This window comes from Pinus tabuliformis, chromosome 7 (assembly GCF_031772625.1).
Source record: "Pinus tabuliformis cultivar Carrire ecotype Pingquan chromosome 7, CPIR1, whole genome shotgun sequence".
NCBI lineage: Eukaryota > Viridiplantae > Streptophyta > Pinopsida > Pinales > Pinaceae > Pinus > Pinus tabuliformis.
The window spans coordinates 698817660-698889748 of NC_142293.1; positions in this window are offsets into that span (position 1 = coordinate 698817660).

Sequence of the window (72089 nt, forward strand, 5' to 3'; positions counted from 1 at the left end):
TGAGGGAGCCTATGTTGCTTAACATAGCATGGGAAGGTGTTTTGCTATACACCAACCCCCACCCCCCCCCCCCCCCCCCCCCCGTATTTCAATTTTTAAACTCTTATTCTTAAAGTGCTAAATAAGAAATGGGTCCCCTTTAGAATATAAATAAAAGAAATATACTTTTGAATATAATAAATTTCCTGTAAAAGTCATAAGAAAATTTCTTTTAGGGTAGTTAGGACCGCTCATCTCAAGTTGCATTTCTTTACAACTCGTGAAAATCCATTTGAAGATCTTGTGATGTGATCATAGTGATAAAAAAACCCTCACCGCAAAGTTTTATCAAGGTAAGCCTTGTATACACACAATGTAATTAAACTATCGCATCTCGCACAACGTTAATCCCACGGGATGATTTAAAGTGGCATTGAAACTTTGTGATGCGATAAGGCTATTGCAAATCACATATCGCTGATTCATAGTGAAGTGTCCATAAAACTCTATTGAAATCTTGCGATGCGATAAGGCTATCGCAAATCGCATATCGCTAATTCATAAAGAAGCATCCAATATACTGCATTGAAGAATAGCGATGCGATTTAATTATCGCATAGCATGCTCTCGATAAAAATAAAGTGATAAATATTATGAATACATGTGATAAAGGGATAAATCGATTACAAAGAAATAATGTGATTTGCCAAGATTAAAACCCGTTGTCTCCCCATGCCATCTCAGCACTCATCGCAATTGCAACTATGCAAACAAACCTTTTGAGTGTGGCGTCTGTAACTCCCGATTTGCGATATGCGATTATTACACAAATATTAAAATAATGAAATCGCTGATAGCAAATCGTAGAGTCACGACACCTATTCTACAAAAGACCATTATAAGACTTGCGACGTGACATATGGGTTCAAGATTAAAGTTTCACGTTGGAAGTTACGGCAAAACATTGAGGAGCAGTTATGGATAAGTCCTTTGAAGATTTCATCCAAGAAAGCTAAGTACAATGTAACATCTCATGCATCTAATGCGCTTAACTATGTTTGGTCTGTAATTTGTATTATCTATGTTGAATTTTTTCGACTGTTACGCTCCTCTTTCTTATTTTGTAGAGCTGACTGAGAATCACACAATCAGGCAAGATGTCTAAGAAATCTCAGAAGGCAAAGGCCCCCGTTGTTGTGGAAGAAGCACCAGCGAAATTGGTGGTAATTGCAAATACTACTTGTCTAGGCCTCGGTAGAATCTCATGGGAAGGCATCTATGCTTTACTCGAAGTAGAATATCCAATGGAGATAGAAGAAGAAGCAACAGTGGATGGAACCGATAAATCAGAAAGCACGCTCAATGATTTGGCTAGCTCCTTCCTCCATAAAACAGCAGCATGAGCCAAAGTTTTACCATATAATGATCTAGTGAGATGGGTGATCAAAAGTATTAATATAACAGATAGATCTTTCTTCACAGCCTAGGGGAAGATGTCTGGGACATTCAAGCCAGAAGATGTTAAGAAGATGTATCATTTGTTGAATTGAGGCTTCTGTGATCCATATCAAATTTATGAGAGATTCTTTGGCGTAAATCACATGAAATTTCATTTGTTGACGCGTTTCGAACCAACCAGTGTGGTTCATCATCAGGACAAGTTGAAGAATCAAATCAAGCTTTGCATATTAAATAGTCAGAGCAGAACATCAAACGGCTATATAACGGCTAAATTTGACCAGGAGACGTTAGATGGAAAGGATTAAGGGCAAGACCTATATTTTAATAATTAAGTTAATTTAAAAAAAAAGTTAATTAGTTATATTCTTATTTAAAGGGACTATATAAAAATAAATAAATTAATTTAAATTAGTAGTTAGTTAAAAAGTGAATAAATGAATTAATTTAAATTAATAGTTAGTTAAAAAGTTATTAAATGTACATAGTTATTTATATATATATCTTTTGATATGTATATAAATAACTATGTACATTTAATAACTTTTTAACTAACTATTAATTTAAATTAATTCATTTATTCACTTTTTAACTAACTACTAATTTAAATAAATTTATATAGTCCCTTTAAATAAGAATATAACTAATTAACCTTTTTTTAAAATTAACTTAATTATTAAAATATAGGTCTTGCCCTTAATCCTGTCCATCTAACGTCTCCTGGTCAAATTTAGCCGTTATATAGCCGTTTGATGTTCTGCTCTGACTATTTAATATGCAAAGCTTGATCTGATTCTTCAACTTGTCCTGACGATGAACCACACTGGTTGGTTCGAAACGCGTCGACAAATGAAATTTCATGTGATTTACGCCGAAGAATCTCTCATAAAGATGTATCATTTGTCGAATCCCCAACGACACTACAACAAGGCATTTCTGGAAGCTTTTGCTAAGGAGAATGACCTAGAGTCAGACCCTATCAAATAGTGGAGACATTTTCCAAACAAGCATAAACACGAATCTTCTGGTATGTACTCTGTAGACTCTTTAGCATCCCCGTATTGTTATGTTGCTGTGATGGTAGGTAGGCTCATTGGAAGCCCAGACTCTGCTAGATTTTCTATATAAATGGTCCCATTAATAGAAGAAGCAGTCAACTCTTTTATTATGGATTGGGCAACCATTTTATCAGATAAAATGGCCAGTAAAATATTAGATTATAGAAGAAATAGATTTGTCACCACCCGAGTCGTGCCCCCATTTTATATGAGCGCCTACATAATGGACACAATCTGTTTTAATTCTGACTTTCCCATTTTGGGTTCGAAATGGACTGTTCAAGATCCAACCCCTATCCATATTTATCACAGGTATCTATGGAAGTCTGACTACAAGAATCACATATACAGAATTTGCCATGGTTTTGTGTTACCTGTTCATCAAGCCATTTTTAACAAACCTGCTCCTCGGGTCTCTGACGAAGCCATCATTGACTTAATTTCAATCGGCAGTTGGTTCCCAGAGGAGAATTTCACCTATATTAGGTTTTTTGGAGTATAAAAAACCCTCATCTCCTTCCACTCTATATCCCAGACAAGCTATTAGCTAGGGAAATAGCATACCAGATAGTGGAGAAGGGAATGACTAGAAACCTTAAATATTCTAAAAAACAAGTGTGGCCTCCATTTCCCCTCCGCTATGGCACTTACACATTGCATGAATTTAAACATGCTGAGAAAGAGGCAGAGAAAAATAAGGACCTGAGTATATCAGTGATTCCTAAGAGACAATATGATCCAAACAAGGTCGCTTACAATTTCACCAGTCAGGTGAAAATTGAAAAATTTATACATGAGGATGATGAGTTTGATGATTTATTCGCTTCTGCAGAGTTATTTTCACAAGTAACTCATCTGGAAAGATTCAAACTAGGAGCTACAAATATGGATAAATTCATGGAATACAGGACACGGAGGTTATAGACCTTGCCTCTAGATTTATTGAATACTACCCCTACTGTTCAGCAAGAAGAGCACGTCGAGGCACAGACTATTGAAGAGATTTTCGGGGAAGGGGAAACAATTGAAAATACCAGTGAACCCCTTAGCATATATGTTCATATTGACCCCATATTGATAAAAGAATGGGAACAATTTGATCAACAGATCAAAAGCCAGAGCGACCCCCAAAACAGTATCGCATCAGCATCGCCTGCAACTCAACAGCCCATCGTTACTGAGAGCGCGATTGAAGGGACACCCAGTACAGACATAGCTCAAAAAGAAGTTGAAATAATCCCTGAAAATCCTTCAAGTGAAATTACATTAAATATTGAGGAGATACCACCTTTGGATGTCTTTTACAGTCCTAAGCACAAGGTTGTAGTCAGGAAACAGAGAAAAAAGAGAAAAATTGACCAGACATCATCCGTAGCTCCTCAATCAGAATTTATGAATGTTGTATGGAAGGATTTAGAGGTCAATCCTTCTGAGGATTTGACTAAGTTATCCCAATATGTAGGGGCTTACACAACTGCCACAATTGATAAGGCCACTAAGGTTAATCTATTAATCAAAGAAAAAGATCAAAGGATTGCTCAGCTTGAAGAGCAAACAACAGCAAAAAAACAGAAGATTAATCGTCTTGGGGAATAGTTGGCCGAAGAAAAATAGAGGAACGAGCAACTCAAAGTTCAATTAAACCTGGAGAAACAAAATATTGACCAGCATGCTATCCAGAAACAACAACAGTTGTCCCAGTAGCTTGAACAACTTCAATTGACACATCAACAAGGAATGAAGGCTAAAGAGGAGGAAATCTCACAGTTACAGCTATATACAGAATAGTTCAGAGATTATCCTAAGGTCGAGGAATTTAAGAAGGAAGCCCTAGAAGCAAATAAGGCCTTATCGCAACAACTCAATCTCCTTTTCCATAAAATATCGCTTGTCGACCCATTATGCATCATAACTGCATTGTTGATTGATCAGGCAGTTAATACCAGATTAGAATTTGAGGACGCAGATGACAAGGTCACAAATTTCCTCAAATGGCAAAGCACAGTGGAAGGCAGAGCTGCTAACCTACTGAAAATTCAAGAGTCACATAAAGAAGTATTATTTTCGGAATGGGAAACGCAGTTAATAAAGGTAGAAAGGGCTACTTCCAGGGCTAGAGCTATAATGAAAAATGTGATAGAGCTGGTAAATGATAATTTATATGGAGTCAATTTGATTTCTGATTGTTCCCCTGGAAAGCTCCCAAAAGCAAAAATGTTAGAAAATCAATGAAAGCAGGATTTGGCCACTAAAGAAGAACAACTCAGCAGAGTACAAAGCCTTACTTGGGATGCATTTTGGTCCTTTTTGGTCAAGCCGCACAGTCAATAGATGACCATCAAATGCCTTACCGACGCTGTTGATCGCATGGTGCCCGAGCTTTCAGATGCCACGTACATGGGACAACTATAATCAAGGATGAGTCATCCTCCGAAAATTAAAAACATACTCTCAATTTTTCAGTTGTAGGTACAGGAGAAGAAATAGATACAATGAATATTTTCAAAGGCAATCGCACTACTATTTTTGCAATTCAAATCCCAGATTTGCATATTTACAGTTCCAACAACTCTAAGCGATTTATGTTGATAGTTTTTTTTTAGTTCTATTATATAAACCCTTTCATGTTATTGAAGAAAGGGTCCTCAATTTGTACAAAAACTAGACTTGAGAAGTTGCACTTTTGCACTTCTAAATTTATTTTTTTATGAGCAATGGATCAAGGTTTCAGATTTTTGTGAAGGAACTTTTTCAAGACCTGCATTTTTGTATCTCTTGGAAGTTTCTGGAATAAAGAGGTGGAATTGGAATGTTATTTATAGATCAAGACTCAAATGCATGCGGTATTTCTACCACTGTTCTTTTTGTCTTGATTTAATTGGCATTTCATTTAATTTTGCTATTGTTGATGTATTCATATGCTTCAAATAATTCTATATTAAGTCATTTCTGAACGATTTAGAATTGTTACAATTAGAGATATATATTAGCGATAAATATTACGATTTCATGCGATATGTTTTCATAATTACTTTGTTTAATTTCTTAAACAAATTAATCATTATTTAAATGCATCTTTCTATAGATAAGTAAATCATCTACGTGATTGTTTGTCTGATAGGAATTATCAAAAATCACATTGTGTTATAAGATTACCTGGGTTATGTAGGTATATTTGTATATTTTAAAGTTATAGATTAAACCATCTACCATCTCAAATATACATTTTAAAGCATTCATTCATTAAACCACACATTATTGGGAAACTGGTCCCATAACCCCCAGTCGGAGCCACCATCCCAAATGGAAAAGGAGTTGTACTGAGGTCTAGACCGGGTGGTTATCCCCCAATGTTGGTGCTATGATTTTAGAGGCATAAAAAATTTTGGCGGTAGAAGGAGGGCCTAACTATGAATGGCGAGTAAATCTAAATCCACTGGCCATTCTAAGAGTAAAACTCCCTCACCATCTCTTCCAACTTCTCCTTTGCATTCCAAATATCCTATTCCTAAGCGAGAAGTTGAAAATAATAATACAACACCCACTACTAAAATCCTAAACACACCAGATAATTCTTCTCCTGAACCCCCTGAAGTATAGTCTTTGATTCATAAACTACAAGGGTTTTCGATATCCCAAGAACAATCTGAGTTATTCCAAAACAATGTAACTTCACAATATATCCCATCACAGCCACTTACCAGAGCGAAAAGTGAAAAACTTGGTATTCCACCAGTCGAATTTCCTCTACCAAGTCGAAAAAGGGCTAGGAAAACACCATCTGAATCTAACAGTGAGACTTTGTCATCATCACCATCTATTCCATCCATACCATTACAAGATCATTCATCCCTTTCCCAACTTCAAATCATAGTCCAAACAGGTACAGGAACTTCAACATCCTCTACCCAATCACTTTCTACCCCTTCATCACCCTCTTCTACTATTAGCTCCATGATGGCACATAATCAACCTCAACCAAGGCCATGGACCAATCCAGGAGCGGTCAGAATGCCTGCACCTTTGAGCCAATTGCCAGCTCATCCTGAAAAATGGTTACCAAAATTTAATCTTGACATTGGCCTGTTAGCAGAAGAACATATAAATAATTTCATGTTATCAATCAACTTGAATGGAGTAACTGAAGAAGATGTTGTTGTTAGACTATTTCCATACACTCTACAAGGAGCAGCAGGATCATGGTACTTTTCGCTGCCACCAGGTTCCATCAATAGCTGGGATGCTTCCCAGGAGCAATTTCTAACTAAGTTTGGAGATGATAGGTCTACAGCAACCATGATCGATGATCTCTCCAAACTTAAATTTGAATCAGAGGAAGCCATCAAAGAGTTCAACTCACACTTCAATAAGTTGTTGAATAAAATTCCTGCAACATCCAAGCCTAGTGAGGAAGTCCGAAATGAATGGTATATCTCTGCCTTGCCTTCAAACATAGCCATTTTTGTTGATAGGGTTGCTAAACCAACATTAGCAGAAAATATGAAGGAAGCAATTGCTGTTGAAAAACATATCCTAGCTTTGGAAAAGAAAAACGTTATAAAAGAAATGAAATCCAAAAAAGTTACCTTTAGAGATGATTCAAAGAAGAAAGTAGTCAAGGATCCATATGACATGGAAGCTTTACAAAAAGTTCTTAAAACTATGTCAAATGAAATGGTTGAAATAAAAAAGCAGGTAGCCGAGACTTCTACAAAAAAACCTTTTAGGAATTTTAAAAGAAATCAGCCAACTGATCCTAAACCACCTAATGCTATATCTAATGCTGAATCTGATCTGGAAGATGATGAAGATGAAGATATAGTTTTATCAGCTGAGGAAACAGATGAAGATGAAACAGTTGAATGTCATGGAATGTGGGACTTTATCTTACCCAATTTTGATAATGAAAGTGAACAGGAAGCTCTCCCAGTAAATACCATAAGCAAAAGTGCAGCTAAGCCTAATCAGGTAAATTCTAAGAAGAAAAACTCAAGTCCTGTTACTAAAGACAAAACTCCCATAAGAAAACTCCAGTTGTACCTCCCCACAATCAACCATCATCCTCCAATCCTCCCTCATCATCTAAAACGCTAGTAGTTTCAAACCCCATGGATTATAGCATTGTGGAAGATATGAAGAATACGCGAGCAAATACTTCTTTGCATGAACTTAACAAGCTTAAACATCTACAAAAGCTACTGCTCAAAGAATTAAATGTCATACCTTCTTCTCCTCTTCCAACTAGTGTATTATCCAAGGCTGCTAAATGATCAGGTAAGACACCATCTAATGAGGTAGATGCTACTGATGCTATTTTAACCTGGGACAGGTCAAATTCTCATACTCCTCCTTTTCTCTTGACTTATGAGATCCACAATAGAAATCTACTTAACTACTTGATAGATTCAGAGGCTTCATCAAATATTATGCCAACCTCTGTTTTCTCCAAATTAAATATTGAGCCCCAGAAGTCCGCAATTCACATTGTTCAATTAGATCGAACTAAGGTACAAGTTTTAGGAGAGATAAATTCAGTTACTATCAGATTAGTAGCTGATCCCAGGGTTGTCTAAATAATTGATATATTAATCATTGACATCCCTGAGTTTTATGGTTTGATTCTGAGCAGAGATTGGTCCGAAAAACTTCACGGTTATATTTCGACTAATTGGTCTCACATGTGGCTTCCCTATAATGGAAAGCCAAATCAAATTAGGATAGATCACGAAAAACATTTGACTCATATAGTAACTAAGTTTGAACAAGAGAATCAACCTGTAGCCTTCAATAATAATATTCTCGGAAACTATTCGGCTGAGTCATTTTTTGGGAATTTTAATGCTCAGCAATCTCCTTTCCCTGTTAATAGTGTCATATCGCAAATTGAAAATTTCTCTCATGCTGATACCTCAAAATGTGTTAGTGTTACAGATGAACTTGTAAATAAGCCTGTAAATAAGCCTTTATTTTGGTCTTTGTATTTCGATGGATCAAAATCCAATGACGGTGTAGGAGCAGGATGTATTTTAGTTAGTCCAAAAGGGGAAAAAACGATGTTATCATGTAGATTGGAATTTGAGTGTACCAATAACACTGCAAAATATGAGGCATTGATTCAAGGGCTCTATAAAGCAATAGGCTTGAATATCCAATATCTGAAATTATTTGGTGATTCTGATATTGTTATCAAGCAAGTAAGAAATACTATCCATTGTCTCTCAGGTCATCTCAAATATTATCAGTCACTTGTTCAAGAACTCATAACTCATTTTCTGGCATTTGACATATCTCCTATTCCTAGATCACAGAATGCAGCAGCTGACCTTTTGGCTAATGTTGCTTCTAAGCTCCTTCCATCCGAGGATTGTAGTCCAGATAGATTTTCAATTGAATTAATTTTTTGACCATCTATCCCAGATAATGTCACCAATTGGCATGTATTTAATCACGATGAGGATATCTTAAATTTCCTAACTTTTGAAGGATCCTATGACGATTAGATTATCGATGAAAGTGATCATGATCTTCAATTGAAACAAAGACTCAATGAAAATCCTATTCTGAAATCTGTGGTCAAGCTAGAAGATCTTTATGATATTAAGGATAGATTCAAAAAGGTTACTAATGCAAAACTTCAAAGTTCTACTTTAAAGTTTGAATTAGTAAGTCTTGGCACTGAGGACAAAACCCAAAACGTCAATATAGACTTGGACTTTCAATAGAGGAAAGATTTGCCTTCATCAGATTATTAAAAAAATACAAAAATGTTTTCGTTTGGAATTATGAAGATCTGAAAACTTATATACCTCTTTCATTCAACACACAATTTCAATGATTTCTGATGAGAAACCTGTACAATAGAAACTTAGAAAAATTCACCCAAATCTTGAAAGTCAAATCAAAGCAGAGATGAATAAACTCCTTAAGGATAAAATAATCTTTCCTATCAAACATTCTAAATGGGTCTCAAACTTAGTACCTGTAAGGAAAAAGAATGGTGACATTAGAATTTGTATAGATTTTAGAAATCTCAATAAAGCATGTCTAAAAGATAATTTCCCATTACCAACCATGGAACAAATACTTCAATCAGTTGCTGGCTCAGAGTTAATGTCTTTTCTTGATGGTTTTTCAGGATATAATCAAATACTAGTACATCCAGATGACAAATTAAAGACTACATTCCAGACTAAATGGGGAACATATGCTTATCAGAAAATGCCTTTTGGTTTGATAAATGCTGGAGCTACTTTCCAACGAGCCATGGATATAGCCTTCAAAGGTTTGATCAATAGAATAGTCATTGTTTACTTAGATGACATAACTGTCTATTCTAAGAAAAGGACCAATCATCTGCATGATTTAAAATAGATCTTTGACCGTTGTAAAAAATATGGGATTTATTTAAATCCCAAGAAATCATTCTTTTCTCTTAATGAAGATAAGCTCTTAGGATTTATTGTATCCAAAGATGGCATATACATTGATCCAGATAGGATAAAAGAGATTTATGATATTCCTTTGCCACATAACAAGAAATCTATGCAATCATTGTTGGGACAGATAAATTTTGTGAAAAGATTTGTTCCCGATTTTTCTCAGATAGTTTTACCCTTGCAATCTATAATTAAGAAAAATTTAGTTTTCAAATGGGGACATGACAAAAAGGAAGTTTTTGACTCAATCAAACAAGCAATCATTAATGCTCCTGCATTGAATACTCTGAATTTTTCTAGTCATTTTATTTTGTATACTTTAGCCACTGAAACATCTTATGCTGTTGTTTTAACACAAATCAATGACCAGCAAGAAGAAGCACCCATATCTTTCTTTAGTTCTAATTTGCAAGGTGTTGAGCTCAACTATTCAGAAGTTGAAAAACAAGCTTTCATTGTATTTAAATCTATCAAACACTTTACACCATTTCTCCTAAAAACACATACTAAAGTAATAGTCCCATTCTCTGCAATGAGACAATTTCTAGTTCAAAGAGAAGTAGGAGAGAAGAGAGCTAATTGGGTAACAACTTTACAAGAATATGATATTAATATCAAACCAGCGAAAATTGTTAGAGGGCAAGGTTTTTGCAGGATATTGGCAGGAGCTTCCAATATTCTAGACCATGAAGATTCAGATAATACTGCATAAGTAAATGAGATAAGTATCACTAATTCAAAATCTCAATATGCTGATCTGATCTTTTACTTGAAAAATGGATATGCTCCCCCTGAACTCAGTTACAAAAAAAAATGTGCCTTGAGATTAAAAGCCAAATACTTTGAAATCATTGATAATGTGTTATTAAGAAGAAATTATGGTTCAATTTTATTAAGATTCCTTGAAAACCTGAAGCGCAGACTGTTTTGCCGGAACTACGTGATGGCCCAGCAGGTGGACATTTTGGAGGAGACACTACAGCTCACAAAATACTACATGCTGGATATTATTGGCCAACTTTGTTTAAAGATGCCCATGACTACGTAAGGAAATGCAAGATATGCCAAACTGCTAGCAGAAGACAAAGGAAACTAGCCTTTCCTTTGCAACCAGTAAACATTGAGCAACCATTTGAACAATGGGGACTTGATATTATTGGAGAGATTGTCCCACATTCTTCCAAGCAACACAAATACATCCTCACGGCCATGAACTACTTTACAAAGTGGGTAGAAGCAATTCCTCTAAAGGTAGCCAATTCTGATACAATTATTGAATTTATTGATCAGTTCATCATTACAAGGTTTGGTTTGCCTAACACGCTTATTTTTCTTATTTTTCTGGAAATAGTATAGTTGAATTTGCTCTTAAGAGAGGTTTTAAATTAAAATACTCTGCAAATTACTATCCTCAAGGAAATGTCTTAGCAGAGTCAACTAACAATAATGTCATCAAGATTATCAAAAGAATTGTTGATCAAAACCAGAAGAATTGGCATAAATCTTTGATATTTGCATTATGGGCAAATTGTATAACTTAGAAGGCCTCAATAGGTACTTCTCCTTTTAACTTAGTGTATGGGAAAGAAGTTGTAATACCTCCAAATTTAGCACTCCCATCTCTAGCCCTAGTGCAATTTATTGAAGAAATCCCTTCTTCTTCTATTCAATTGAGGTTTGATCAAATCCTTAAATTGGATGAGGAAAGAGAAAAGGCCATAATTACTCATTATAAACATCAACAAATCATTAAATCTTCTTTTGATGCAAGTTTTGTCGGCTCAAAATCATTACAGACTGGTGATCTCGTTTTGAAATGGGATAAAGCACATGAAGACAAAGGTAAGCATACCAAATTTCAAAAGATGTGGCTTGGACCATTTCAAATCGTTGAAAATATAGGCTCATCAACGTTTCTACTACAATATTTATCAGGAAAGAGATTTTCTCTTCCTATGAATGGGCTTATCTTAAAGAATTCTTCTACTAAGGAGGTAACCCCTTCTTACCTGTACATATTCTTTATGCAAGCTAGTTTCTTTTAGGAAATAATGTTGTAAATAGTCTCCCATTGACTTTTCACTATTGAAAATCTCTTTGAAAGAATATTGTGAATATTGGCTTTCAAATTGGAACCTTTTAAGGAAATGATTACAGTTTTGGAAATTAGATAAAACATGAAACTCTGAGAACCTCTTTAATTTTGTGAAATCTTCCAAACCTTGAAAATATAGTAAATCATTTTGAAGTTTTATAAAGTTAAGAAAGGTTATTTATAAAAAAGGTAAAGACTTTCTCCAGCTAAGCATCCACAACTCTAAAATTGTCATCCACAAACTCTTAAGGAGTAAATCATTCACCCCATCCACTAGGTTTATGAATTTTTAGAGTGTAATTCTAAAATATATTTGATTTAAAAGATAAGAGGTCTCATGACGAGCCTGCTTACCATGATCATAGGGAACTAATTAAACTAACATTACCAATACTGCATATCAAAACAAGGTAATGGTTTATAATCATAAGACAGGGGGTCTCATTGCGAGCCAACTTGTTCAGTTCAATTACAACCAGTGAATGGCATTGTCATCATCTGGCTTCCAAACCAAGACAATGGCTTTTATTCCAAAAAATGAAAAATTAAAAAATAAAAAATATATGTAAACATATGTTCTGGATTTATCTTTCAAAAAGTTATTCTCTTAGATGGATGGGACAAAGAATGACTGATGGTTAAAAGGTAACACTATTGAGACTATAGATGTTTGCTGGCAGCAGATGCATTACCTATGACAAAAGAGTAAATTTAAAAAAAGCTAGGTTGGAGGAGCTCCCTACTTTATCTTTAACAACCAATCAAAGCTTGAAGAAACCAAAAAATGTTTTTATTTTATTATAAGGGTTTGTACAAGCAGTTGAAAAATTCATATATTTTTATTTCAGAGTAAAGTTTTATCTAACCAATTCTTATATAGTTGTCTTTTCCTCAATTGATTCTACATAAGAAAGTTTTAGAACTTTCATTATTTTTCAGAGAGAACTGGTTCTCCCAGTGAATCGTCAATTGTTGTGCTATACAACAACCCCCCCATTTCAATTTTTAAACTCTTAGTCTTAAAGCGCTAAATAAGAAATGGGTCCCCTTTAGAATATAAATAAAAGTAATAAACTTTTGAATATAATAAATTTCCCATAAAAGTCATATGAAAATTGCTTTTAGAGTAGTTAAGACCGCTCATCGCAAATCACATTTCTTTAGAACTCATGAAAATCCATTTGAAGAGCTTGTGATGCGATCATAGTCATAACAAAACCCTCATCACAAAGTTTTGTCAAGGTAAGCCTTGTATACACACAATGTAATTAAACTATCGGATATCGCACAACATTAATTCCACAGGATGATTTAAAGTGGCATTGAAACTTTGCGATGCGATAAGGCTATTGCAAATTGCATATCGCTAATTCATAGTGAAGCGTCCATAAAAATCCATTGAAATCTTGCGATGCGATAAGGCTATCACAAATCGCATATCGCTGATTCATAAATAAGCATCCAATATACTACATTGAAGAATCGCGATGCGATTTAATTATCACATGACGCGCTATCGATAAAAATAAAGTGATAAATATTATGAATACATGCGGTAAAGGGATAAATCAATTACAAAGAAATAACGTGATTTTCCAAGATTAAAACCCGTTGTCTCCCCATGCCAGCTCAGCACTCATCGCAATCGCAACTATGCAAAAAAACCTTTTGAGTGTGGCGCTCGTAACTCCCGATTTGTGATATGCGATTATTACACAAATATTAAAATAATGCAATCGCTGATTGCAAATCACAAAGTCACAACACCTATTCTACAAAAGACCGTTATAAGACTTGCGACGCAACATATGGGTTCAACATTAAAGTTTCACGTTGGAAGTTACGGCAAAACATTAAGGAGCAGTTATGGATAAGTCCTTTGAAGATTTCATCCGAGATAGCTAAGTACAATGTAACATCTCATGCATCTAATGCGCTTAACTGCATTTGGTCTGTAATTTGTATTATCTTTGTTCAAGTTTTTTGACTGTTATGCTCCTCTTTCTTATTTTGTAGAGCTGACTGAGAATCACACAATCAGGCAAGATGTCTAAGAAATCTCAGAAGGCAAAGGCCCCCATTGTAGTGGAAGAAGCACCAACAAAATTGGTGGTAATTGCAGATACTACCTATCTAGGCCTCGGTAAAATCTCATGGGAAGGCATCTATGCTTTACTTGAAGCAGAAGATCCAATGGAGATAGAAGAAGAAGCAACAACGGATGGAACTGATAAAACAGAAAGCACACTCAATGATTTGGCTAGCTCCTTCCTCCATAAAATAGCAGCCCGAGCGAAAGTTTTACCATATAATGATCTAGTGAGATGGGTGATCGAAAGTATTAATATAACAGATAGAGCCTTCTTCACAGCCGATGGGAAGATGTTTGGGACATTCAAGCCTGAAGATGTTAAGAAGATGTATCATTTGTCGGATCCCCAACGGCACTACAATAAGGCATTTCTGGAAGCTTTCGCTAAGGAGAATGACCTAGAGTTAGACCCTATCAAATAGTGGAGACATTTTCCAAACAAGCATAAACACGAATCTTCTGGTATGTACTCTGTAGACTCTTTAGCATCCCTATATTGTTATGCTGCTGCGATGGTATGTAGGCTCTTTGGAAGCCCAGACTCTGCTAGGTTTTCTATAGAAATGGTCCCATTAATAGAAGCAGCAGTCAACTCTTTTATTATGGATTGGGAAACCATTTTATCAGATAAAATGGCCAATCAAATATTAGATTATAGAAGAAACAGATTTGTCACCACCCGAGTCATGCCCCCATTTTATATGAGCGCCTACATAATGGACACAATCTGTTTTAATTCTGACTTTCCCATTCTAGGTTGGAAATGGACTGTTCAAGATCCAACCCCTATCCATATTTATCACAAGTATCTATGGAATTCTGACTAAAAGAATCACATATACAGAATTTGCCATGGTTTTGTTTTACCTGTTCATCAAGCCATTTTTAACAAACCTACTCCTCGGGTCTCTGACGAAGCCAACATTGAATTAACTTCAATTGGAAATTGGTTCGGGGAGGAGAATTTCACCTATATTAGGGTTTCTGGGAGTATAACAGACCATCATGTCCTTCCACTCTATATCCCAGACAAGCTATTAGCTAGGGAAATAACATACCAGATAGTGGAGAAGGGAATGACTAGAAACCTTAAAGACTCTAAAAAACAAGTGTGGCCTCCATTTCCCCTTCACTGTGGCACTTACACATTGCATGACTTTAAACATGATGAGAAAGAGGTAGAGAAAACTAAGGATCTAAGTCTAGCAGTTATTCCTAAGAGACAGTATGATCCAAACAAGGTCGCTTACAATTTCACCAGTCAAGTGAAAATTGCTAAATTTATACATGAGGAGGATGAGTTTGATGATTTATTCACTTCTGCAGAGTTATTTTCACGAGTAAATCATCTGGAAATATTCAAAATAGGAGCTACAAAGATGGATAAATTCATGGAATACAGGACACGGAGGTTATAGACATTGCCTCTAGATTTATTGAATACTACCCCTATTATTCAACAAGGAGAGCACATTGGGGAGCAGACTATTGAAGAGATTTCTGGGAAAGGGGAAACAATTGAAAAGACCAGTGAACCCCTTAGCACAAATGTTCATATTGACCCCATCTTGATAAAAGAATGGGAACAATTTGATCAGTAGATCAAAAGCCAGAGCGACCCCCAAAACAATATCGCATCAACGTCGCCTGCAACTCAAACAGCCCATCATTACTGAGAGCACGGTTGAAGGGACACCCAGTATAGACATAACTCAAAAATAAGTTGAAATAATCCCTGAAAATCCTTCAGGTGAAATTAAATTAAATATTGAGGAGATACCACCTTTGGAGGTCTTTTATAGCCCTAAGCATAGGGTTGTAGTCAGGAAATAGATAAAAAAGAGGAAAATTGACCAGACATCATCCATAGCTCCTCAATCAGAATTTATGAATGTTATATGGAAGGATTCAGAGGTTAATCCTTCTAAGGATTTGACTAAGTTAACCCAATATGCACGGGCTTACACAGCTGCTACAATTGATAACGGAACTGAGGTTAATCTACAAGAACAAGATCAAAGGATTGCTCAACTTGAAGAGAAAACAACAGCAAAAAAACATAAGATTAATCAGCTTGAGGAATAGTTGGCCGAAGAAAAACAGAGGAACAAGTAGCTCAAAGTTCAATTAAACCTAGAGAAACAAAAGATTGACCAACATGTTGTCTAGAAACAACAACAGTTGTCCCAGTAGCCTTAACAACTTCAATTGACACATCAACAAGGAATGAAGGCTAAAGAGGAGGAAATCTCACAGTTACACCTATAAACAGAACAGTTCAGAGATTATCCTAAGGTCAAGGAATTTAATAAGGAATCCCTAGAAGAAAATAAGGCCTTATCGCAACAGCTCAATCTCCTTTTCCATAAAATATCACTTGTCGAGCCATTATGCATCATAAATGCATCGCTAATTGATTAGGTAGTTAATACCATATTAGATTTTGAGGACACAAATGACAAGGTCACAAATTTCCTCAAATGGAAAAGCACAGTTGAAGGAAAAGCTGCTAACCTACCGAAAATTCAAGAGTCGCATAAAGAAGTATTATTTTCGGAATGGGAAATGCAGTTAATAAAGGTAGAAAGGGCTACTTCCAGGGCCAGAGCTATAATGAACAATGTGATAGAGCTGGTAAATGATAATTTATATGGAGTCAATTTGATTTCTGACTGTTCCCCTGGAAAGCTCCCAAAAGCGAAAATGTTAGAAAATCAATGGAAGCAGGATTTGGCCACCAAAGAAGAACAACTCAGCAGAGTACAAAGCCTTACTTGGGATGCATTTTGGTCCTTTTTGGTCAAGCCGCACAGTCAACAGATGACCATCAAATGCCTTACCGATGCTGTTGATCGCATGGTGCCCGAGCTTTTAGATGCCATGTACACGGGACAACTACACTCAAGGATGAGTCATCCTCCAGAAATTCAAAACATGCTCTCAATTTGTCAGTTGTGGGTACAAGAGAAGAAATAGATACAATGAATCTTTTCAAAGGCAATCACACTACTATTTTTGCAATGCAAATCCCAGATTTTCATATTTATAGTTCCAACAACTCTAAGCGATTTATGTTGACAGTTTGTTTTAGTTCTATTATATAAACCCTTTCATGTTATTGAAGAAAGGGTCCTTAATTTGTAAAAAAACTAGACTTGAGAAGTTGCACTTCTGCACTTCTAAATTTATGTTTTTATGAGCAGTGGATCAAGGTTTTAAATTTTTGTGAAAGAACTTTTTCAAGACCTGCATTTTTGTATCTCCTGGAAGTTTCTGGAATAAAGAGGTGGAACCGGAATGTTATTTATAGATCAAGACTCAAATGCATGCGGTATTTCTATCACTGTTCTTTTTGTCTTGATTTAATTGGCATTTCATTTAATTTTGCTATTGTTGATGTATTCATATGCTTCAAATAATTCTATATTGAGTCATTTCTGAACGATTTAGAATTGTTACAATTAGAGATATATATCAGCGATAAATATTACGATGTCATGCAATATGTTTTCATAATTACTTTGTTTAATTTCTTAAACAAAGTAATCATTATTTAAATGCCTCTTTCTATAGATAAGTCAATCATCTATGTGATTGTTTGTCTAATAGGAATTATCAAAATCCCCATTGTTATAAGATTACCCAGGTTATGTAGGTATATTTGTATATTTTAAAGTTATATATTAAACCATCTACCATCTTAGATATACATTTTTAAACATTCATTCATTAAACCACACATTATTGGGAAACTGGTCCCATAACCCCCAGTCGGAGCCACCATCTCAAACGGAAAAGGAGTTGTACTAAGGTCCGAACCGGGTGGTTATCCCCCAATGTTGGTGCTACGATTTTAAAGGCATCAACAGAAGGTAACAATGATAAATCATTTCCAAGGGATGGACCACATGAGGGACTCGGAAGTAGAGAAGGGGATGTGTGAACGAAAGAGGAACCAAATCATTGGAGGGATTGAGGAAGAAAATAAGGGGATGCTAGAATTTGAAGCTAAATTTGTTTTAATGATTCATGAGCATGTTGATTGGGATCAAGGTTACATTGGGTGTGTCCCGAGAAGAAATGAGCTGATATTTTTTGGTAAAAACTTATTGAGTGCGGTGGACAATGATGATGGATATTGGAGACATACAAAACTCTAAAAAGAAGTCCATTAAAGGTGGATGAGGTGTGGAAAGAGCACTATGAATTGTAAGATTCAAATGGTTGATTTAATGGGAGGTTATACGGTTATACCCATTGAGTTGCCAGGTTAGCAACTGTGAATGTAAAAGAAATTGTAAATTAGTTGTATCTCTTGTCGCTTTTTCTAGCACCTATAGCACAAGTGCTTCAAGAGATATAGAAACATTTCTATAGACATCCTCCGGGTTGATTATAGACCAGTGCCTAGGAAATCTTAAAGAGAGGAGTGCTTGGGATATTATGGGTAGGGCTTTCTGCTGCACTCCAATTGTCACGTACTTGGAAAATATAATGGAAGGGGCTTGGTTCAATAGTCCATCAAGGTAAACTCAAGCCAATACATGGATCTAAATGCTCAGGGGTTAAGTCTGGCTAATCTTAAAGAGAAATGTCTGGTTTTGGTGGCTGACACACAACAAAATGAAGAGTTAATATTGGTGTTGTAGTAAAGTGAAGAGGAGGAAAGAGAGGAGGGAAGTTTATGCATAGGGTTGTAAACAATACAGAATCCTAAGCCACAATGTTCGAGTAGAAATATGGAAGACTGAATAGGTGAAATGGCAGGAATAGTGGAGCACTAATTAAGGTCCCAATCTCTATACATCATGAGTACATTTGTCACCAACTAAAATCTGTGCACATTACAGGTACATAAGTAAATATGTATCTAACATAGGTATTGTTACTACTTAGCAGAAAATATATAATCATAAATCAGAGTGAAATCAGTAGCTTCATTACATTCTTTCAGAGGAAGAAAAACATACATGAAGTGATAAACAAAGGGGAAACATACTGCACATTTCTCTTATTGGAATCACCAAAGAGTTTCATTAATCCTCAAAATGAGTCCAATTCACCAGTCCATTTACATTCAGCAATGTATTTCTCAGTCCCTAGTGAGCATGCAAATAGAACCAAAATGGAATCAAAGAATTCGGACCCCTTAGGTGCAGAATTCTGGAACCACCATTAATTGTTTCTTCCCCCTAGCTATAAGGAGAGGGAGAGGTTGAAAACTAGTTACAAAAATATCTCAGGCCTGAGCTCCAACTGTCTCATAGACTAGTTATCTCGGTGTGCGAAGGCCTGCTACCCAAATTATTCTCATCAAATTTGATTATGTTCTCTAAAATATGAGAATTACAGGAAAATAGAAATAAGGGAAAGTTGAATGATTATGGAGGAAAATATCTCCCTGCCACCCAGTGATGGTTTATGATCAAGCCACATCTCTACGCTGATGTGCCTCCCTTACAACTTGGTTGTCTCTCATCACTTTCACCTTTAACCGCTTGAACTAAATGATTTTCCCATTTTCTGGAACTAAGAGCAATAAATAGTGATGGTCTTAGTGGTATTATGGAATCATAGATGCCGACTCATTTGTCACTCTAAACTTCTTGTATAACATTATCGGAGCCATGATATGCCCAATAATACTGCGTTAACACTAAATCGGGGGTAGATTGTTACTGGCCCTTTGCACTTAAAAACATTACAAAACAGGCGAGTTCCAGGATATTTGGCTCCCTTTGTTTTAGCCCCTTGTTGTAATTCTCTTCATATGACCAGGGGTTATGACTAGGTTCTTATCCCTAAGGCACTAGAGCCATTAAACTCCTGTTCGGGGTCCTTTTTCCCTTTATAAAGTGATTTGTGCCCCTTTCCTATAAGTTCCTCTAGTGACCACATGCTTAGCCAAATATCGGATCCCCCTTATCGATGGTTTCCAATTAGGATTTTCACTCTGGAGTTGCGACATTTCAATGTTGTCGATCGCTGATTAGCCCTTTGTTCTTTTCCTCAGCCCTGCACCCTTGGTTCTTCAACTCTTTATGCGACTGTGAACCACCCTGTATCGAAGCCCCCCATCGACATTTTCAAGTGTGCAATGTGTTACAAAGTTTCAATATCCATCAATGTCTGATTTGTGATTGCCGATGTGACGTTATCACTGCCACATGGCACTTCCTGAGTGGTGACATGTCTCACCCATATATGCCTCCATAGGACCCTTGAAAATGCCAAATCTGCATGCCACATGTCCTTTGTACTGCCACGTCATGATGACGTCAGGAATCATGTGGCTTTATCGAGTCCAATAGTATTTCACCATGTGGACCTCTAGAGGAGAGAGAAAAGGCCCACCTGCCCTTGGTTTTGCATTGAATTTCTTTGTTAAATTCTTTTAGGCATCCCCCAACAGTTTACACTATCGACATTGTTTTCTCGCAATTTCTTCATAGTGGTCACTTCCAGAATCACCGATCACTGATCACCGATGACCCTGCCCCGAAGTGTGATCGTCGATGCACGATCGACGATAAGCCCAACTGCTCTCCTGTGCACATTACTGAAATGTGATCGTTTATCTCCGATTTATTGCAATCGTTGATCTCGGCCTCTGATATATCATACTTTGTTATGCAAGGCGCTGATATGTCATGCTACCTAATCCTCCGATCACCTATTTGTGATATCAGTGGTTGCTAATCACTTATTCGCTTTGCTCCACTGCCTAATCCTCTGATTTACGCTTCTTTATTTCCTTTCAAAGGGAACAAAACCCCTTAACTTCAAATGACCATATCTACTAAAACATAAGTCCATTTTTGGACTTCCACATACTATTGGAAAGCTTATTCCGAGAACTATCCAATGGATAGGGTCCAAGTTAGCTTTGAGCGCTTATGTGGCTTGGAATATGGCTGTAAAATTTTATGTTCTTTTGCACCCCTTTGGCGGCTGAAAACACATGTTGCAGTGAGTGACAACATTGGCTCCAACTGGGGATAGTGCCTTGCTGGTAAGGTGCTGAGACCTGAACATCAGTAGCCTTCACCATTGGGCATGGAGTCAAAAATATAATGAACTTATACAACTAGAAAATCTCCATGTAACTTTATTTGTAGGGATTCATTTCCTCATCAAACTGAAATGTAGAAATGTAAATTCTAACAACTAAAATTTAAATGTTAGGCTAGTGAGCTTATTTATATACAACTCCTATTTATGAACAAGGCTCAGTTCACGCAAGTGAAGTCAACCTTCCGGTGACACCATCTCAACATCAGGGTACTGGACATTATTCAATTGTTCTCTAGAAATTCAGAAATTAAATTAGGCACGTACCACATAAAAACTTTGGACAAAAATTTTGATATGTGCCACCAACTTTGTAGTTGATGCTCAACTCTTTTAATTTCCTCCATGAACCTTCTAATGGGGCCGTGTTCATGAAAAGCAATGACTAACATGTGCATGCACCCCATAAGAGCTTCAGACTAAAGATTTGACACATACCTTGGAATATATGTATATTGTTGCAAGCCAAAGAAAGATACCATGTAGTTAGCTATTGGATCATGGAACCGATGAGGAGAATTTGTAGCTATCTCCCTTTCTTGAACAACTTCCAAGGAGGAATATTTCTGCAATAGGCAGCCAAAAAATTTATTGGGCTCTTCAACTTTGCGCTCTTCTTGAAAAAAAATTCGTTGGAAGCCCTCTCTCCAATTGTTTGTAAGTAGATATCTTTGACAATCCCTGACCATCTCATCCTCCTGAGAATAATATGAATCATAAATCGGAGGAGGTTCTTGAACTTTTTCTCCAGGCGAAGAATGTGAATCATAAATTGAACTTGTTCTTTCTGTGCATCTTCCCATGATTGGGACTATTGTAGTTCTGCATTGCTCAACTTCCCATCAGTGTCATACTCATTATAAGAAGGAGAATCATCAAATTCGGCTGAATAATATCTCTAAGGTTTTATTTGCACCTTGATGATGTTTCCTTCTTTGCTTCCTTGATTACTGAGCAATTCTTCTTGGTGTGAGTATATATCTTCTTGGAATGGAGTCTCACAAACATCTTCAGCAAGATCATTAACCTTAGAAATATTTTCATCATTGAAATATGCACAAAAATCTTCAAATAGAGCATCTGATGGATATAAAATTTTGCAATAATGATTGAATGCCATGTGAAAACTCTTTAAGGAAGATATGTTGCCACGAGGTATTTTTCTGTACCAAATTATAAAATCATCTTCTAAATAGTACATGAACAATTTCATTTGTGCATATTCAATACCCTGTTATTCCATGCATTCATGAAAATCCTTAAGGTGTTGGTCAGGCATTCTATCTATGTTTCCACTTAATCTAGGAAAATAGGTATTCCATTCATGAAATGAAGGGACATGATTGGGATAACTAGGAATAGAAGAAAAATTTAGTGGGCCAAATTTGTTGGTCAGGAATGCAAGAATTTCCATTTTGAAAACCCCTTTGGGTGAGTGATCTCATGTTCAAAGGTAGGGGAAATTTTGAGATGTTTTAGCATCAAAGCGAGTATGAGGCCTCTTGAAAGCCAAGTTGATCAAATAAAGATATAGACAGTGGAGTCGCTAGGATGTTTACCATAATATTGAAACAGTGGAGCCACCAAGATGAGAGATATTCAACCCACACTTCCCTTACTCACTTGGCAGAGGGAATTTAAAGATTTGTCGTACCCATAGAATCACTTGTGGAAGACTTGAAGTCATGAACAAGAGGATAAGGAAAAGGGGAGGGTGAACTATTGTATTCAATGTTTTTCCTCCTCAGAATCATCCTTTTCATGTAGGGGAAAATAATGATCCTTCTTCTCAAGGGTTTCAATCGATATGTCATCATAAATAATGCCTGAGATAAAAGGGATACCACTCTAAACCTCATATTCCTTGTCGGTGTCATAACTCGGAGCACAATCAAATTAAGGACCAACAATTTTCCATTTCCCTTATTCAATGTGGAAGTAATATTCAATGTCATCTTCCAAGGGGATAATGTGATCACCTTCCTCAAGTTTCTCAAAAGGATATTGTTGGGTCTCCAAAATGTCATCCACTTTCATCTTCATTTCCATCATTTTACCCTCATTCCATAACTTTGTAACTCCATAACCTTACATTAAGTAACCATTTTCATCATTACATGGGTTTATCATTATTATTTTCCAAGTCATTGATTTTAAGTATTATACGTGAATTTGTGATTAAATGTTAGGAAATTAAAATATTTTCATATAAATCTAAAAGTTTTATGAGTTTTGTGATATTGTAGGCCTGCTTGGAGATTCTAGAAAGGTCCTTCTTGGCCATCCAACCACAAATTCGAATTTAAAATTCCAACTCATGAGGATTTGTGGAATAATTGTAGAATATGTGGATCATTAACTATACACATCCAATGGAGAAGAATCATGGATGAGAGGATTTTTGAGAGGATTTGTATCTTACATTTTTGGGAGATTAGTTGTAACCACGAGAGATAAATGTGGATTTAGGGAGAGATCTAAGGATCTATATTTATTGTATAGTTATCCTCATTTTTTGTATAAATAGGAGTGCACCCTTCATACAAAGGTGTTATAGCTCCAAATCTCACTCTTATGGTTTGTGATGCTGCACTCATGGCCTAGGGCAACCCCTCCTTCCAGACCTGGTCCTAAAATTTAAAAAACAGTGTTTTATCCCTTATACGCGACATTGCCCTGAGTTAAACACGTGTATACGTGGGTCTATGTATACCCAACACGCGTATATGTATTAAAACACTTAAAAAAATATAAAAATCCTTATTTTCTGGCGGAGATCGCAGGTTTTACCTGCTGATCATCTGTTAGTGCTCGTGGCCCAACTGTTCCCAACCAACTCCCAACTAAAAAACTACTTTGGGAGAGGTATAAAAAGACCTCAAAGGGAATGCCTAAGGGAGGAGAGAAGAGAGAGAAAGGTTATTATGCTGATATTTTTCCCCTAACCAGGTCTGAAGTCCCTTGTGCCTTCTGCACTTCCCCCATTTGTACAGGAAACCCTTGTTTCCTTGTGTGTTGATGTTCATCCACCATTTATGACATCATGGAGTGAGTCATGGAAGGAGTTTGTTAAAGGCTTGAGGCTAGAACGGATCCGGAAGGAAGCTTTGCTTAGAGCCTACTAAAGTGACTCAGGTGAAATTATTCCTTTTTATGTACTTTATTTATCTATAATAAAAGAAACACATGTCTTGGTTCCCGATATAAATCTTCTTTATGTTTATGATATTCATGTTTAGAATTCATATGTAAATGGTTGTTTGGATTTCATAACTAACTACCTTTATTTATAACATGAAGATGGTTTCTTTATAAGGTTTTGTCCATATACTGTTGTGTTCTTTGGAATTGGTTGTTTTGTAGGACAAAAGAGAAGAAGGGAACTCCAAGAAGGGTTTGGACCCTAAGGGCCTTCTCAAACGTAGGACCTAAGGTATGTCCCCTTTACAATAGAATTTTCTTATAATAGCATAATGGTTGTGTGAATGTGTGTTTCTTTGAATAGATAACTTTCAGTCTGCTAGGGTTTCAACCCAAAAAGCCCTAGGGGAACATTTCCCTCCAACAAAAGGGTTGTTAGTTGTTAGATGCAAGTTAGAGGTTAGAGGTAGTTAGTTGTTAGTTACTAGTTGGAGGTTCCAAGTTTCATCCATGTGGTTTGTAAAGTGAGGAGAGAGAATTGTTGTAATATCTTGTAACTCATTTTATGAAATACATACTACCACTTTGATCATCAAGATGTGATAGTTGATTCAATGTGCTTGCTGAGGAATTGAGGACCCCCATCAACCACAGTTTGCTCATATTTGTACATATTGGTAACATAGTATAGTTTTGTTATTTAATTTATTTTCATGAAAGTGTGATTTTACTTTTAGCAAGTGTAATTTCATTTCAGCGGGTGTGATTTCATTTCAGCAAGTGTGATTTCAATTCTGCAAGTGTGATTTCATTTATGCAGGTGTAGTGTGATCTCAATTCTGCAAGTGTGATTTGATTTAATTAACATTGTAGTTTGTTTTAATTGCGTTAGATTAATCTATTATGATAAGTAACCACCTACTACATAAAGTACAAGTATACCTCGTTAGTTATACAAACCCTGGGTTGACAATTAATGGCAGGGATTTAACTCGCAATTAAATCACCCAACATTTTGGCGCCATTGTCAGGGAGGTATTCATAGGTGTTTATTTTTAAGTTTAGACAACTCATTATAGTTGCATTATTTTTTTAGATGCATGGTTAAAATCATTTTTCATATTAGATTTCAATAATTTTTCAATACTTTGTACTAATTTGTGTGAATGACAGGAAGTATCAACCAGTTGGAGTAATTCACGGACAATTAAGAGTTTGAAGAATGTTCTTCCAAGAACTTTCTCGAACCTTTTCAAAAATTGGGATATCTGCCTCTCAGGAAGAGTATATTTTAACTGTATGAAAAAACTTGTCTGTCTCTCCACCTCCACAAGAAGATCTTCAAGTTTCTTTTGATTCCTCATGTCAATATGTTGAAGAGACTCAAGAATCATGTAATATCTTTTATGGGGAGAAACCAGTAGAATCTAAGATTGAGGAATGCATAATAAAGGAGGATATTCAATGTGGTCTAAACCAATAAAGGAATCAAGAATTTCATGGCCTTATTGAATGACGGTTCCAATCAAAGATCAAGTCACATCACTCTTTCATTCTTCCTTACTTCTTGATTGCATTATCACAACAACTAGTTTGTCATGCTTTGATGTATTTTAATGTATATTTTTCAAAGCTAAGCATGAATATATTTTTACTCCTGTTACGCACATGGTTACACTAGAAATATGCATACACTTGATCAAATTCTTCTATTTCCAATAGAGTAGAGGAGGATACAATGAATGAATAAAAACCAAGTTTGGTAATTTGTTTTTTTTTTAAGTTTTTAAGTTAGATTTCATTTTATTTGAAATTTTGTTTTTGGTGGTGCAGTAAGAGACACCTAGCTCACTAATCAATTGCATGAAGATGTAGAAAGAGGAAGGAATATTTGAGAGGAAGGAGAATAAATAAGAGTTTTGAGAGCCACAATTTGAATTTAGAGATCAAATCCTTTTGCTGTCTTTTAATTTCACATTCTAAAAGGATAAAGAGCTTCAATATTGATGAGTATGTTCTCTTATTATGCTCTCTGTGATCTGGAAGATCAGAAAAGAAAATTGAAGAAAGTTAGTTTTAAAATTTTGCAATAAAAATTGGATAAGAAATCTAAATTCATAATCAAAAGTATAATTACAGGATTTTATAAAGATCAAATAGAAAAACTAATGTCTCTAATGGATTTAGCACTATCGAAAACCCCTATTTTGACTCTTTTTGCACCTCATTTGGCCAAAACTTGAGAAAGATATCATTGTTTTAAGTTTTTTCCCAATTATGTTGTTAATAAGCCTACAATTCGACCCAAAACCGGCTTGTGCGCCCAGAAAACAGGAACAACGTGCAAATATGGCCTTCTCAACCGATGGTCAAAATTGTAGGATAGTTAAAGTTAGCGCCCAGTTCTTAAAATCTTGGTCATGTGGTGCCATGCGACCATGTTGGGTGCCGAAAATCAGGGGCTAATCCTCATTCCTCCGTTGGCACCTTTAACTTAAGCACCTGGTCATATGTGGTTGCATGAGACCGTGGGCTGGGCTAATGCATAGCCCTCAGCCCCCACGCATGGCCCTATGGTGTTGGAGGGCTAGGGGCTAGCGCTTAGCCCCGACCCCTTCCCCAAATGCATGTGAGTTAAAACTTAAAAATGTATTCGAAGGGTTTTTTAACCAGAAACAACACATAGCGAGTTGGTAAAGGTGATTTATTTGTAAAGAAGAGGTTGTATGTTCAAATTGTGGGGAGGTTGTTCATCCTCACATAAAAATTTTAATCTACCACGAGGATGCCACGTGGTAACCAATGGTTGGACCACTTGGCACTTCCTTGTTGGCCCACCACAACAACCCGAGAACAAGTAAAATAAAATACTACCAACCAATAAAATACTACCAAGTGTCAACCGTATATTGGCCAATGGGAGATAATAAAAACTTGCCAAGTGCGATGACCCAGTCAGCGTACACACTGCTGACTAGGCATTCTTGCAACTTAAAATTCATTTTTTAGTTGTTTCACAAAACTAATAGAACGCTATTTCGGGAGCATCCAAACTTCGATTTCAGTGAAACGAATTGTGTTGGATTAAGAGCGACGAGATCTACGTTTTGGCATAGGTTTCAAACTAATCAAAGAATTTTGAATTTTGAGAATTTTCTGGATCCACGAGATCATGGACAAGGGTGGAGCGCTAGAGAAAAATAACAAAAGCAGTTACAGACTTAGATTTTCATAAAAACCTGCAAACGTTAAAAACCTAACTGTGATAATTAACAAACCACCATCTGAATCTAAATGCAAGTTTTAAAGTGACAAGGCAATGAAACAATCCGTGTTTTTGGTAGTTGCAGAATTGACACAATTCAGTAGCTTATGAAAATTTGGTTTATGGTCTATTGATGAAGCATTAAGTGTATGGAGAAGAGGTCTCAAGCTCAAAATTGGTTAGAAACACAATGAAGAAGTCACCAACAAAACAATAACAGGTGATCCATGGTACTGATCAGGTAAAAGTGCATTTAATTTTTTATTCTTGAATTTGTTTTATTAGTATTATTTCTCAGGTTTTTGTGTATATATCAAATGAAGAGGGAAATCACCTCTCTCTTTTGATAACCTTGCATTTTATTGCAGAAATTGCTATGTTTTTTTGTAGGTTCCATGACGATGAAAGAAGATCACTATATGCACGAGTACCTTTTTAAAGAGAAAGTTTCTTTCAGAAGAGCATGATCATTCAATGTAAAATCAGATTCACTACACCATTGCTACTAAACACATACATATTTTACCATTGCTACACATTTTTAGCCTACAGTCAATCCATAACTGTCCATCTCCCTACTACCAAAATTCATTTCCCTTTGCAATCTCCATATTTTCCTGCCTTACTCTCACTCACCCTTAACCCAAAAATAAAGTCATTCAGCTCCCTTACAAAGCTAAATCATCCCAATTTCCATTTCCTTCGTATCAAATAATCCTTGCTTCAATGCAAATTCTCCATCTATAGTTCTTCAAATTATTATTTCATACTTGCATTAGATGATGGAGGATTCATTAAGGCCTCCCTTCTAACAAGTTTTGACCCATTGACTCTGACACATCATCTAGGATCAAAACTAGAGAGATTTCAAGTACCTTGAGGCTTGCATGCCTTAATGGCAAGCTCTCTTGCCAATAAACAATGGGAATACATCAATATCTCTTTTAGGTGACTCGACTACGATACATATATTCGTACCTAATAAGATGTACTTAGGCATCTTAACTCTCATTGACATCAATGGTGCGTAGTATCGTGTTGGTTAATGACATTCATTAATGTCCAGTAATCCAACAATTTCTTTTCTATGTTCGACATCGACACATCTATTCGCATAGGTAAGAATTATGCCATCGAGTGAGAATGAATGAAGACTACATTATTTCAATAGTTTGGAGCAAGACTCAATTCACCAGCCATAGCAATAAAGATTCCAATCTCATCCTCAATTCATACAACCAAGGGAAAGAAGAAGCATATCATATTATTTACTTTATATTTATTGATCCAATAGCAGCAGCCACACTCTTCGATATACATAGCTTGTCCACTTTTCAGGTAAGTGAAGGTATGTAATTTTTTAATTTTTAATCATGTAATTCCTTAAATGTTAAAATTGTGATTTTGTAAAATCCCTCACCTCATTCATATTCCCTTTCTCATTTGCCAAAAAATGAAAATACCTTTAGTTGGGGGGAAGGGATATTCACATTTCATGCCACATGTCACATTTCATTTCATCCTAACCAAGATATTTTCCCCAATCAACTATTATTGCATTTTGATTCCAAAAGTTTATATGTTTTGCAATGATCAATTGATGAGCACATTAAATGCTTGATAGTCACTATGAGACTTAAAAAGGAATTCTCAATGTTTTCAAGTATTTTGATGCAACAAAAAAATAACAAAAGTATTGTTACAAAAGAACCAATACTCATAAAATTTTGGTTGTCACAGAATAACCAACCATAAAAAATATATGTTGCAATCAAATGTATTTCAAAGTACACTTTGCAAAAAGAATAAAATTTTCAAATGATATGATCATGAAAAGTTAAAGGAAATCAATACAAAGCCAAAGCTCATATAGAAGCAAAAAATTTCAAGAAGATAAACTTATGATTAAGTGAATCAATGCAATAGTTGCATGAGGACATGCAATATATTTCGTTGGGGGGTATGTTGGGTCTCCAAAATGTCATCCACTTTCACCTTCATTTCCATCATTTTACCCTCATTCCATAACTCTGTAACTCCATAACCTTACATTAAGTAACTATTTTCATCATTACATTTCCCAAGTCATTGATTTTAAGTATTGTAAGTGAATTTGTGATTAAATGTTAGGAAATTAACATATTTTCATATATATCTAAAAGTGTTATGAGTTTGGTGATATTGTAAGACTACTTGGAGATTTTAGAAAGGTCCTACTTGTCCATCCAACCACAAATTCGAATTTCAAATTCCAACTCATGAGGATTTGTGGAATAATTGTAGAAGATGTGAATCATTAACTATACACATCCAAAGGAGAAGGATCATGGATGAGAGGGTTTTTGAGAGGATTTGTTCCTACATTTTTAGGAGATTTGTTGTAATCACAAGAGATAAATGAGGATTTAGGAAGAGATCTAAGGATCTATATTTATTGTATAGTTACCCTCAATTTTTGTATAAATAGGAGTGAACCCTTCATACAAAGGGTTGTTAGTTGTTAGATGCAAGTCAGAGGTTAGAGGTAGCTATTTGTTAGTTGCTAGTTGGAGGTTCCAAGTTTCTTCCATGTGGTTTGTAAAGTGAGGAGAGATAATTGTTGTAATATATTGTAACTCGTTTTATGAAATACATACTGCCACTTTTATCTTCAAGATGTGATAGTTGATTCAATGTGCTTACTGAGGAATGGAGGGCCCCCGTCAACCTTAGTTCTCACATATTTGTACATATTGGTAACATAGTATAGTTTTGTTATTTCATTTCTTTTCATGCAAGTGTGCTTTTACTTTCAGGAAGTGTGAATTCATTTCAACCGGTGTGATTTCAATTCTATAAGTGTGATTTCATTTATGCAAGTGTGGTGTAATTTCAATTCTGCAAGTGTGATTTAATTTATGCAAGTGTGGGTGATTTCAATTCTGCAAGTGTCATTTGATTTAATTAACTTTGTAGTTAGTTTTAATTGAATTAGATTAATTTATTATGATAAGTAACCACCTAGTACATACAATACATGTATACCTTGTCGGTTCTATGAACCCTGGGTTGAAAATTAATGATGGGGATTTAACTCGCATTGATTACATCACCCAACAAATATTCATCAAGAGTAATATCCTTGAGAAAGGTAAGGTTAGCCTAATTTCACTTTCCATGGATTCATCCTTCCCAACATATGTGTTGTCTAAATCATCCTTTTCATCTTGTGGACCCAAGAAGGACTCATTTTCCCATTCATTACTTTTATTCTTAGGGTCTTGATGATTCTCGATGAAGGCTTCCTCTTGAATGCTCAATGTGGGGCATGATTGAAAATGTGTAAGAAAGCCATCAACAAACTCCTCAATAGATGAGATGCTCCTGGGATCATGATTTTGCAAACATGAGTTATGACCATAGAGGGAACTAAAGAATAACAACATAAGGACATCTTGGTGGACCACTTTCTCCTTTGAAGTATGTGCATTAAATTTTTCCACATGGTAAATTGCGGAGCTTGCGTCGCCATCAAATATGGGCATCCCATGTAGCATCCTTCTCACGACATGATTAGGATGTCCAGGGATGATAGCAATTTCCAAAGTGGGAAATTTATGAAAGAATGACAACCTATTTGAGGTATACATGAAACATATGTATGGGTCGCTAGGGTGAAATTAAAGATTCCTAGAAAAATTCTTGCTTCACCCTAAAAACATTGACCTTAAATTTCAATGAAGAAATAGAGCTTCATTCTTCCAATGGAGTTTCCAATAATGATATGTTGATATGTCGTATGAGGAACAAAAAACACGTCTCATGTCCCCAGAAAAGGCGCCAAAAATGTTACCACTCAGATTAGGAGGGTACCTAAAAAAGGTTCCTAAGAGGGTAACTGCTAGGTCAAGGGAAACAGCGGAGGCTTAGCCCACTATCACCACAGCTAAGTCTCCCTTCACTTTACAGACTTCCATCGATGGGAGTATTCCCAGTGGTGTAGGGATCACTTTGTAAAGTGGATGTTAATGGCTAGTTGAGAAGTGACCCTGAAAATCCTTTCCCAAGGATGGAGTGAAAAATGGAACTTGTTTGCTCTTTAGCAGGGGACTTGGTCCACTAGAGGTAAGGGGTGAGGATTTGAGGGTTGAGGGAGACTGGGATTCCCAAATGGTCCTTGACAAATAATCTTTATTGAGAAATGGGACCATACGGAGCTAAGTGGACCAGCCTAGGTTCGGGGATGGGATATAGCAACCAATGATGTTCCTATCTTGGAAAGGTGAGGGGAAAGGACCAAACAAGAATATTTACTTCAATTGGTTGAATTGATCCTATTAGTGTCTAGCCTTGGGTTGCCTAGGCAAAATTCGGTCCTGGAGCTAGGGCTTGAGATTCTCGAAGATTCCACCGTCATAATGGCCTCAAATTTGGAGGAGATGGAGGGGACTCACCAACGCATTAGCCTAGAGGAGATTGAAAATTTTCCTTTAGCCAATTGTTGGGAAAATGATGCCCTAAGTAACCACTGGGGCTAGACTCGGGAAAAAGGGGAAAAATGGTAACAAGAAGGTTAATATGATCACCCTTTTTATGGAACCAATGCCTAATTCACTTGGGGATATGGAGTCAAGGATGGTAATGAGTAAGAACTTGGATTCTTGATTAAGGAGGCCTAGAAAGTCAACTTCATCCAATGTAGATAGTAAGCAAAGGAAAGAGACTTTCAAGCATTTATACTTTAAATCAAATGATGCAAGTTTCTAGAGATAAATAATCTCTAGGACATTTCATTCATATAACATTGGCTCGTACATTTCATAACTAAAACATTTCTCAATTCCACATTACAATAATGCAACAGTTAGCCCTAATTTTAGCAGTATGCATTAACAAGAATAACAATGATAAAAATAACTTATAACATTATAGAGTATATCCAACTAGCAATTACTTTTCATAAAAAAGTTCCAAGATAAGAGAAATAACCCAAATCCATACATCAAAATTCATCCATCTCCAAAAATATCCTCCAAGGAAAAAGTACGAAAATTCTCTAAGACTAGAGGGATCCCAAGTCAAGTGATGAAACAAATGAGTGTATCTAACATTAATATATAGCCTCCTAAGGAGTTCAAATTAGCCTATGGGCCTACATTAGCCCCTAATGACAAAATAATGTGTAGATAAACCCCTATTGGTGACAAGCCCACCAAACTAGCTCATAAGTGTAAAAATAAGCCTCACAAGGGCCCAAATAATAATATGTGCATGTTGTAGGGCCCTCCAAAGGCTCAATAATATCCTGAAGTGCCATATTGAGGAATAAATTCCTCAGAATATGATGGATAAGGGGGTGGCCCCTTGTTCTCCAAGTAGTAGACCTGTGGTGCTCCCAGTGGGTATGAGGGCACATAGATGACCCCATGGGTCTCCATATGAATCAGAGATCCTTTACAAGGGTCCAAGTGGTGGAATGAATGCTTCCATGACATCGTACAAGTCCCAAGACACTTGTCAAGAGTGTGGGGCTCCTGTGGAGGCCTATTGGGCATAATGTACCAAGCATATCATCATCATCCCAAAAGTGGATCGCTAGTAATATTTGAGCATCCATGAAGATCCATGGGGTGTTTTCTACTACTGTGGAGGCCAATAGATCTCTACACACACCCTACATGTGCCAATGTAGACCTCTGGGGGTCAAGATCCCATATAGGGAAACCAAACCCAAATGGAAACCACCTGCAATCTCGCATAAGATCCAATGTGTCCCCTAGGTTTCCAACCCAACCAATTATTAAAATAATCAGGTAAAAGAGCTTAAAAATCATGGATAACAAAGTGGGCACTTCATAATGGCATACCCTTCCGTAGTGGGCTTTGGTATGTGCTAGTGACTCCAAGCTCCAAAGGTCCTTAACCAAGTACCTTATTAGGTGGTTTCATCCCTTAAATGGGATAGTATTTCCAAGGTACATCCCTCTAATGGGGTGGAAAGTGACAAATAAGTGAGATGGAATAAGGAATTAGAGGGCGAGTCATGGACCACATAGTGGGACATAGGGGTAGCTAGGTAAGGGGAAGCCCACACTTGAGTATGTAATGTATAAGAGGGAGAAACCGTGGTACTTGATGTGCCTTGACCTTAATTTTTCCACCCTTCTTTATATACCTTTTTCCTTTTATGAATTTTCTTTAACTAACTTCTCGGGGCTCAAAGGATAAGAGAATGATGTGTAAGATATAGCAATTATTACCCACTTTTAGGTAGGGCGGTTCATTTCCCTCCAGGGGTTGAGATGATCATGGGTTCCTGAATGATAGAGGAGGCTTATCTAGGGCCTATGGAACCAGGGTGATGGCCAGAGCTCACCTAATGGATTTTGCCCACATGCTAATTATTTTTGTTCCAACCATATTTTTCATTTTGTGGTACAATTTCCTGTTAAATGTGGCCATTTATGATTTTCACTTTTTCTTTAAATTGCTTCAATCTTCGGGGCATCATTTTAGGCCTAACCCAAGGTGGGGGAAAGGGGATAGGGAGGCTAGCCCTGTGTGGACATGGAATGGGAATGTGGACCCAGGTGGGAGAAACTATGAATGAGGGTATAGTGAGTGGAAGGGAACTATGATATGTGTGGGTAAAGGAGTGGGAACATGCACCCAAATTCATGGTTTCCAAAGTAATACCACCCTAGAACTGAATGGTCAATAAAGGAGATCCCACAGAACTAAAATCCAAGGGTAGCAACCAAAAGAGATCAAGGGGTAAGGAGCACAAACTAAGCCCACTCTTTTGATCCAGGTCCGGGTGTGACAAAAGGACCCTTCCAAGACCTTTTACTTTCGTGATGTGTTAAATTGCATTTTTAAAATAACATAAAGGGATACATTAGCATGTTGTAAAGAAGAGGAACATGTCAATCATCGGCAACATAAAAACATAAGCCATTGATAACGGAGTACGTCCAGGAGGGACTACGTCTCCGAGCCCCAGTGTCAAGATTGTGTAGGCCGCTACATTAAGTGCTGGAAAGAGTGAAGATGTACATAAGAGATTATGTCACTATCATACAGGAAAATGCCCTCACGCAGGAGTGGCTCCAAGAGCTTTTTCGCCACAGGAACTCTTAGTCAAAAGGACTCCTATCAGTATGACAAAAACTCATGCATGATGAGTATCCTGCCAATATGGCATAAAAGGGATCTCAGTACAAACATGCACGACGACAGCATGGGCATCCCATCAACATACATTAAGGGATCTCAAAAAACAAAACATGACAGATCATGAAAACAAGTACATCCACATATGATTCCGCATCACATCAAGCAGGAATCATGACAACAAGCAAGAAGCAAGATCCTGCATCAACATCAATCAAGGATCTGTGCAGCACAATGCAGAAAGAAGAAGTACATGAACTCATCTTATACCTCACAACCAAGGGCCATATGAAGAAAAATACATCAAACTGTTGAAGCTTGCTAAACCATCAATCTCACAGCATTGATTGCAAGAAGAAGATTGTCCGCACATGAAAGTGGACATCTGTGCTGGCACTTTAGAAAAGTGACTGGAAGAAGAAATGAGAGAATGAAAAATCTGAGTGTACCATCAGATCTATTTAGCACAATGCAGAAAGAAGAAGTACATGAACTCATCATATACCTCACAACCAAAGGCCATCTGAAGCAAAAGACGTCAAATTGTTGAAGCTTGCTAAACCATCGATCTCACAGCATTGATCCAAGAAGACGATTGTTTGCACATGAAAGTGGACATTTGCGCTGGCACTTTAGAAAAGTGACTGGAAGAATAAATGAGAGAATAACAAATCTGAGTGTACCATCAGATTTGTGGTGTCGAGTAGTGTTGAATCGACTATCCAAAATCCGAATTCTGAGAAGTTGAGAATTCGGGGCTTAAGGAATCTTTTAAATTCCCTCAGAATTCCTCAAAGATTCCACTCTAGGGATGGACTGAAAATCCGCCACTCAGATGGAAAATCTGATTTCGCCATTATGATCCCTATGGAAAACCATGAAAAACAAGTATAAACTCGACTATATTCTGACATGGAAAAATTTTACCTCCTTGAGAAAATTTGAAGGCTCATGGTTCCACTCTCTGTTTTTGTTGAAATCATGGTTCCACGTGCATTTTGAAAATGACCAAAAAAATGCAGAACTCTGACGGAGAAACAGACAGCGCCATTGCGCTCGTGGTGACGAGAGGTGTAAAATCCATATAAAATTTGTCAATTTCTGACAAAGTGACGTTTCAGCCCTCCTACAAAATTCATGGTTCCTGCAGTAAACAAATTAATTACTCATCTCGAAATTTGTGCCTGCCTTATTTGTGCCCTGCAATCTCTCCCCTCAGCTCTAGCAAAAAAATGAGTTTATAAAGAAGAACTTCGGCAGATTCTCCAAGGATATGGTTGTGGCGAAATTGGTAAACTGTTTGGTTGTTAGGGAGGGGTCGGGCAGTCAAACCCCGCCCCTCCCAAAGATATGTTTTTTGTTCACAAAATATAACCAACGCATATAGTTTTAAACATTAGCTTTAAATAGCACATAACATTTTCATGGTATGTTGGGAGGTGTGTCCACCCATTTTATGGCCCGCTCCCATACCCCTGACAACATGCTTTAACTTCCCAACGACGGTGCGCTGACAAACGGAGGTAGTCCTGTATGCTCCAGTTTCAGGTTGGATTAAACGGTGGATAGTGGTGTATGTGCATGGTTGGGTCTGTGCCTCAAGGGCCGGCCCACCACCCATTCATTTAATGTTAAAAGGGGTGTGGGGTGGTTGGGTTCGTGCCCCAAGGACTGACCCACCGCCCGTTTCCTTAACACAATCCCATTGAACCATAATATTAACCTTTTTTTTTTTTGTTAATATATAGTTTGGAATCATATTATATATATATGATTTTTGTTTATTGTTTTTATATAGTTATATTAATAACTATATATTAAAATGAATTTTGTTACATGGTTATTTAATAACAATTTTCCATATTTTAAAAATGATTTTTGTCTATTATGCAGGTTTAGGAGACCAATGAAAGAACGCCAAGTGTCAATGCTTGATGGGCTGCCATGTGGGTCCCACGTGCTTATTGGGATGCCATGTGGCACACTATGGGCCCCTCTTTTCCCCTGTCATATCAAACTTTGAAGATCTCTATCTTTCGTATACGAGCTCGATTTGACGAACTGTCCACACCTCTACGATCAAGAAGACGAGATCTACGATCTGGTCCTAGGTCGAAGTCATTCTGAGCACTTTGATTTTCAAGCATTCATAAGCCCTCTTTGTCCTATGTGTCTCTGTGGAGCCACTTGGATCAATCCTCCCCACTGAGGAGCTTTTGGTCCTCCAAAAGCATGAAAAATAATCTGCAACTTTTCTGTACCTTGTCTGCATCACAAGTGTCCTAAAAAGGTCTTGCTTCCATCTCCTTCACCTTTGTTCTTCGAAGCCTTAAGCGATGAGCTGACACCTGCTACCTCTGCAACCTGTAGTACATTTTTTTGCAAATTACATGCTTGAATGACATGACCAACTAATGACCCAAACATCCCACACTTGCCACGGGTTTATAACTCATACTCAGTGGTCAAGTTTACAACAAGATGGACGTAATACTCCAGTTATGACAACAAGGCCGACACATCATTGTTGCTTCAACAAGTGATGGAAAACACCTCATCACTGCAACACATGATTTACAATCATAAGGCCAAATACTATTTTTTTGACAAGTGATGGAAACATATCATCACTTTCAGAGTGTAAAATACGACTCAAAATACAACCAGACATCATTGTTGCTAAACAAGTGATGGAAAACACATCATCACTTTTACATTTTAAAATGCAACAAATGATTTACAAAAGAACGACCATGAAACGACAACATGTCTAGAAACCATTTTTCACTTATCAATGTGAATGGGTCACCTCCTTGAGGTGGTTTTTCTTGTCGAACAACTGGTTCATGCACTGACGCTTTGTCTTTAAGGCGCTGCTCTAGATGGAGCCTCCAAAAAGTGGCTCTTTGATGGCCATTTCTGTCGCAATGACTGCAGTAGGTTTTCTTCCTCCATGTTTTCTTAACCTATTTCTTTTCATGTTGTTGAGAGCATCTTTCAGGCCTCATCCTTTTGTGTGCTGCCATTCTTTTTCAACACTTAGAAAATGTATGGTTATGTAATCCACAAAAGTTACATGTCTTTCGATGCCATGTTTTACGTTCACCATTATCAACATGATCATAATTGAAATGAACATTCGAAGATCGAAAGTGGTTATACCTTCCTTTGTTGTCTCTGGTGTAATTATGGCGATGAGAGCTTGCCTCAGCTCTCTCCCTACAATGGGACTGCCGTGGGATGATGGGGATGTGTTCCCATCATTCTCTTTCCTCGTTGATTTCATCGATGTCTCAGACGACTATGACACCATCGAGCACTCTCCTTTAGTGTATCTTGAGCCTGCAAATTGATGTTCATGCACAACCTCCAAAGGTTGAGTTATGCCTTGGTTATTAACACCAAGTTCTTCTTTCTCCTTGTGCCTCATCCTTGTAAGAAGCCTCATGTTTGTCCCTATAATTGGGATCTCCAAATCTCCAACAGAACTCATACTATGTGAAGATGAAACTGAAAGGAAATCAACATCTTTTACCTCCTCTTCCGATTTCGAAAGAACTGATGAGGGTTTCTCATCATCCATTGTTGGTGGTTCACTAACTGTTGTGGCACATTCCGCAACTTCCTTTCTGACATACCAAAGTCCTGCCTGACGGGGTAATTCCTCTACTTTGATGGGGTTGACAATGCCTTGGCCATTAATGCCCAAGCCTTTCCCTTCATACCCCATTTTCTTCAACAACTTGGAGCCAATTCCTGTGGTATGATTTTCAGAAATAGCGAAATCATTATCAGGAAATATACATGAAGATGGAGAACTACTTTTTACCTCACATGGGTCTCGTTGTAGCTTTTCCAAGGCCTCGTTCTTTGCTTGCATTTGTCGAAGAAAACTTTTTTTTCCTCTTTCTCTTCCTGTAGACACATCTTCAATTCAACGTTCTCTGTTTGAAAATTATGTTTGTTTTGCTTCAGTCCTTCCATGGCCTCTTCTGTGGCTTGCAACTAAAGCTGCAATTGCTCCTTTTCCTCTGTCTCTTTCTATAGAGTTTCATATATGATTTCCACTCTTTTGGAAATGTTGAGCATGGTCTCGTACATCGCTCTTTCATCCTCTGTTTCTGCACATTCCATTGTTCACGCCGCAATTCACATCAACGCAAAGACCGCTCTGATACCACTTGATCCAGGTCTGGTTGTGACAAAAGGACCCTTCCAAGACCTTTTACTTTCGTGATGTGTTAAATTGAATTTTTAAAAGAACATAAAGGGATACATTAGCATGCTATAAAGAAGAGGAACATGTCAATCATCAGCAACATAAAAACATAAGCCGTTGATAATGGAGTTCGTCCAGGAGGGACTACGTCTCTGGGCCCCGGTGTCAAGATGGTGTAGGCTACTGCATTAAGTGCTGGAAAGAGTGAAGATGTACATAAGAGATGATGTTGCTATCATGCAGGAAAATGCCCTCACGCAGGAGTGACTCCAAGAGATGTTCCACCACAGGAACTCTTAGTCAAAAGGACTCTTATCAGTATGACAAAAACTCATGCATGATGAGTATCCTTCCAATATGACATAAAATGGATCTCAGTAAAAACATGCACGACGACATCATGAGTATCCCATCAACATACGTTAAGGGATCTCAAAAAAAAAACATGACGAATCATGAAAACAAGTACATCAACATATCATTCTACATCACATCAAGCAGGAATCATGAGAACAAGCAAGAAACAAGATCCTGGATCAACATCCATCAAGGATATGTGCAGCACAATGCAAAAAGAATAAATACATGAACTCATAATATACCTCAAAACCAAGGGCCATCTGAAGCAAAAGACATCAAACTATTGAAGCTTGTTGAACCATCAATCTCACAGCGTCGATCGCAAGAAGAAGATTGTTCACACATGAAAGTGGACATCTGCGTTGGCACTTTAGAAAAGCGACTGGAAGATGAAATGAGAGAATGAAAAATCTGAGTGTACCATCAAATTTTTGGTGTCGAGTAGTGCTGAATCGACTGTCCAAAATCCAAATTCTGAGAAGTTGAGAACTCAGGGCTCAAGGAATCTTTTAGATTCCCTTGGAATCCCTCAAAGATTCTGCTCCAGGGATGCACTGACAATCAACCGCTCAGATGGCGAATCTGATTTTGCCATTATGATCCCTGCGGAAAACCATTTAAAAAAAGTATAAACTCGACTATATTTTGACATGGAAAATTTTTACCTCCTTGAGAAAATTTCAAGGCTCATGGTTCTGCTCCCTTTTTTCACTGAAATCATGGTTCCACGTGCATTTTGAAAATGATCGAAAAATGAAAAACTCTGATGGAGAAATGGATAGCACCGTTGCACTCATGGTGACGAGAGGTATAAAATCCATATAAAATTTGTCAATTTCTGACAAAGTGACATTTCAGACCTCCTGCAAAATTCATGGTTCTGTAGTAAAAAAATTAATTACTCGTCTCGAAATCTGTGCCTGCCTTCTGCCTTGAAATCCATGCCCTGCAGTCTCTCCCCTCATCTCTGGCAAAAATATGAATTTATAAAGAAGAACTTCGGCAGATTCCCCAAGGATATGGTTGTGGCAAAATTGGTAAACTATTGGTTCTTAGGGGAGGGGTCGAGCGGTCAAACCCTACCCCTCCCAAATATATGCTTTTGTTCACAAAATATAACTAACGCATATATTTTTAAACATTAGTTTTAAATGGCGCATAATGGTTTCATGCTACATTTGGAGGCGGGTCCACCCATTTTGGTGGCCCACTCCCGTACCCCTAACAACATGCTTTAACTTCTCGACGACAGCGCGCTGACAAATGGAGGTGGTCCCGTATGCTCCAGCTGCGGGCTGGTTTAAATGGTGGATAGTGGTGTATGGGCATGGTTGGGTCCGTGCCTCAAGGGCCAGCCCACAACCCATTCGTTTAATGTTAAAAGGGGTGTGGGGTGGTTGGGTCCATGCCCCAAGGGCCGGCCCACCACCCGTTTCCTTAACACAATCCGTTGAACCATATATTAACCTTTTTTTTTGTTTTTGTTAATATATAGTTTGGAATCATATTTTATATATATATATATATATATGATTTTTGTTTATTTTTTTTATATAGTTATATTAATAGCTATATATTAAAATGAATTTTGTTATATGGTTATTTAATAACCATTTTCCATATTTTAAAAATGATTTTTGTCTCTTATGTAGGTTTAGGAGACCAATGAAAGAATGCCAAGTGTTAATGCTTGATGGGCTGCCATGTGGGTCCCACGTGCTTATTGGGATGCCATGTGGCACACTGTGGGCCCCTCTTTTCCCCTGTCATATCAAACTTTGAAGAGCTCTATCTTTCACATACGAGCTCGGTTTGATGAACCGTTCGCACCTCCACGATCAGGACGATGAGATCTACGATCTGGTCCTGGGTCAAAGTCATTTTGAGCACTTTTATTTTCAAGTGTTCATAAGCCCTCTTTGTCCTGTGTGTCTCTATGGAGCCACCTGGATCATCTTTCCACCAAATCCCCCCATCAATCCATACCCAAAAGTATCCATGATAAGTAAACCCAATAATCAATTACCAAATCACAAGACATACCTTTAAATTTGGGAGGCCCACCTTCAAACATACGATCAATATAGGTAGGTGAGGGACCACATGGCTAGCTCAGGTAGTAGAGAAATGGTACAATGAGCTAGTAGTAGGCATCAAGGCGATGTTGGCTACTAGCTGAGGCTCATCATGGAGAAAAATTTCTCCTGGGGATATCACCCACAAAGTGGTGGGTAACAAGACCTAAACTTAAAATGGGCATAGCTCTCAATCTAGAGGTCATATTGAGGAAAAAATTATATTATAGGAAGATTCTTGATGATCTGAATGTGATGGTGTTATCCAAGGTGAGTTCAACATATTTTGGGTCAGAATAAATTTTTATAACCCCACCTCCATGATGAGACCATGGAGATTGGCTTAATTGAAAGTAACACCTCCCATTCAATTGGGATTAGCCCCAAGGGGTCGGAAGGAGTGTTACGTATGAGGTCACATGTTCAAATACAAAGTGGGGTGCAGTACGTATACCTCTATAGAATTTAGTAGTCATATCTCTATGTGGTCATTAGCCCCTTTTCCAAAAAACAAATGGGTCTCATACACAAATTTGGTGTTTTGCTTGGTCGTGAACATATATATATATATATATATTGTGCACATGAAAATATATATTCTTTATAATTGTACAAATATTTTAAAGGAAATACTTTCATTTAGATAATCAAAATCTACACTACTAAAAACACATGTTTTACATTTTATAGGAAAATTAACATACCACTATTAGGGAAACTAAAATTTATATGGTGCCAACAAAAATCCATAAATAAATAATTATACGTTTCAAAGTTAATTGTAAATTTGATATTTTGACACCATATTCAAATTAATTGTGAAAGTACATGGAATTTCCAGCAGACTCTTTCGCTAATCACTATTGTAATTGTATTATGAATTATACTCATGTAAATTGATGTGGAAATGTAACACATTGACTGGCTAATGAGGGGACATGGATTCAAACCTTGAGCGAGGAAAGTTATTGGGGGTCTACTGTAACACCCTCCTCCCACATTTACCCAAGTTAATTGGCCTACTAGGGTAAAAATGTGATGAAGAGTTACTATGATATGGTTCAACCTCCTAGATCACCTTAAGGAAGTGGAATTGACCAACCACCACTTTAAAGACCTCCCTCAGGAGCTACAGAACCTTCAAGAGCCAACCAACCCCTCCAGGTGTCCAACCCCTGAGAAAACTTGATTCTTGACTGAACTAGACCCCAAGTCACTCCCATGACAAGCCTTCCATCCGACTGAGACCCTTCATTCGCTCCCACAACAAGTCTTCCATGTGACTGTGGCCTTTTCCAGGAAGTTATGTGCCAATGACCCTAAATTTTGAGACACTTTTTCAAGCTAGGACTTAAGCCTCTACCCAGAGCTTCATGAAACTTCCAAAAATGATAAATAACATTGAGAAAAGGATACTAATAAAAAAAACTTTAACAAGGACTTGACTTGATCCCTACCATCCATGATAGGCATTCCATCAAACACATCATGAACATGTAATCTACAGGTCATAAAAACTTATCTAAATATAGGGACCTCATACTTACATGAGATTCATCAAGAGGGTCTAATAAAATCTCAAAATAGCTACATTATGATCTATTAGATCATATATTCATTAATAGTTCATTTACCAATCAAAACATGATGAGAGACATAACCAAAGTTTGTCATAAACCATGATTATAACCAACATATAGCCCAGTTACAGATTAACAATAATATAACAACCATTACAACCACATAATGAAAAGTACATTTACACATAAAACACAAGAGGAAAGATCTCTTATTAACATATGCAAAAGCCAACCAATCCAGGGACTTCGACGTACCACCTAACCATAGATTGGGTTGAACCAAATCTTTCTTTCAGCCAATCACCTGCATGCCATATTCCAAGCATGAATGTGGGACTCCCAATAGAACCAATCAAGGCTTCCTTAAGCTTTACTATGTATCCCACCAAGGGATTCCTTGGCCCAAACAATAAAAATACACTACAATATTTACTGCAATCCCACCATATGTCGATCAAGGGATCACTAGGCCCTAACAAAGCATGGATGCCTCTAAATTTCTCCACCTAAACCATGAGGAATTTGTTTGTTTCCACCCTATAGGATTTACCATGTATCCCTCCATTAATGGTCAAGGGATTCTTAGGCCCAATGAGGGTATTCACCTCTAGGCTTTATCATGTATCCCACTATTACCGGTAAAGGGATTCCTAGGCCTTGTGATTTTTCCTGAGACCACCCCACTCAATTTCAAAACCATTCAACAATCTAGCTCAACCAAGTAAAAGAACCCCGTCACACCATGGTTATCTAGAAATGGCAAGGCAAGGCTGAAAACCACTGTCACACTTGGCAAAACCCATGCCAATGGCATCAAGAGAACCGAATACGCATATGCATATACCATGCATGCCAAAGCTAGCAAGGAAATCATACATGAAACTCAATACCTGAAAGTAATCCCGATGTAGCCTCTTAACCCCGCTCTTCCTTGCTTGATCTTTTCTTTCCTTTTGCTTTCTTGTCCTTCCTTTTCCTTTCTTACTTCAATGCTATAGTGCTCCAAGAATGCTCTAAGTGTATGAGAGTATGAGAAAGTAGAGAGAAAAGAGAGAGAGAGCTCCAAAACTGGACTGATAATAGGTTACACTGACAAAAACTATGAACTGATCCTCAGAAGCCTTTTTATTAATGAGGCCTCTATTTTCTTCAATTTCCATTATTTTTCCTTCATTTTCCTCCTCACATGCAACCTATGACCTTTCACCTTTCTTTTATCTTATTTTCCATTATTTCATAAATAAAATTCCAATTAATGCCACTTTTCCTTTCCAAAGCCTTTTCCATTTCCTTTACCAATTTCCCCTTAGCCATATTAAACCAAATGAACACCCACACTAGGATTTTTTACCCAAAATTTAGCTTGGAATGTGTGTCCCATGAACTTGGTCTTATTTTTTGCCTTTATTAACTTTATTACGTGGATTTTTAACCCAGGGTTGTTGCATCTACTTAGAAAAAGAGTGCACTCATAGGTACATTAGGAGGCCATTAGCTTCTTGTAGAAGAAAATGCAGAGAATGGTACAAGTATGGGAGGAGAGTATTTGCTCCTAGAAACATTGAAGAAAAACCTTTACAAACATTTTAATGATTGTATGGACACCTGCGCACAAGGACATTGGCATTGTTATTCTCATGAAGGGCGCGGGTGTGGTTAACATGATGAAGAAGCACAAGGGAGAAACAAGAGAACAAATTGAGAAGAGGGGATTGAATTCATTCACTCATGCATTTAGACACACAAGGGAGATGTGGAGAGTGAGTGGTAGTGGTGCATAAACAACAAAAGGATAGACGAAGAATTTTAGAGAGTGCAGGAAAATAATGGACAGGTCCTTGAACTCTTGGACTCCAAGCCCACTATGAGGTCCTTGGACTCCTACATAGTTATTGACTAATTGAAGCACAAATCCATTAAGAACTTCCCACTTAGGCTCTGAATTTAGCTCAGGGGTGGCTATCTACAAGAAATATTGCATTGAAAATTAGCCTTTTGTTGGAAGGAGAGTTGAAGTCCCTTCTTTAGTTGCCAACATCTGTATATAAATTAGATAAGTATATTTTTCTTGTAAATTCCTATAGCTTGAATGGTCAATGAGTATTCCTGTGCATTCAAACATGATTTATTACATGAATATGGATGATTGGCTATCTAATGTGTTTATGTTATTATGAAATAAATTATATGGTGGGTTTAACCATGAGTATCATTGCAGAAGAGTTGTTCAAGGTGTGCATGGTGGTCTACAACGACTAAGACTTCTTTTAATACCTCATAATAATTGGTTAACTAATGTTAATATGAATATAATTTGGCTGATGCAAGGTGTTTATGATTTCTCATACGCCCTAAGTGGGAATGTGTTTACTACTCTATATCTTGAAGGTATGTGTAATCTACTATTGTGACCTTGGACGCTTTTCATTCCCTTAATAACTACAAGATTGTTTGTATGGTTGTGCATATGAACATAATGTGAATGTTGATTATCATTACTAAAATATGTGTGCCAATGATGGGGAAATGCCTAGTCTCATGTACAAATGAAATTTAGTTGCTTATTGTTTTGGTTGAAACGTGTATGTTATCAAGAAGGATTGTATGTTTCTTGTGTTTGATTGGAAGGAGTTATTCCTACTTATGGATTTGATTTATGAACAGATTGTGTTTTCATGGCTAATTTAAATTAAGAAGTTGTCTAGGTAGGCTTGGAATTTTGTCCACAAGCCTGTAAAATTTAGGGTGAAATTCAAGATTGACATCTCGATGCATGAAATCTCGGGTTCAACGAGTCAACGAAAAACTTAGCAAGATTTTTATAGCATAATTTTTTCACAAATCGACATGAAACCATGATGGGTCCCAAGACTAAATTACTTCGAGAGTTTAGGAGTTCATCCTAGTTTTATTAGCAATCTCAGTGAATGACATGAATGGCCAAACGTGGGCCCATGACCGAACTACTTCGTTAGTTTGAGAATTTGGGTGTTTAGTCTTTGGGGCTATAACATGAATTCAACAAGCTCGAAGTGTTGATGGCTCGAATGCCAAGTGGGGCCCAATTGAGTTCATGGATCAAGCTTGTTTGGGGTCTACCGGGGGTTTGGAAAGTCTTTCCCTATTTGTGGTTGAAGACCCAAATTTTTGTATAATGTGCTTTCTTCACGAAACACACTAAGGTCAAGTTAGGTGGGACCTAGTATGAAGCCAACATGGCTCAGTGATGTGGAAGGGAGATGAAATTGCATGTGGAGGGTATGACATATGGAAAATGATTACAACCTATTTAGAGAGCTAAGGGTATAAATATACATGACATGTGGCATCCTAAGAGAGGGCCACGTGGCTGAAGTAATGTTAGTGTGACATCATCTCTAGCATTTGATGTTTGGGGTTTGGGAGGGGTTGGCATGCACTTTTTTAATTCATGCCCGAAGACTTGAGTAAGCCAATCCTGGGTTGAAGTCTCGAATAATTTAATAAAACACATTTTAAGTTAAAAACATGTTGCGGGACCGGCTGGTGGGACCTAGGTGAAGACTAAGGTGGAAAAGTGACATGGAGCCAGGGGTGATGTGGCATGCAAATAGAGTTCCACGTGGTAGGTACCAATGACCATGTTGGAGGGTTAGATGGCCCAAAGATGAGTGACATGTGGCACCCTCAAATAAGGCCATGCAGAGGATACGACATCGACATGAGGTCATCTCGAGCTTGCATCAACGTGGCTTTAGGATAATGTCATCCAAGGATGATTCACCTTAAACCTTGGAGGAAAGAAAGGAGCACTGCAAAAATGGAAGAGTGTAATTGATAGAGGCTGAGATTCATAGGAATTCTTCTGGAAAATGATGACAAAATTTGGTGTATTGGACCTTGGGAGGACTTATGTGATACACAATGGGCTAAGGAAGAGACGAGGGCATGATGATGTGGCAGAGGTTGGGAAGGTGTGAAATGCCACATGGGGCCTACCAAGTGATGTGGGATTACCACATGGGAAACACGTGGGTTCCACATGGAAGTACCTTGTTGACATGGCATGGTTTAAAGGGGCCAAGTTTGAGATGGCGATTACTTTTAATCCATAAGTCAGATTGAGATAAATTTTATATCACCAAAAATCTCTTGATGAGCTAGATGCGATGATGGTTTTAGTTTTTACTTTTAAGAAAGTTGAAAATTGAGGAATTTTATAACCCCATTTCCATGACAGGACTATGGAGGTTGGGTTAAAAGTAAGTAACACCTCACATCCAACCTAGTTTATCTAAGGGGATGGGTGGTAGTGTTACATAGTGGTATTAAAGTAGAAAGTTCAACATTGAAACTTTGGAGATAAAATTGGGACTCTGAGATAGTATATCATATTAAGAGTTTTTCACAATGTAAGGATATAAAATTCAGGTTCAACACTTGGACTGGATGTACTTAAGGACTCAAGGACAAATGAATGAAATAAAAAAGGCTTTGTATTGGACCTTTGGGGCTTGATATTTTGTGACCCTTTCATAGCGTGATGTGTTTTTGATGATTGCTTTCTTGTGTAATTGGGTGATGGTTGTAACACTATGATTAATGGTTATGCACTAATTACATAATGTGTATTGTTTCTAATGATTGATTTCTTGTGCAAGTGGGTGATGGTTGTAGCACTCTGATTGATGGTTATGTGTTTATTGCATACTATGTATTGCATGCATATCCATGATGCTATTATAATTGTGGAAGTAAAAGATGATAGATGTTGACATTTTAAATTGGTTTCTAACTTACGTTTAAGATTGAAGATGTCATGGTTGCTCACCTTGGTAAAGAGGTTGATTTTAATTATTCATTTTGGTCACGGTAAAGAGGCTGATTTTAATGGGTGATGTTGGTCTTGGTAAAAAGGTTGATTTCTAAATATTGTAATGATATGATTGTAAACAAGTTGACATATGTATTCCTGGTATAGAACATGTGATTGACATGAAACTTTAGATTTGTGAACAACTGCAAGGCAACATGCTTGGCATAACATGGCAAGGTAGAAACCGGTATATTTATATTAATGCAACTAACAATTGAGTGAGTGTGGTAGCACATGAGAAGACTCAATATAAGAGAAGAGTATTTCATGTGAGCCTCAAGCACATGAAACCAGTAGTGTATAATGTTGGGGGAGAGGAGGGGGGATTCCCTCAAGCTCTCTAATAAACAGTGAAAGGTACCTTTCTTGGACTATTGAGAGGGGCCCTGAAACTTTAAGGATGCCATAGAACCCAGGAAAATATCGAGTCTAATTATATATATATATATATATATATATATATATATATATATATATATATATATATATATATATATATATATATATATATATATATAGTGAAGGACACATTGAACTACTAGAAGTCATGGGAATGGGTCAATGTAGAAGCATTGCATGTTTTGTGTTTTATTGTTGGCTTCCTATTTCATCTTGTTTCCTTGATTGTTTTCCATAAGCATGGTCATGCTATGTTGGTTGTGGTTTTTTATTGCTGCTATGAACTTTTATTTTTCATCATTTCTGTGTATTCTTTCCTTTTTATGTTTTTGTTCTTGGTAATTGTTGTGAATGGAAAGAAAAGTAATGAAGTTCTAGGGAAGAGTTTAGTAGAACCCAAACGGGAAATAGAAGACCTAGATTAAGCCCAATGAATATATAAAAATGGAAATGGAAGGAAGGAAGAGATGATGGGATAGCCAAGGGGGTTGGTTGGGTCCATGGAATAAATGGACAACGATATAATAACCATGAAGGTGGCATGAGGAAAGGAAGTTTCCTTGAAACTTTAACACAACAAGTTTATTAATGAGTTATAGGAAACATAGGACATCATTGGGAAATGGGCAGGAAAGACCATTGCTAGAAATGACATTGTAACTAAGCTACTGAGAATTGTAGTGAGTGGGAATGAAGGAAAATATATGTAGGCTAAAAAGAAATTGTGTGTGGATGACATGGGTACGAAATGTTGAGTTTCATGAATTGTTGAATATTGCAACGACACTAATATTAGTTGATGGTGCTGGTATTAGCAGTAAGATAAAAGGTAAAATAAAAAGAAAGCAATTTCTCTTGGGTCAAGTTTGGAAAATTATTGTTCCAAATAAATGCATGTCATGCATGGATAGAGGAGGTTCTCTTAACCTTGATTTTATTAGACATATGTGAATATGTATTGTGTTCATGAACATGTTGAAGATTAAATGAATTCATGCAATTCCATTATATTTAACAAGTGGTTGTCAGGGGTCATTCTTGAGGAAGGTTGGTTATTTATGCTCATAAAATTTGATGAATATATAAATGGCATGTTTTGGGTAACATAATGAGTTTATCCAATGAGATCCCCTATTGTGTGGGAATCCATTATGCGAGTAGAACTCTTACTGCTAATTATTTTGTTATCATGTGATTATGGCATTCAAGTGCCCATGTGTATATTATTTTTGACAAAGAAATATTGATGGTTGTGTCAGCATGTATACTATATACTAACCAAAATCAGTAGTCAAAGGATTTGACATGTACACCACTAGGTGATGTTCCTTGAGGCTAAGAAAACACTCAGTGCATTAGTGAACCCATGTGTTGGGGCCAGAAGAGAGTTAAGTAGAGTAGGGATGTTTTGGTGATAACCAAGATGATAAACCCATGGGGCTTAATGGTTGATAATCACTTGGGTTGTGGTTGTTTTCCCGAGGATGATAAAATCATTGCAGGTTATGTTGGTTAAGAACATACTGAGAGGTTGAGGCACCTTATAGTTGGTTGGATTATAACACTTGGTGTAGCCTTCGAGGGAGGGGGGTTGAGAATATGAACACCACTGAGAAGTTGTTGGAAAGTGCACTCTTATTCTTAAAGATGAAACAAAACTAACAAACCTCCTTCCTATTTATACATATCTATATTCAAGATTGAACTGAGACTTTTTGTGCTCCATGCGCTGCTTTGTTGTAGGATTAAAATACCATTGTGATTATTCAGTTCTTGTTTCTATGAAATCACATACCTTCCAAGTGCACGCATCCCCTTCTCTTCTTCCCAGTCGCTCGGGAAATCCATCCCTTAGTGATCAGGTGCTCATGTCCTAAGTGTCGTAAAATGCTCAAAATTTAAAGTGCTTAGAACTGGTTCAAAGTTGAAAGACTGGAAAGTTCTCGTCTTCTTGATTTCGTCGCCGCAAATGGTTCGAAAAACGGTCGCCGTATGAGGAAGTTATGGCAAAAAGAAGAATTTGTCAATAACATTGTAATTTTGAATTTTTCAAAAAAAAAAATTTAAAAAGGAATATTCCGTTGAATATTCCTTGGAATATTCTAGGGAATATTCCCTTTTCGGCAACCAATCACAGGCTGCCATGTGGCAGGCCCGGAGGCCGCCACGTGGCCCATGATGACGTCAGCAAGTGTGTTGGGTGCGTTTAAAATTTTTGTTGGCAGCAAAGAGGTTTGAACACGCAACCTCATTACCACAAACTATATGCCTTACCAATGCGCCACATGGGTCGGACGTGTTACAATGGCCTGAGCATTTTAATTTGAACTTTAAATTTCAGTTGGGCGGGGCCTTAAGGGGGCCAGCCCCATTCCATACGACCTTATGCCTTGAACCGTGGGCTAAACCCTTAATCGCCCGGCGCGGAATCCTATGCAAACAACCAGCCCGAATGTTTTGGTCACATGCGCATTAATGACAGCAGTTAGACTGGCGGAAATTTTGGTGGAGCGCCAAATTTGGGCAGACCCGCCATATTTGGTGGGCCTAACTGGACTCCAACTAAAGTTAGCTGGAGTGTTTCTAGGCATAACTGGAGGAAAACTTTAATTGGCCATAACTTTGGCTAGGAAAGGCAGTTTTGGACGATTTTTTTTTTTATTTTGGGCATTTTTGACCTTCTAAAGCCATTGGTGTAGGTCTTACAGCCATCTGAGGTCATTTGTAGAGGTTTTGGAGCCGTGAAAGTTCTAGGAGCCACCAGGGCCCAGTTTTGTGAAGATTGTATAGGGTTGCAGGTATCCATTGGAGGTGATCCAATAGTCAATCCTGAAGGATTCAAGTTTTTTGAATCCATTTTTTCCATCTATTTCACTTGTAGATGCTTCATTCAGCTATATATTCAATTTGAGCATTTAATTAAAACAAGGACAAGCCTAATTGGGAGCTTTGGACCCAGCAGACGTAGCCCTGGAGGGGGTGAACTGCTTTATCAACTTCTTTTGCATTTGTGGTTGATTTATTTTGCAGAACAAATTTGTTTTAGTGTGTTAAACAGTAAAAGGAAATAACTCTTCTATGCTTAAATGGGTCATGAACAGCTGAAAATTTCATTTGTTTTCTTTCTGCAAGACATGGAAATCTTTTAAACATGTATATTTCTGAATTGAATACCTTGCAAACAATTTACAAGTAGTTTCAAATTCAGATCAAGTTGGTATCAGAGCCCAGGGTTTTGTGCAAAGATCTTCTAACTGTCTTGCAAGTATTGATGCTTACCAGGTTGAAACTTAAAAGAGGGGAAGGACAGTTGACTAGAGAACGAGAGAATCCTCAGTCAAGGAAGGCCAGAGAGCCATCACCTCCACCTTCAATTTCACCCTCAAGAGTCTCAGCAGAAGCTTCAAGGATGTCTGAACATGAAGGAGAAATTCCTACAGAGACAGATCCAAGAGAAGAAGAAAGAGTCTTCAGAAAAGCTTTCTTAGACCTCACTGAAATGGTGAGGATATTGTACCAAGAAAGAAATGAGAAATTGGCTGGAGAAGGGTCCAAACATCCACATGAGGGAGAGGGCTCTTCAGGAGGTAAGAAGGATGATGATCATTCCAAGAAAGGACATGGAGGAAATGGTGATCCACCACCCCCATCTTCACCTTCTTCCTCTTCATTCTCGTCTTCTTCTGTTCATAAGCATAGATCCTCTGGAAAAAGTCCTTTTTTGAAGCTTGATGTAAAATTCGAATTACCTATGTTTAATGGTGAAGTGAATGCAGAAAAGCTTGACAACTGGATTAGGCAGTTGGAAGTTTACTTGAGGATCCAAAATATGCATGATGATGCCACAAAGATTCAGTTGGCTTCTTTGAGAATGGATGGAGCAGCATTGGTCTGGTGGGAGGCCAAGACTAAACAGGAGATCAAGAAATTTGGTAAGGTTACCTTAACATGGCCTGAATTTCTGTTAGCCATTAAAAAACAGTTTTATCCTCTTGCGCACATGCAGAAAGCCATTATGAATTGGCAAAATTTCAGACAACTTAAGGGTCAGAGTGTCCAAGACTACACCCAAGAATTCAGGAGAAGAGCTCTCTTGTTAGGGGTAGATTTACAGACCCAAGAAACCTTGCTGAAATACATTGGTGGCTTGCATAGCTACCTTAGACACACCATCTTGATGTTTAACCCTACTAGCCTGGACGAGGTTTGTGTCCAAGCTACCCATTTAGAGGCAAGGGGAAAAAACACATTTGAAGAGGGTAGAAACAAGCCCCCCAAGGGGAAAAACAAAGAGAAAACCTCCAAGGGAAAGGGCAAAAAGAATGCATCTGTCAAACAGGAGAGTGAGAAAGTGATCTGCAAACACTGTTCTAAACCAGGCCATGAGGAGAAAAACTGTTGGAAATTACATCCTGAAAAAAGACCTCAATCTAACAAATCCAAAGAGAAACAGAAAACTGCTACTACTACATCTACACCATAGGATATAGGGGATGATTCTGGTGATGAAACCAAAATTGCAGCCATGGGTTTGAAAAAATTGAAGGGAAAAGAAATTGAAACTCAAGCCAGCACTAGTACCTCACACTGCCATGTACAAGCTCCTAATGAGGAAGAAAGAATTGAACTGTTTCATGTGAGGGTGATTTCAAAACATACTAAAATTTACACACTTTTTGATAGTGGGTCACAAGAAAACCTTATACCAGAGGACTTGGTCAAGCAGCTTAAACTTGAGACCATTCCACATCCGAAGACATATCCACTTGGATGGATTTGCAAGGATGCAAATTTACAAGTTTCAAGAAAGTGCACATTGCGCTTTGCAATTACTGCACATTTTATTGACACAGTTGAAATTGATGTGGTACCTTTTGATAGAGCAGGAATTGTTTTGGGAAGTCCTTACTTGTTTGACAGGAAAGCTATCTTTCATCACCATGAAAACAAATATCATCTTTTCAAAGATGGAAAGGAGTTCATTGTTAGAGCTCATCACAAGAAGACAAATATAGCGATGGTGAATGCAGGACAGGTAAAAAGGTTGGTCAATTCAAGTAAGAATTTTGTTCTTCTTATGATTAAGCCCAAGGTTGATGTGAATCATGAATCATTTGACAATTGTGATCCAAAACTTAAGTCAGAACTGTATGATGTAGTTGATGCATATCATGAGATGTTTCAGGAGCCAACAGGTTTGCCTTCTAAGAGGGAGATTCAGCATGAAATCCATTTGCATCCAGATTGTCCTCTTCCAAACATAGGCATGTACCGCATGTCTATTATGGAGAATGTTGAAATAAAGAAGCAAATCAAGGACTTGTTGGACAAGGGTTTCATAAGGCCAAGTACTTCGCCATGTGGGTCACCGATTGTATTGATTCCAAAAAAAGATGGCACTTGGCGTATGTGTGTTGATTTCAGGGCCTTGAACAAGATAACGGTAAAGAATCGTTACCCACTCCCAAGGATAGATGATTTGCTAGACCAGCTGAAAGATGCTCGATATTTCACTAAGCTAGACTTGCACAGTGGATATCATCAAGTAAGAATTGAAGAAAGTGACATTTGGAAGACAGCCTTTAAAACCAAACAAGGACTCTTTGAGTGGCTTGTGATGCTGTTTGGTTTGTGCAATGCACCTGCAACTTTCATGCGGGTAATGGATGATGTCTTGCGTCCTTTTCTTGATGATTTCGTTATTTTCTACTTAGATGACATCTTAATTTTCAGCAAGTCTAGAGAAGATCATGTCATGCATGTTAGGAAAGTACTTGATGTTTTGAAGAAGAATCAGTTATTTCTTAAAATGTCAAAGTGTGAATTTGGAAAGACTTCTTTGCTTTATTTGGGACACATAGTAGGAGGAGGTGCTTTGAGAATTGATCCTACTAAGATTGAGGCTATTGTGAAGTGGCCTACTCCCAAATCCATAACAGAGGTAAGAAGTTTTTTGGGTGTAGCTCAATATTGGAGGAAGTTTATCTCTAACTTCTCTTCTATAGCAGCTCCTATGCATGCAGTGACAAGTGTGAAGCATGCTTTCCAATGGGGAGGCAAGCAGCAAAAAGCTTTCGAATCTTTGAAAGAGAAGATTAGTTCAGCTCCAGTCCTTGCATTACCGGATTTGAGACAGCCATTTGAGATACAAACTGATGCTAGTGATTATGCTATGGGTGCAGTTCTTCTACAACATGGTAAGCCTATTGCTTTTCATTCTGAAACTTTTAATGGTGTTGTTGTAAATTATCCTACATATGATAAGGAGTTGTATGCATTGGTACAAAGCGTCAAAAAGTGGAAACACTATTTGATGGGCAAAGAAACAGTTATACATACCGACCATCAGCCCTTACAGTACTTGCAATCACAAAGCAAGTTACAACAGTCACGACACTTCAGATGGATGGGCTTCTTGCAACAGTTCCATTTGGTAATAAGGTACAAGAAAGGTACTTTGAATAAGGTTGTTGATATGCTTTCAAGGCCTATTATTGGTGCTGTTACTTTACTTAAGAATGATTCCATTGTACATGATAGTTACATAGAACAATATGCATCTGATGATGACTTTAAAGATGTGTATGCTAACTTGAGTAAAGGGAATCATGTAGAGGAAAATGACTATCACATGCATAACAATTTGCTGTTTCATTTGGGCAAGTTGTGTATACCACAGGGGGAGAGAATAAATGTCATAAGAGAAGCTCATTCTTCTCTTATTGCTGGCCATTTTGGGGTAAGCAAAACAGTTGCACATCTACAGAGGTATTGCTATTGGCCTCGCATGGTAGATTCTGTTTCAAGGTTCATAAGAGGATGTTCATTATGTGCTACAAGCAAGCCTAGTAATAGGAAGCTTGGTTTGTATACTCCTTTGCCGGTACCTTCTAGACCATGGGAGAGCATCTCTATGGATTTTGTAGGAGGTTTGCCAAAATCTAGAAAGCAGCATGATTATTTATATGTAGTAGTTGATCGTTTCAGCAAAATGTGTATTCTTATGCCTTGTAAGAAAACTATAACTACTGAACAAACTGCTGAATTATTTTTTCATCATGTATGGATTCACTTTGGTTTGCCTACTTCCATTATTAGTGATAGGGATTCCAGATTTGTGGGGAATTTTTGGTCCAACCTATGGGAGATGATGGACACAAAGTTGAAGAAAAGTACTGCTTTCCATCCGCAAACAGATGGACAAACAAAAGTTGTGAACAGAACCATTATGCACCTCTTGAGAGGATATTGCAGCAAGCATCCCAAGCTGTGGGATGAACATTTGCACTACATACAACATGCTTACAATCGTGCCAAGCACTCTTCCACAAACACCTCACCGTTTGAAGCTTGTTTTGGTTACTTGCCAAAATCACCTCTTGATTTCATTCTTGAGAAAGATGTTGCCATTGAGGGACATAGTGATATTGACAAAGCTCATTCATTCATTGAAATAATTTAGCAAATACATCAGCAAATTCAAGAACAACTTGAGAAGAGTCAAGGCAAGTACAAGGAAAGACACGACAAGCATAGAGTCGATCACAAGTTTCAAGAAGGGGATGAGGTATGGCTGTACATTAGTAAGGAAAGGATGCGAGGAGAAGGTAAAAAGCTTAAGCCTATTCGTTATGGTCCATTCAAAATCCTCAAGAAGGTTGGAAATAATGTTTTTCAATTAGATTTGCCTTCCTACATGCAAATGTATTCTGTTGTCAATGTGGAGAACTTATGTTTGTATGAACCTCCTTTGATTGCTGATCATGAAAGTGCTATTCAAGTGCCATCTATAGAAGATTTCTCGCCAGAATTCTTAGATGAGCTGAAAGAAGATACAATCCTTGACAGAAGGACACGCACTTCAAGAAGGGGCAGTGTAGATTATGTTCGGGTTGGTTTCAAAGGCAGCAAACCGAACAAGGAAAAGTGGATGGAGGTGGACAGAGTGAGGGAGTTGTACCCTCACCTCTTTAACAAGTAGTTGAAGGCTTTTGGGGTCCAAAAGCTTCCCAATGGGGAGGCGTGATCAGGTGCTCATGTCCTAAGTGTCGTAAAATGCTCAAAATTTAAAGTGCTCAGAACTGGTTCAAATTTGAACTACTGGAAAGTGCTCGTCTTCCTGATTCTGTCTCCACAAACAGTTCGAAAAATGGTCGTCGTATGAGGAAGTTATGGCAAAAAGAAGAATTTGTCAATAACATTGTAATTTTGAATTTTTCAAAAAAAAAAAATTAAAAAAGGAATATTCCGCTGAATATTCCTTGGAATATTCTAGGGAATATTCCCTTTTTGGCAACCAATCACAGGCTGCCATGTGGCAGGCCCAGAGGCCGCCACGTGGCCCATGATGACATCAGCAAGTGTGTTGGGTGCGTTTAAAATTTTTGTTGGCAGCAAAGAGGTTTGAACACGCAACCTCATTACCACAAACTATATGCCTTACCAACGCGCCACATGGGTCAGACGTGTTACAATGGCCTGAGCAATTTAATTTGAACTTTAAATTTCAGTTGGGTGGGGCCTTAAGGGGGCCATCCCCTAAGGGCCAACCCCATTCTATACGACCTTATGCCTTGAACCGTGGGCTAAACCCTTAACCGCCCGGCGCGGAATCCTATGCAAACAGCCAGCCCGAATGTTTTGGTCACATGCGCATTAATGACAGCAGTTAGACTGGCAGAAATTTTGGTGGAGCGCCAAATTTGGGCGGACCCGCCATATTTGGTGGGCCTAACTGGACTCCAACTAAAGTTAGCTGGAGTGTTTCTAGGCATAACTGGAGGAAAACTTTAATTGGCCATAACTTTGGCTAGGAAAGGCGGTTTTGGACGATTTTTTTTTTTGATTTTGGGTATTTTCGACCTTCTAAATCCATTGGTGTAGGTCTTAAAGCCATATAAGGTCATTTTCAGAGGTTTTGGAGCCGTGAAAGTTCTAGGAGCCACTAGGGCCCAGTTTTGTGAAGACTGTATAGGGTTGCAGGTATCCATTGGAGGTGATCCAATAGTCAATCCTGAAGGATTCAAGTGTTCTGAATCCATTTTTTCCATCTATTTCACCTATAGATGCTTCTATTCAGATGTATATTCAATTTGAGCATTTAATTAAAACAAGGACAAGCCCAATTTGGAGCTTTGGACCCAGCAAACGTAGCCCTGGAGGGGGTGAACTGCTTTATCAACTTCTTTTGCATTTGTGGTTGATTTATTTTGCAAAACAAATTCGTTTTAGTGTGTTAAACAGTAAAAGGAAATAGCTCTGCTATGCTTAAATGGGTCATGAACAGCTGAAAATTTCATTTGTTTTCTTTCTGCAAGACATGGAAATCTTTTAAACATGTATATTTCTGAATTGAATACCTTGCAAACAATTTACAAGTAGTTTCAAATTCAGATCACTTAGAAAGGATTCCTCATCTTGGAAAAGGTCTTTATAAACAAGGAATTTCCTTGCCTTAACTCATTCATATTATTCATGGAAATTAATGCATATAAATGAGTTCCAATGTCACCGCAATGGCCCAGTTCTTGAAATCTTAAACTCCAACACACTATTGCACACTGTGATATCTTCAATATTTTGTTGTTTAACTTGCAATCAACCTCCTCTATCAATATATTTGATTGTGAAATTAGTCGTGCAATTTCAAATTCAATTCAGATCACCGTAAAATATCATTAGATTATAAATACAAGTTACTGCAAAGCAGAAATTTAAGTTGAATTACTCGATTGTTTCTCAACCCCAATGAAAGTACTCAACATAGTTCCCTGCAATATTTAACTTTTTCTTCAAGCTCAACTCATTTGAATGTTTTCTCAACCTCGCAAGGCACATCACTTAGCATAGCTCCAAATTAACCACTTAATTTTGTTACCAACACTAAGTGTTTAATCAACCCCAAGAAATAATACTAGTGTGAATATTAAACAAAATGCCACAAATGGATTTACCAACACTTAGTGTTTTCTTAGCCCCAAGGCATAGTACCCAGTGTGGCTATCAAACAAAATGCCACAGATGGTTTTACCAACACTAAGTGTTTTCTTAGCGCTAGGGCATAGTAATTAGTGTGGCTATTCTACTTCACATGGTCTTCAGATAGCTTCCTCTTCAAATCCATCCCCCTGAGTGGTTTTTCAGCCATTCATTCACATTTAATTAACAAATAGCATTTCTCAAGTGTTCTCAATAACTTCCCGCGATGAAACCTTTGTTGCTTAGCATATCATGGCAAGGTAACAATGAAAAATCCTTGCCAAGGGATGGACCACATGAGGGACTGGGAAGTAGAGAAGGGGATCTGTGAACTTGGAAGGTGAGTGATTGAATGGAAAGAGGAACTAAATCATCAGAGGGATAAAGGAAGCAAATAAGGGGATGTTATAATTTGAAGGTAAAGTGGTTTTAATGAGTCATGAGCATGTTGATTGGGATCAAGGTTATATTGGGTGTGCCCCGGGAAGAAATAAGCCGATACTATTTGGTGAAAATTCATTGAGTGCTGTGGACAATGATGTTGGATATTGGAGGCATACAACACTCTAGAAAGAAATCCATTAAAGGTGGATGAGGTGTGGAAAGAGCACTATGAATTATAAGATTCAAATGGCTTATTTAATGGGATGTTATACCCATTGAGTTGCTAGGTTAGAAACTTTGAATCTAAAAGAAATTGTAAATGAGTTGTATCTATAAATCTTATTGATAAATTGTCTTCAGGAAGAGAACACTAAGGAAAATCTTCCTCTAGGTGGTGGGGTTTGTGACAACCACTTTTGCTAATCCCTATTGTAATTTTATTGTGAATTATATTCATGTAAATTAATGTGGAAATGTAATACATTGACTGGATGAGGAGAGACAGATTCAGATCTTGAGTGGGGAAAGTTGTTGGGGGTTTGCTTGGAAAAATATTGTGCTCATAGGTGAAATTAAGAGGTCATTAGCTTCTTGCAAAAGAAAAGGTATACAATGGTACAATCATGGAAGGAGAGTATGGTCTCCTACAAACTTTGAAGACAAACCATGTACAAACATTTTAAAGATTATATGAACACCGGTGCCCAAGGACGAAGGAAATCCTATTCTCCTAAAGGGTGCAAGCACTATCAACACATTGAGGAAGCACAAGGGAAAAATGAGAGAATGGGTTGAGAAGGGGGGTTGAATTCATTTTCTCATGCATTTAGACACACAAGGGAGTTGAGGAGAGTGAGCATTCAGTGGTGCAAAAACAAAAAATATATATAAGAAGACTTTTGGAGAGCGCATGAAAATAACACAGGTGGTTGCATGGTTGAAGGCAGGATAGTATACATGGTTGTGAAATAGAGAGGAACAACGAGATTTTTGTTGAGGAGAAGGGTCAAAGTGGTTAGAAAAGTATTTTTGGGGTTGAAGGTGGGTTCATTGTGAGGTCCTTATACTCTTAGATAGTTATTTACTAATTGAAACATAAATCCCTTGACCATTATCCACTCAGGCCCTAAATCTGGCTCGAGGGTGGATATCTGCAAGAAATATTGTAGTGCAGCTTAACCTATGGTTGGGACGAGAGTCGAAGTCCCCCCTCTAGTTGTTAGCATCTATATATAAATCATATAAGTGTATGTTACTTGTAAATACTTGTATCTTGAATGATAAGTGAGTATTAATGTGCATTGAAACATGATTTACTACATGAATATGGATGATTAGTTATCTATTGCATTTATGTTGTTATGAACTAACTAATATGGTGGGGTTTAAGCATGAGTATCATTGCAAAATAGTTGTTACAAGTGTTCATGGTGTTCTACAACAACCAAGACCTCTTTTATTACCTCATACTCATTGTTTAACTAACATTAATATGAATATCAGTTGGTTGATGCAAGGTGTTTATGGATTGCTTAGATGCCCTGAATGGTCATCTGTTTGCTACTTTGTATCTTGAAGGTCTAGGTAATCTATTATTATGACCTTGGATGCTTATCATTCCCTTAATAACTATAGGATTACTTGTAGCTTTGTATATGAACGTATGTGAATGCTTATTATCATTATTAAAATGTGTGTGCCAATGGTGGGGAAATTCCTAGTTCTATGTACGAATGAAATTTAGTTGCTTGTTGTTGTGGTTGAAAAGTGTATGTTATCAAGAAGGATTGTTTGTTTCTTGTGTGTGATTGGATGGAGTTAGGCATACTTGTGGATTTTATTTATGAATAGTCTGAGTTTTCATGGCTAGGGTATAGTGGGGAGCAGTCTGGGTGGGACTGGACTTCATCCCATAAGCCTATAAGAGTTAGGAGAAAACCATTGATTGGCATGCTAAGGTATGAAATATTTGGTTCAGTGAGTCAACAAAAAACTTAGCTAATATTTTTGCGTGAAGGTTATACAATGTAAAACTAGGATGGGGCCCAAACTAAAACTACTTCGAGAGTTTGGGATGGGTTTCTTGGCAATCTTAGTAAATGGCATGAATGGATAGAGGTGGACCTAGACCCGTACTACTTCCGTAGTTTAAGAATTCGAGGGTTAAACCTTCGGGGGTGTAGCACGCATTTAACATGTCTTTAGTGCTCACGACTTGAATGTCAGGTGTGGCCTAGTGGAATTCGGGGCCCAACAAGGGTTTGGAAAGTGTTTCCCTGTTTGGGGTCGAAGACCCGAATTTTTGTATAACATTATTTCGTCACAAAAAAAAATGCTAAGGTCAAGTTAGGTGGGACCTAGTATGAATTCTACATGGCTCGATGATGTGGAAGGAAGATAAAATTGCATGCCATGTGGCAGGTGTTTACAACCTATTTGGAGAGCCAAAGGGCCTAAATATGCATGAGAAATGACATCCTTAGAGAGGGCCATGTAGATGAGGTAACATCAGCTTGATTTCATCTCTAGTGTTTGATGTTCGAGGTTTGGGAGTGGTTGGCATGTGCTTTTCCACTTCAAGCTCGAAGACTCAAGTAAGACAATTTGGGGCCGGCATCCCAAATAATATAATAAAATGCATTTTAATTGCAAAATACGTTGCGGGGCCAACCTGTGGGACCTAAGTCAAGGATGAGGTAATTGAATGACATGGAGTCAGGGGTGAAAATTCCTTATCGATAATTAATGTACGAGAGTTCTATCTTTAACTATGGTCCCAAGAACCGTTTCTCATTCTCACTGACAATAACTAACCTAAAATTGGGATAGTGGTTTTAGATGTGGGTAATCCCAAGCTATCACTTTTCAACAATTTTGATAATAATGACATAAAGAAAAATTAATCTTGGGAAAGCAATTATTCACTCTGAGGTAATTGAATGACATGGAGTTAGGGGTGAAAATTCCTTATCGATAATTAATGTACGAGAGTTCTATCTTTAACTATGGTCCCAAGAACCGTTTCTCATTCTCACTGACAATAACTAACCTAAAATTGGGATAGTGGTTTTAGATGTGGGTAATCCCAAGCTATCACTTTTCAACAATTTTGATAATAATGACATAAAGAAAAATTAATCTTGGGAAAGCAATTATTCACTCCATAACATAGGGAAACTATTGTTGTTATTCTTGGTAAAAAGGGTAAAAAGGACCACAAAAATCTATGAAGAGATCATCATAGAGGGAGAGAGAGGAAAAAGCTCTTAATGCACCTAACTACATGCATTCCAATGTATAAGTATTAAGCATATTTAATATTTCACGTTCCATTGAAAAAAATTATAATTGTCACTCAAGCATTAAAGATAAACCAAATAAAAAGGTGGAGTCAATTAAAAACACTCTAAAGGAAGCCTCAAAATCCTACAACATGTTTCCCACATAACTTACAACAATGTCAAAACTTGACATAGATCAGATGTATATGGTAGTATTTTTTTTCCATATAGGTCCTAGACCTAAACTTAGCCTTGAATAAAAAGGAAAATGAAAATGTATATACCAATTTAATGAAATAATTACATTATGAAACAAGAATAAAAAGGAAAATGAAAAATGTATATACCAATTTAATGAAATTATTACATTATGAAACAAGCGTTGTACGATAACTTAGTCCTTTCCACTCAAGTGACGTATATGTGTTAAAATTGGAAACTAGGGCCAAACTCCATGTGGGTCATCTTATTAATGGAAGCTAATATTTTTCTTGGATCCCTCTCATCGAGAGGTGTAGGATTGATATAAATATCATCCGATTCTGATAAGTATTCATGGAGATGTGAATTTATTTGTGTTATGGGACAATTCGACAAGGTCGGCCAGCAACCAAATAAATCCCACTTGTGCTCAACGTTTAAGTAAAAATAGAGGTGGCCTTCAAGTCATTTCAACACACTTCGGGTCTCTTCCTCTCTACTTGTCTTTGGGTTTTAGTAGGAGAAGAGATCCTAAGGGATAACGCTACCCTAATCTAGAGGGTAGAAGCCAGAACTACTGGGAAAAGCCGGAACTGCCGAGAACTGCCAGAACTGCCGGGAATAGCTAGAATTGCTAAAACTATCGGGAAAAGCCGGAACTACCAAGAAAAGATAGAACTGCTAGAACTACCGGGAATAGCCAGAACTGCCGAGAATTGCCAGGAACTGCTGGAACTGTCAGGAAAAGCCGGAACTGCCGAAACTGTCGGGAATAGCCAGAATTGTTGGAACTGCCGAGAAAAGTCGGAACTGCTGGAACTGCCAGGAATAGCTGGAACTGCTGAGAAAACCCCGAACTGCTGGAACTGCTGGGAATAGCCAGAATTGCCAAAACCGTCGAGAATTGCCGAAACTGTCGAGAAAAGTCGGAACTGCCGAAACTGTCGAGAAAAGTCGGAACTGCCAGAATAGGTGGGAAATATGATGTAGAGGGCAGAAGCCGGAACTGTTGGGAACAACCAAAATTGTCGAAATTTCCAGAACTACTGAAACTGCTAGGAATATCTGGAATTGTCGGAACTACCGGAACATCTGGAACTGCCGAAACTGCCAGGAACTACCGAAACAGCTAGAGCATCTGTCTTCAAAGGAGAGCAACATGCAAGGAACAACTAACTAACATTGGGACAGTTGTATGGTACTTAGCAGCAAATACACCAACCATGGAATGTTACAGCTAGCATGCAAGGGATAGCTAGCATGCAACAACAATCATTCTAAGGACAACAAGCATCCTAGGGACAACAAGCATGCTAAGGACAACAAGCATGCTAGGGACAACAAGCAAGCTAGGGACAACAAGCAAGCAAGATACAGCCAACACATAGGTCAGTGTGGCAACATGGTGCAACAATGGCACATAATGCAATACAGTGATAGGTATAATCATGATTAATGAAGCGTAATGAGATGCAACATAGTGATGATGGGTGCAGCATGGTGCAGCACATTGAGGTGCAGCATGATGAAAAAATGCAACACAACGATAGGTGAAGGAGTCACCTTGGAGAATCAGTTGAAACAACATGTCTTGAACTGATCTCATGTATCATCTTCTTAGAGATGATCTATGCTCTTATCTATATAAGTCAAAGTTTTGACTTTTGTTGTAAATGTACTATCTCTCTCTCTCTGCTGAACTATTGAAGAACATATAAGAAGAATTGATCAAGGGTTTCCCCACATTGGAGTTTGTCCCTAGTTAGCGCCACATCTTGTGTCCTCTTGTCTTGGCTTGTCTTTTGTAATTTAGGTTTATGTTCTATCTGCGGTTTACTTTAATGATGATGTGATTGCTAATCTGGAAAAGATATTGAGCTAACTGTGAAAATTGAAATAAATTTCTCTAAGCATAGAACATACCTAAAATTAACATGGTATCAGAGCTAAGGTGAAGGCAATGCCCAAGCAAGAGTGAAAGAGCAATCACCGAAGACAATTGGGAAAGGAAAAAAGGATCAATGGATTCCTCATCCCTCTTCAAATTCACCAAGGGTGAAGTCGAAGCAGAGAATATTATCAGAATGGTGTAGCAGAAGTTTCTGATGGCCTACCTAAAGATCACTTCAATAGGAAGTCTGGATCTAAGGGTGGAAGGAAAGGCAAATGCCTTGGTTGTAATAAGTTCGGCCATTATGCGAAGGAGTGTCTGAGGTATGGACACATCACTTGATGATGATAACAATCATTCCAGGGACATCTTCAATGATCAGAGGAATGACAGGTAATGTAGGTCATCAAGGAAACGACCGACTCTTCATAAAAAGCAAGGAACCCCAGGTATGAAGAATCAAATGTTGTTTCTGATAAGATAAAGAATTGTTATGTTGTATTGGCCCTCTCCTTCAGATTCTTTGGGAATTTGGCTTATTGGTCGTAGTGCTTCAAGGCACCTCATCGGATAGAAGGGTGCTCTCTCGAATTTGGTACAGATGGAAACAACCGTGGGATTATACTTGGAGTCGATGCCCCCTATACCAGAAAGGGTGTAGGGAATGTTACCCCTCAATTGAATGAGGGTAACTCTATTCATTTACAAGAATCTCTTTTATGTACCTAATCACAAAAAGAACCTGGTGTCCATCTCAGAAATGGAAGTCAAAGGTTTCAGGGTAGCATTCATCGATGGAAAGGTACGTATTAAAAAACAGAATTTTCAAAGGTGTTTTTTCTCATGGGTTTAGGGTTGGCAATTTGTATCAAGTTGCAGGATGGTCCATTGGGGATCATGTCAATTGACATATCACATCTATAACATCGGAGGTCTACCTATGGGGCCCTACCCGATGTGAGTCATATGGTGATAGGGATGCCTAAATTCAAGAAGAGCATGAAGGTACATGTCTGAGATGTACCGAAGGAAAATCTTATTAGGGGACCATTCCCCTCATACAACAGGTCCATAGGTTTGGAACAACACGAGGAGTTTGAGATTCATGATCGGGAATCTCATGTATACAGGTGGAAGAAAGCCCTCTATGACTTGAAGCAAAACACCTCGGGCGTAGTATGAGAGGATTGATAGCTATCTGATGAAGCTGAGATTCACTAGGAGCGAAACCAATCCAAACCATTACCCGAAGGTTGTGGATGATAGACCTCTCATACGGGAACCTTATGAGGATGACCTATTATGACAAGTGCAGACCCTCTCATTTGCAGAAGTAAGAGGGTGTTGGATTCCGAATCTGGAATGATAAACTGCAAGCCTGTGACTACCTCGAGGATCTTAACTTTCAGAAGTTATATGGTAGTGATGTCAGACCAGATTTGGGAAATGCCTCTGAGTTTCATAAACTCATTCACGTTGATGTTCTTGGTGAACTTCCGTCCGGACATATGTTTTTCAGTTAGCATGGTGAGCTCATATTTGGCTGAACCTCACTGGATTAATGCCAAGAATCTTCTGAGATATCTTCGGGGCACAATCTCTCATGGATTGAGATACACTGCTGGAAATATGAAACTGCATGATTATTCGAATGTTGACTGAGCAAGCAGTGTGGAGGATCACTAAAGCACTTCTTAGTGCTGGTTCTCTTTGGATTCTACTTCGATATCATGGATGAGCAGGAAGCAGAAGTCGGTTGCTATAAGCACCGCTGAGACTGAATAAATAGCTATGAGTATGATCTTGTGTGAAGATGCATGGTTGCAGAAGCTCTCAAGTGAGTTGTTTGTACACATGATGAATACCACTGTGATTCTCTGTGACGACCAGAGGGGGGATTCAATTATTTAGGAATCCCATATTCGATGATTGCTCTGGCAGATAGACATCAAATACTGCCTTATCTGGGATATGGTAAGTCGATGAGCGAGGAGGCTCCATCGCATTAAGACTGATGTACAGGTCGCAGACATTTTGTCAAAGCCCCAGGGAAAGGTCAAATCTGTGACTTTCCCGAATGACTTGGAGTCGTTGAGAGACCTTCTTATAAGGGTCCTGCATGTTGCATGCATTGAGCTCTGGGAGCTCTGGGGGGCTTGGGGTACTTACTGGAGCAACATATGACCACAGGGCGACTCACCCTCCCCTGGTGGTGCGCTATGTACAAGATGACAGGTTCAACCTTCCCCTGTTGTTATAGACATTTTTGGGCACTGCAACCCCAAGCATAAAATGTCCATAAACCAAGGGCTCCTAAGTCCCTAAAAGTGTTGTTCCAACCCCTAAAAGAACAAGGTCAACTGATTACAGCTTCTCCCAGAAGTTCTCCATGAAAAACTACTCAGAACTGGTCAAAACTGGACCATTTCACCTGCTCCATAGGCAAAGTGCGTTGCATCTCACCTAAATACACACAGTGGGTGCGTTGCATTTCAAAAAGCCCTTCTATGGGGTGCGATGGGCGAGAAGGGACAAATGGCAGTGTCAATCCGCGAGGTGGAGAAGCATGGAATCTTCCAAAAACTTCTCCTATGACACTTGCCTCTCTGAATTCGACCAGGGATGAGTAAGAGATCATCAATCTCCAAGTGGAAGTAAGAACTATCAGAGGAAAGACACTAATCAAATCACAAGCTGACTCATCTCCCTTACAGACATCTATATATGGATCCCTCATCCCAGAGATTCAAAGGCTGGAATTTTGCATCTTGTAAGGAATTGTTGTTGGTTTCTTGAGGTAACATCATGGTGTTGGGTGATCTAAGCTTTTCATGAGGTGAAGAAGGGCTTACTTGCTGAGAGGATGATGTTGGGTCAGAACAATTGGTTGCAACTCTCTTGGCTCTTTCTTGATTATCAATAAAGCTATTCAAGTTTTCTTCCATACTCTTGTGTGATTTATGTTTTATGCATTTGTATGGTCAATTTACATCTGATCCTAGATTGTTTATGATAATAGATCCATGTTCTCATATAGTGTTATGCTGCTTTGATTCTGCAGGTACTCTGTGAAGTTGGGTATACAAGAAAGCAAGTAGAAAAGGACTATCAGAAGAGAGAGGAATCGAGCAAGGAACCAAGCGCAAGGCAGAGGTTGGTCTCCTTTATTCTTCTCTCATCTATCTTTCATAAAGGAAAGCGAAAGTAGTTTTACTTTGTTTGTTTCTAAGGTAGCTACTAGCCTTAGTGGGATTAGCAGTTCTGCATAGACACTTTTCCCTGTAACAAAATGGTGACTCTGCTGGGGAGAGAATAGATTGATTGTTTATCTACATTTGTTTACTTTATAAACTTACAGACGGAGCCTGAAGTCAATCCAGCTAGCCTTCGAACTGCATTTGCTATGCGAATGCAAAGTAGATCAACGCTACTTCAGTCAATCTCCTGGTTTTGTTTATGAATTAAACAACTAATTTACAAGCTTTCTAATTGCCCTCGTGGTGGCTCTAGTAACCTCCTTAGATCTACCCCTATGATTGATTTACTGATTACCACTTGCTTGGCCAAAATCCGTGAACTGAACTGCAAACTGTGACCCGGAACCCAATCAAAGTATCGTCCTTGGCCCAGCGCACTGTCTGTTCTGTGAATCTCAAATTCAGTGCACTTCCCGAGTGTAGTAGGTGCGTTGCATTTCAGTTTCACTATGTTACAGGTGCGCTGATCAGACTAGGCCTTGTTCCTGAATTTTGGTTTCTGTGTTCACTCTTTTCAGATCTATTCAAGAGTTTTGCTGCCTGTAGTCAGTACACCTCTGTTTGAAACCCCTTTCCTTGCTGTTATTCCGCCTCCATTGTGCAAAGAACTGTAAATGTTTTTTATGTATTTGTTGAGTCATTTTCAGTTCTCCTTTACAAAGAGTAACGTAATTGTACTGTTGTTTCTTGATTTGAAAGTGTCACAAGTGTCGTTTTCAGTCATAGAAGAGAATCTGATTGTTCTTGACAGTCGATTACCCTATTACTATTGTATTCGATCTGAATTAATATTTTTTCTAGTGTCGAAAGCAATTTTTCACTTCCAAATCGCAAAGTGTTGCCATTGTCTTCATTTTGATTTTGAAAAGAAACTTGTTAGTAATTGTCGCTTTGAAAAATAATTTAGATTTGCGCATTAGCTTTCTTTTTATCATTCACATATTAAGAAGGCTGAAAACAAATACATGCATGTGCATTTGCATTTAAACTTTTTGGTTGGTTTGATTTAGGACAGTGCATATAGTGTGTGCTCTATGCTCTTTGCTGAAAGAATACAATTTCTCTTTCCTTAGTAGCTAAGATTTTCATTGCACAAAGAAGATAAAATGACTATTTATCATCTTAGATTGCATTTTAGGAATTGTACATCTACATCACGCGGTGAACCTGAAAGGAAAATTTCTTAAGCAAGATCAACTATAAAATAAATTTAATGAATCTAACAACGCTTTGGAACCTAACGCACAACAACTAGAAGTCTAGGCTAGAGACGTATTCCGGCGTCGTAAAGCCTGGTAACTATTGTTCTCACTGTTGGTTGGGTGATTCCTCCAATTTGAGACGATAAGTGCCAGTACAGACTTGTGCTCCCACGTACCGTCGAGTATATTTTGGGAGACCACAATAGGCTTAATCCTTTATCCATAGGAAGTCGTGTATGCCGCCCTATCGATCGCAATGCACTGAACACAGCATTCAGGAAGATTGACTGTCGTACCGTAAAAAGTATTCTGCAGTTTTGCGATTGGTTTGGTAATCCCTCTGTCTAGATTTCCAGAGCAGTCCCTTTCGTTCCTTTTCAGACTTCTTAACGGAAAAGGTCCATCTGAGCACTTGTCACTTCAGGCTCATTAAAAATCGAAGGCGACTAGAGTCATCTTTTGTTTTTTCTCGACTCTTTAAAATTGAAAAAACAAGTTGTGTCAAAGCATCTAAAATTCATCTAATTCGGAAACATACTTCCCCTTGATTTTTAGTTGATCGAGTAATCCGCAATCATGGAAGAAATTCAATTGAAACCCCGTCGTTCGCGGAGGCTTACAAGTCAACCGTCTTTGTCTCTGGAATCGAAACTATTACGGACAAAGCAAACTCGTTTAACCGGTTCCAAATCTCCTGGTAAAGTTAGAACAAGTGTTCCAACACCATCAGAGGCTCTGGTTACTCCAAACATTTCTGGTATCCCTGCCTTTACAGAAGAAGTTCAGCAGCCACCGAGGGACAGTAGCTCTGATCCTAGTTTGAAGGTAAACACTTGTGTTACTGAACCAATTTCATCTGCAACAGGTTCGGAGAGTGTTATTCCCCAAATATCTGTCGCTGCAGATTTTATACCTTCTTCAGCACCAGAAATATTTTAGGGAGCTGACGGTATACCTCTTCCACCTGGTCTGATTGCTATAGAAGAGATTGTGGAGGATCCTACATCTAGTACTCCATCGCAATTTGGAGTCGGGATCACTCTGTATCCTTCTTCATCAGAAATTAGTCTATCGCCATTGGAAGCTCCTATGGAATCGCTAGGTAATCTTTTGGATAGACTAGAAATGTCTGAACAACCGCCGACATCTAGGACTGTGTCGTCCGACACAGCGACGGCAGAACTTCCTGCTGTCACTCCAACAATGTTCGCCGGTATACCATCTGTTCCAACTAGCTCTCAATCGCTAGAAGGGGTCCACTCAAGGGCTATTTCGACAGTATGTTCCGTTCTTGTTTGTTCATCCGGAATAGTATCCAGAAACTCTTATGTTGAGTCTCAGCAAATTGCTCCTTCAAGGTGTCAATTTGGGCAGTCCGGTCCTCAAGGGCAAACCATTCCTTTAAGTACCATATTACCACCGTATGGGGGGCAGTATACCCTTTCATTGTCCCCTCCGGGAGGACAGCCATACGGGAGTTCACAAAAAAATTCAGGTTATGCTGGAATTACATCTAGCAATTGGGTGCCAGTACTGCCTCAACAACCAAGAGTTGTATATTTAATGCAACAATGTTTACCTATGTCAAATATACCAACTACGCCAGCTATTGTGACGATGTCACAAGTACAAGTGCTGCATGTTGTATGCCAACCTCAGGTTTCTCAGGTTGTAATGCAACAGCCTCTTGACCCTGCGAATCAACCACAATCGCCGACTGGTGGAATGACACAGGCCCAAACCAGTACAATTACCCCTCATCTTGGTCAAACAGTTAGTATCGGGCAACAACACATGGCTTCACAACCCTAACTGGTGCAATACCAACAACCGCAATTCCAACAAGTATACCAAGGATCTGAGCAACAAATCTTTGCAAATAGTGGGCAGCCGTATATTCAAAATGGTCAAAATCAACCATTCTACAATGGTTGTGCCCACCAACCTTATCAAAGTTACCAACATCAAATGCATTATGTTGGTATGCAAAGACCAACTACTCAGGCGATTCCATCTTATCCTGGGTATGCTTCGCCTACCCTGAATCAATAGTTACCCTTCGTGGCGACTTTATAGTTACCGGATCTAAATCGGTTAACAAACGATCCAATCGCTTACACCCCTTGGTGGCCAGCGATTCCGCATAAACTTTCGTCAGATATTCCTAAATTTAATGGAAATCCGGGTGAAGATCCGTCGAATCATGTGATGACCTTCCATCTTTGGTGTTCATCAAACACCCTAAACAATGATTCGATTAGGCTTCGCCTTTTTCAGAGGACGTTAACTGGTCCGACAACAAAATGGTATATTGAATTGCCCAGAGCTTCGTTTGACAACTTCAGTACCCTAGCCACAACCTTTTTAAACCATTTTCAGTTACCGATAAGGTACGAAACGGGAACAGAACTTCTTACCAATTTCAAACAAACAATGGCCACTCACATATCTGATCATATTCATGAGTGGCGACGTCGTTGTAGAATGGTAAAAATGTATGTTCCTGATCAACTTTTAGTTGAATGGTTTATTAAGTCTTTATTACCTTCCATTACAGAAGATGTGGCAAAAGGGGGAGTCGTCACCGAAGAGCAAGCTATTGCTCGTGTGCAATATTTAGACTTGATTTACACTCAGTTTGGCACGCTCTACGATAAAATACCTGACGCTCCCAGACCAGAATTCTCGGTCCCTCCTCCTCCTAAATCAAACAATGACTCTCATGTCGGCAATGGCGTGATTGGCACGACAGACACGAAATCGACAAAGGCTACATCTAAAAAGACCCATAAGATTTCCGGTCAAAATGCAAAAGAAGAACTTCTTGCCTTGGAAGTAAATGTCATCTCGACAGATAAAGGCAAAGAAACCAAGCAACCAGGAGGCAAGAAGAAAAACAAAGGGAAGAAGAAGAAACAGGAGGAATCATCACCTGAAAAATCTTCTACAAACCCTTCTGGAAATAGGAAACCAAATCATCCATGCTTTATATGCGATGAGGATCATTGGACATCAAATTGTCCGTATAAAGCTGAGCCCAAAAAATTCTTCAAGAATACAAAGACCTCAGCAGTATTAACTGATCTGTTTCCAAATCCAGGAACAAATCTGGTTGATAGTAGAAATGCGTCCCCGTCTCAAGTGCTAATGTTGTCGGTTTCGAAACAGCAAAATGATGCTTTGATATTGACAAGGAACAAAGATTACGAGAATCCACAGCTGTCGAACAACAAGGATAAAGATCAACCTAGTAGTTCGACAACAACTTCGACAGAAGTTGCGCCGCCCATCATTCCTAAGCTCACAATAAAACCGCCAAAGGGAGTAGTACAAAAGTCGACATTTAATCCTCGTGCTAGAGCAGCACAGCATTATAATATAGTGGAAGATCTGGCCCAATCACCATCCGTTATGTCAACACTTGAGGTACTGCAAAATTGCCCATCCCAAAAGTAGGCTTTATTATCAGCTATCTGTGGGATAGACCCAAAGGACTCCAATATTTTGTCCTTTAATCACAAAGGATACGATCCTCAGTTACCAACTCAACTAGCTTTCCTCATTCAAGTGAAAGCCCTCAACAAAACTGTTCATCAAACAATTATTGATGAGCGGGCATCTACATGTATTATGTCGATGAGTTGCTGGAAAACTTTAGGA